The sequence below is a fragment of the Pseudoliparis swirei genome, chromosome 3 (assembly GCF_029220125.1).
Source record: "Pseudoliparis swirei isolate HS2019 ecotype Mariana Trench chromosome 3, NWPU_hadal_v1, whole genome shotgun sequence".
NCBI lineage: Eukaryota > Metazoa > Chordata > Actinopteri > Perciformes > Liparidae > Pseudoliparis > Pseudoliparis swirei.
The window spans coordinates 7,398,018-7,469,230 of record NC_079390.1 but is presented as its reverse complement, the minus strand read 5'-3'; the positions used below and the strand labels follow the sequence as shown (position 1 = coordinate 7,469,230).

Below are 71,213 nucleotides of genomic sequence, written 5' to 3'. Positions count from 1 at the left end.
ACCGGCTTCCTATGAAGTCTTTCTACGCATGGCCCTGACCCGCCTTCGCCCCAGACCGCTTCCTATGAAGTCTTTCTATGCCTCCCTGAGGTCTTTATGTCAAACTGTATCGTGATTTCCCTTTTTACGCTTTATTTTAATTTTAAATCAAGTCAAAACATTTTGCAGTTTCAATACTCACTTCCAATACTCCTGATCAAATTTAGAGTATTCAATCTGACTGATTTAAATGAATAGGTTCAGTCCTACCTTATTTTGTACACCGGTGTTTTGATCAGGGTTCTTGGAGTGGGCCTTGAACGCAGTGGTCCGTCCGGGGGTCTCTCGTGCTCGTCCTTCTCAGGTCTTCTGGACCGGGTTTCACAACCATTCGTCTGCTACCATTTGTTGGAGTTGGACAACATCACACCACCTGGACAGGACTCACTGGAAGAAATAGCGGTAGACTTCTACGTTACATCTATAAGCGTTTTATTCAGAAATCAGGATACAAGTAGATATTTCATGCGCATGGACCCAAATCCAAACCTATCACCTATGGCTTCAGGCTGCAAAAGGGATGGCGTCTCAGAGTGAGCGGCCATCTTAAATAGAATGAAAGGAACAGTTCTGATTGGACAGGAGCATAAGGGGGCGGTGTCTTCTCATTGGTTCTTGTTGCCCGCTCCTGCCTCTGCCGTCCCTTCATTGGATGTTGTGGCCAGCTCATGAATATATGTAAACTAGAAGGGGTGAAGGAGAGGACAGATGTGTTGATATAATGTCCCCTGTCTGGTAAGAAGATTCCCTTCAGGCCTTATCTTTTCAGGGATGAGGCCTGGATCGTCTCCGAAGGTCGTTCACACACCGGGGGGGGCTTCTTCCCACGTGTGTGTGTGTGGGTCAGAGGAAGGACATGTGTGTGTGTGTCAGGTCCGAGGTCAGTGGCTGACCTCGAGTGTCTAAAAGGAGAATAATGGCCGCATCTGGACCCTCAGTTGTCTATGAGAGTATAGAGAGCTCTTTGTCTAGTGATCACCTCCGGAATGTGTGGGTGAGGAGGAGGGGGGCTCACAGAACCTCACCCAGTGTTTCTATTTTACACATAATCTATATTCAAACAATACTAAGCTATGCTAACTATAATATATATTCTTTACAGTTTCTCATAATCTTAGTTAGCAGACTTTTACCTCCGCGCGTCATTAAATGAAACATCACAAGCTTCCTAGATGGCCCCTTTCTTTGACAACGATCAGAACGAGTAACAATTTGCTCCAGCTTGTCAACAGCTGTAAGATACTTGATAGTCAGTGTTTCATTTTTTCCGATTAAGCTGCATGGAAAGTGTGAACTGATAGCTTTCCCATCTCTGACAATAACGAGCTCTTTGTTTTTGTTTTTGCCAAAAATTTCATGAACCGTCGACTCTTCTTCAGCAAGTTCTCAACAGTTCTTGCTTTATTGCAGGTAATTGTTGTGGATTCCTTCTCCCAGCACCACACGGAAGTATGAGTTTCATGTGGCTCCTCTTCCTAGGAATGAATTTAATTACAGAAACAAATGTTATATTCTGTTATAGCAAAACTTTTAAAGCATCCATCCATTGACCCATTTATTTAGAGCCGTGAGGGACTGGAGCCGATCCCTCTGGACTTTGGACGAGAGGCGGTGTACAACCTGAGGTCTCCAGTTCAACACAGGGCTGACGAATAGAGACAGACACAACTTAAACCGTGTTATATCATGTCAAAAACGGACAAAAAAATTGGTTTGAATCATTTAACAAAAACCAAGATGTGCCACAAAAGTGAGATAAAAATGAAGAAAAATAAGCTTCTGTGTATATTATCCAACACAGATAGAAAATAAAATATGACAAACCTCTGCAGCAGTGTGTACATCAGGGGGTTGTCCGCTTTCCCCATTCGGGTCGTCCGTTTCTTCCTTGAGATAACAGATGTAAATGTCATCAATAATAGCAATGCATTACAGAAGGCATGCGTTAACTTTTGCATTGATGTTACTTTTTCATGGATTTCCTTTGAAAGACACACAGCTAGATGCAATTGTCAAACCCATGTAAATCAGTATGGACTCGGGAGAATTACCGGGACAACTTTGTCCATTTGTCCATTATTTGTGGTCTTCAAAGGTTGATCGAGGGGAGGTTCCATTTGTTCTTGTTTTTCTGGCTGAGTTTTAATGACACAGAAAAGGTGATTTAGTATCTTACCAACAAGAAAATGTTATACAAATTATTAACAGTTACAGTACACATGGAATCCTCATTGTCAATACGATGTGCATTGTGATTTACGAAAAACAAAGCAATAAAACCAACCACGTAAGATGGTCTTTAGTCTTTTCATGCATGTTTGGGTGTGGCATGACATTTTAGGAAACTTATCCAAACAGTATTTGTCTGATACACAAAACAAAACTGAAGAGACCAAACAGAAGCTAATGTGCATCATATTAAAGGAATGTATAACTATCAACAGAATTAATAACAATACATATGACTAAAATAATATTAGTGTGACATGTTCCATGCAGTCACCCGTAGGTTTCCCCCCAAAGCACCAAGGACTAGCCAACACCGAGGTTCTGTTTGGTAACATGCTGTATTTACCGCAGACTGTGCCACTGCTCTGCATCTCCCCTCCAGCTTATATAGCTGAGGGCTAATCACACACCGATTGGCTTCAGCCAGCAGCTGAGGCCAATTAGACACATAATAATCAAATAGTAAACTGATGTTGTACAATTTAAATTGTCATGATGCCCTATCACATATTTGTATAATCAGCAACTCATATCCAAGCAACCAATACCACAGATAAAGTGTTTTGTCACTACTTTAGGCTAATGCAGTGGTTCTCAAACCTGTCGCGCCCCACTTCGGAGGAAGAAAGATGGCCACGCCCCACCGCCCCTACAAAATTGTAACAAAATGGTCCATGATGAATTTTTATAGAAATATCGGAAAGGCTCTCCCACCCACGACCTGACTACCACCTTCAACAACTCTGTGTTGGCCCCTACCCTGACTGCCAGGAACCTCGGGGTGATACTCGACAGTCAACTCTCCCTGACGGCCAACATTACTCCGACAACACATTCCTGTAGGTACATGCTGCACAACATCAGGAGAATACGTCCTATTCTTACTCGGCACAGGTTCTGGTCCAGGCTCTGGTCATTTCCCACCTAGACTACTGTAACTCTCTCCTGGCAGGTCTACCTGCTAAGGCCATCCGACCTCTGCAGCTCGACTTGTCTTCAGCCTCCCAAAATTCACCCACACCACTCCGCTCTCGTCACTGGTTACCGGTGGCTGCCCACATCCGCTTCAAAACATTGGTTATTTCGTACCGTGCTGCGATTGGTTCGGGCCCTGTCTACATCCGGGATATGGTCAAACCTTACACCCCAGCACGTTCACTCCGCTCGGCAACAACCAATCGACTTGTGACTCCTGCAGTTCAAGCTAATCGCTCGACAAAATCAATATTGTTTCCCGTCCTGGCTCCTCAGTGGTGGAATGAGCTCCCCACTGACATCAGGAAGTCTCTACATCTTCCACCAGAAACTAAAAACACATCTTTTCAGACTATATCTGGATTAAAACACAGTTTAGCACTTCAGTGGCACTTTTGTAGTTCGACTTTCTTGAAGAAATGTTTTGTTTTGCGACTCCTCCATCTGTGCTTTTTCAAATAATAGAATTACTTTGCAATCACTTTAAATTAAACCAGATTACTCCAGACAAAAACAAATTAAATGTTTTCAGTTACTTTTAGGGCTGCAACTAACGATTATTTTGATAATCGATTAATCGGTTGATTATTTTATCGATTAATCGGATAAAAAAATAAAAAAAACTTTAATTTTCAACCCTTTATTCAAAACAGGGTCCGGACGGTCATGGAAAAGCTGGAAAAGTCATGAAATTTAAATGGCTATTAGTAGGCCTAGAAAAGTAATTGAACAAAATAAAATCCCAAAATATTTGGAAAAGTAATGAAAATTTGTTTTATTCACATTTTAATTTACACGGTATATATACGGTATGCTTTGGAATTCTCATTGTTAGTTTAATTAATACATCTCACTTTGTCACGTATAGACAGAGTTTTCACAAAATGTTAATCATGGAAATTTGGTTTAGTCATGGAAAGGTCCTGGAGACCCACTGGTCAGCATGTGGATGAACCGTCACAAACAGACTGACAGCTTTACTCTCCTGAGCAGTGGTCCCCAAACTACGACCCGCCTCCCCATTTGGACCGGCCCCCTGAACAATATCAGAGACACGTTCAGATTTTTTTTCTTTTTCCACCTGGCCCGCTGCCGTTGAGATTGCAGTGAGACCCGGTAAAAATGTGGAGTGGTGCTCTTCGCAATAAAACATCTTTGATGGGACGTGTCGCGTCTCGGCCAATCAGCGTGCAGATGTCGACAGCGTTTGGGAAGTTAGGTTAGCTTGAATGTTAGTCCGCTACACCTGCTGCTGTCATGCTGCACGGTGTAGCGATACTAACAAAGTACCCGTACGTTAAAAACGATGTGATTTAGCATATTTTTAGAATCGATACTTCATTAAAAGAGCGATCAGGCGCCGCGCTGCTCGCTCCGTTAAATGTCTGCACGCGCAGCGCCACAGCGAAGCGCGTGGCTTATCTCCGTTGCCTTTCTCCGTGGAAAATATTTTCCGCTATCCGCCACGGAATAAATAACCACGCTTACGTTATACTCTTGTGGAAATGCCACACACGTCGTGACATGTAGCGCCCTGGTGTCTGGGTTCATAACGTCACCCGGAGGCGCACACAGCTCCGTGAATGTCTCCGACTACGTGAATGACTTCCGCATCCAGCGCCACGTGAGCAGCAGCAGCCAATTAGATTCATCAACAGAGGAGCAGCTCAGCGCTGATTGGCTCTCACAACGCAGCGTTCCGTCTCTCCTCTTCCTCCACTCCGCTCTTGTTTCTCCTGCGCCGCTCTGCGCTCAAATCAACTTTGTTTATACTCCGTGACTTATTGAGCGCCGTAATGATCGCGCGACACAACGAATCGATAATGAAATTCGTTGCCAACTATTTTAATAAACGATTTTTATCGATTCGTTGTTGCAGCCCTAGTTACTTTATTAGAATACAATTACATCTGTGCAAAAGAGAACTACTATTTGGCAAAGATTAGCTTATTGTGGCTGCAATTAACCTGTTTTGCACTGAATACATTCAAGATAATAATAAAGTGCAACCTGTGAAAAACTAAAATATTGGTCAATAAAGAGTTTTACACTGCATGGGATGTCTTCAGGACTGCTACCAAGAGTCTGGATGATTACACAGAGGATGTAACCTCATAAATCAGCTGCTGTGAGGACAGCTGTGTTCCAACCAGCACCAGGGTGAGTTACAACAATGACAAACCCTGGTTCACAGCAAAACTCAGGAAGCTAAGGCGGCAAAAGAACCAGGCATTTAGTAGTGGGGACAAGGACGTGTACACAGTCAAAATACAGGTGTAGCAGGGCAGGGAGGGACGCTCAACGACTGTACACTAGCAGCTCTCAGCAAGTGGCTCTGCCTCTGTGTGGAGAGGGCTCAGACAGATCACCAACTACAAGCCCCAAACCCCAAACTCCATGAATGACCTCCGCCTGGCAGACGACTGAACGAGTTCTACTGTAGATTGGAAAGACAATGGGGCAGTCCTGACTAGGGTTGGGTACCGAAACCCGGTGCCAATACAACCGGTATTACCCGGACCGAAACGCAACGCACATTCCGGTGCTTCTTTCCGGTGCCTGAGCCGATTGAAATTGAAAAAAACTATTGTTGTGAACTTCTGTGGTGACTCCGCCCTGTCAGCAGGTTACGATAGCCTATCATATTTAACTTTGACAGCGGAGGCTGCGCCGTGTGTGACTGCGTGAACCCGTGTCGAGCACACCAGCGTCAGGCTGGAGGCATGGGGAGGCCGTCACCGGTCCCCCTGAACACGTGGAGACCGATTATGACGAGCAGCCCGAACTCAGATTAGTACCGTAACGTTGATTGCAAGTCTTGCATTCATAAAAGTACGCCAAGAAATAATAAATTAGCCATTATAACCATGTTTAAGCTAGCTCGTAGCTAGCTACGAGCGTGACAGTCTGCTAGCAGATGTGTTGATGTCCAGCGGTCCCGGCCGTATACCCGGTGTTACCGGGAATATAATGACGGAGGAATAAAGACCGTGGGGCGTCACTTTGTTTCAGTGTAACTCTCGCTGTCAGAAGCAAAACTTTATTTGTCACGTGTCATCTTCAGTCCCTCTGATTGGTTGTTCTCTTTGCCCATCAACACAGTGACAGGATTAACCCTATAAGGGCTGCACATGACGATACATATCACATCATATCATGGAGAACATATATTATGTATGTTAACAGTCTGATATCCGTTGTTTGTCAGTGCTCCATGATATCGGCTTCTACAGGGACTTTTAATGTCCTCATTGTGCGTTTAAAAAAAAGAAGTATCGGTTCAGGCACCGGTATCGTTTTAAAAGTACCGGTATCGGAAAAAACCCAAACGATACCCATCCCTAGTCCTGACGCCATCCCCCTCAGCCCGACCACCAGCCCCCCTCCCATCAGGGAGCTCATGCCTCTGTACCACCCATCCCAACACCTCTCCCCAGTGACGACCCCCTCTATTCAAGAGAGACGTTAATAGGGTTTTCTAAAAGCAGAACCCCCGAAAAGCAGCGGGCCCGGGCTCTGTCTCCCCCTCCACCCTGAAGCAGTGCTGACCAGCTGTCTCCGGTGTCAGACATCTTCAACACCTCCCTGCAGACATGCCATGTTCCAGCCTACTGGCTACGCCTACGTCGCCCGATGTTTCTCTGTGAATATCGAGGAGCAGACGGGAGGAAGGAGGCGGACTGCCGCGGTTTGACACTCAGAGGAGTGCAACAACTTCAACGCACACCGGAAGTAAACAAAGTTGCGTTAAAATATTTTAGTGGGTTAATCACGGCCAAATTAATCGCATAGATTAACGCGTTAACGCTGACAGCCCCAATATATATATATATATATATACAGTGTTTCCCCTACCATTATAACTCACTATATATACACTAAATCCCTATAAATCTCCGCCCGCCACCCTGTAATTTTCGTCTACCAACTATTGAAGTCACCCCCCTGTCAACACTTCTCGGCTCATGAGCGTGCAAGCGCACCGGCATCGGCGCTCTGCCGTGATGCGCGCAGGCGCACACGGGTGAGCGCACTCTCACCAGCACCCCCTCTTAATTCTTATCTGTGTTGATGTCATTGATTGCTGTTAATGTTGTCTGTCGCACAACACGCCATGAATCCTTGTATGTGGAAACATAAATGGCTCAGATTCATATCATTTAAAAACAACAAGAACGGGTAACCCTTGCAAAACAAAACGAGTGCAGATATGTGTGAGTCATCTCGTTTTATCATTATTATACGCTGCAATGAGCGTTCCACGACTGTGACGACCCTCCCCCGCTGCAGCTGGGTACCTGGCCTAAAAGGGCTTCCTGGTGGGAGGAGCTACCAGAGGGCATAAAAGGCGGTACCAAGGGGAGTGTCGTCCTCTCTCTCGCACCCACACTCAGCAGGGCCTGCTGCACCAGCCTCGCCTTGTGCCTCTTGTAGTGTTTGGTTGGTACAATAAATAGGTTTCGTTTGAAAGATCAATGTGTGGCCTCCCTTTTTGTGACCAGTCGTGAGCCAGGTGGTAACAAATGGGGGCTCATCCGGGATCATTTGAAGGTATTTTTTGTTAAAGGGAGTTTTCCACACAGATCTTTTGGGTCGAGTGTTTCGCTGTAGTGGGCCAGGTATGAGTAATTTGGAACCCTTTTCCTGGTAGGCATAAGCAATGAGTGGCACCAGCTGTCTCATTGACCCTTTATTTTGTTTGTTTGTTATTTTTGTGCAGCAAGTGGTTAGAGAAGTTGCTCGGGGGCACTTCCATGACTGTCTAGGTGATTTTCAGCTTGCGGAAAGTTAACCGGGTTACTGGGCTTTGTGCTTAATTCATCTTGACACTAGCCTGCATGAAGACTAGGGATGAGGTAGGAAGTTAGACCTGGTTAGGCAGTTAGTCAGGGAAGTTGGGTTCCTTATTTACAACAGCCTGTTGGAAATTTTGGTTGGTGTTAAAGCTTTGTTGTGATCGAGTTGTTAAAATGGCTTCCATTGAAGACTTTGTGCTGTCTCCCAATGAGGGTTTGCTGAATTCTTTCAAAAAAGAGGAGATCTTGAAATTAGCGGACCACTTTAGTATTGAGCTTTCTAAAAAGTTCAGTAAAGTTGAGATGTTGTTCACCTTGAAGGGTCACTTGTTGGAGAAAAAAAAAGTGTTGCCTAGTGTGAGTGAGCCAGGTCAAGTCTCCAAAGTGGCTGGTGGAGTTAGTTTAACATTTGAGCAGCAAAGGCAACTCTTGCAAGAGGAACATAGGAATTCTATGGAGCTTGAAAGAACAAGGCAAAATGCTCGTCTCCAGGAGGCTGCATTTGAAAAAGCAAGGCAAGATGCACGTCTCCAGGAAGCTAAAATTGCACGTTCTCAGGTGAGACAACAGTTGGAGTTGGAGCGATACAAGCTGGAGCTTATGAGTGAAGGTAAGCTTAAGACTGATTCACACAAGGGAGAGCTATTGTCATTTGATGTTTCTGTTAGCTTGAGGTTGGTTCCTAACTTCACTGAAAGGGACCCTGACATTTTCTTTATATTGTTCGAACGTTTAGCAGATGCTCGGAATTGATCAGATGCTGAGCGTACCCTCTTGCTGCAGTGTGTGCATACTGGCAAGGCCCAGGAGGCTTTTTCAGCCATGAGTGTTAATGACAGTGGTAGCTACCAGTTGGTCAAAACTATTGTACTCAGGAATTATGGGCTGGTACCAAAAGCTTATCGGCAGCATTTCAGGTCACACAAAAAAGAAAACAGTCTCACGTTGAGTTTGGGCGTGACCTAACTCCTCACTTTAGTCGCTGGTGTGCTGCGTCACAGGTCGATACTAAGGAGGACCTTGAGTTGATCTTGCTTGAACAGTTCAAGAATGCTCTGCCTGGCTGTATAGTTACCTACATTCAGGAAAGGGAAGTCAGCAAGGTTACAGATGCGTCTGGTGCAGCTGTGTCTTTGCGTGGCGGTGAAAGATATCGTGCCATTGCTGCTGTGCGGGCACACACGAAGCCTTCTTCATTTGAATCAGTGGTTGAGGATCCATGGTTGGATCAGGAGCTGACAGGCTCAACTACTGACATGGGGCCGGTATTTAAAAACTTGTAATCCAGATCAAGCCCTCCACCAACTTGCACCCCCTTATCTCTCTGAACTCCTCTCCCCCTACAAACCTCAACGGTCCCTCAGATCCACCTCGGCTGGTTTACTCTCCACCCCCATGTCCAAACTCCGCAGCTTTGGGGACAGAGCATTCTCCAGGGCAGCTCCCAAGCTCTGGAACTCACTCCTCATACACGGGCGGATGATGGCGCGGCTGTGTCTAGTCGCCGTCGAAGTAGCTCCGCGGAGATTGTGCGCTCTTTTAGTTTTTGTGTTTATTTTTAATATTTTCTTTGCCACACACACATCGGCACTAACAGCATACGACCGCAGCACACTTTTGGACATAAACTTTTGCGCAAAACAAGGGTTTTTGTCCACTTTTTCCATCGATCCAGCGTGGCCGGCAGAGATCGTACGAGCGAACCACATCAACAACAGTGGAGCCGCTACTACGGGAGACGACGAAACATCGAGGGAAACGGAGCGGAATTGAACAGACTGAGAGTTCAAGCCCACCGTCCACCTCTGCCCAGCATCCTTCTTGCTAACGTCCAGTCTCTGGAAAATAAGATGGATGATGTTAGGGCAAGGATCAGATTCCAACGGGACATGAGGGATTGTAACATCTTTTGTCTGACGGAAACATGGCTGACCCCGCTGGTGCCGGATCGAGTCATATGCCCAACCGAGTCCTTCTCTGTTTTCCGTGCAGACAGAACGGAAGAGTCTGGTAAATCTAAGGGTGGAGGGGTTTGCATCATAACTAACAACACGTGGTGCAACCCCAAGGACATTAAGACTCTTTCTCGTTCCTGCTCGCCGAACCTGGAACATCTGACGATCTCATGCCGTCCATTCTACCTTCCCCGGGAGTTCAGCTCGGTCATCACCACAGCCGTCTACATACCACCACAAGCGGACACCGACGTAGCACTATCGGACCTACATGATGTGTTATGTCGGCATCAGAACAAGTATCCCGACGCGGCTGTGGTGGTGGCTGGGGACTTTAATAGGGCAAACCTAAAAAAAGTCATGCCGAACTTTCACCAGCACATTACGTGCTACCAGAGGGAAAGAACGTTGGACCACTGCTATACGCCATTCAAGAGAGGCTACAAGGCTGTCTCTCTCTCCGCTCGCAAATCGGACCATGCCGCCATTTTTCTGCTACCGAGTACAAACAAAGGATCGCGAGGGCGGTAGTGACGAGGGACGTAAAGCGGTGGTCTGACCAATCAGAGGCTGAGCTACAGGACGCTCTGCGTGTCATCGACTGGGACATGATCCAATCCAGTTCCAGTGACGTCAGCGAGTTTGCGGACGTAGCAATGAGCCTCATAGCACCGCTAGCGGACACCATCGTCCCCACGGTAAAAGTTAGGGTCTTTCCTAACCAAAAGCCGTGGGTTGATAGATCCATCCGTGAAGCTGTGAACGCCTGCATTGCTGCCTATAACTCCGGTCTTGTATCCGGCAACATGGACGAGTACAAGGCAGCGGTCTATGGACTGAGGAGGGCGGTGAAGGACGCCAAAGGGAGGTACCGAGACAGAGTGGAATCACAGATGGAGCAGCGCGACACCAGGCGCCTATGGCAGGGGCTACGGACTATCACAGACTACCAGAGCAGACCCCGCGCAATGGTGAGTGCCGACGCATCCCTAGCGGACGACCTGAACACATTTTATGCACGGTTTGAGGCTAGCAACAACAGCGCTAGCTCGCCGGCTAACAACAACACCGTTAGCATAGCCGAGGTGAGTTCTACCGCTGGGGATGAACACACACTCTCTGTGACCGAGCACAGTGTGAGGAGGGCTCTGCTGAGGGTGAACACCAGGAAAGCTGCAGGTCCAGATGGCATATCTGGGCGAGTACTGAAGACCTGTGCTAACCAGCTAGCTCCAGTGTTCACCACAATATTCAACCTCTCCTGGCTGAGTCCGTGGTCCCCGCCTGCTTCAAGAGATCCACTATTGTCCCTGTGCCCAAGAATGCTTCTCCAGCATGTATGAATGACTACCGACCGTGGCCTCACCTCGGTGGTCATGAAATGCTTTGAGAGGCTGATAAAGGACTACATCTGCGCCTTCCTCCTTCCTCCATGGACCCGCTGCAGTTTGCTTATCGCCCAAACAGATCCACGGATGATGCTGTCTCCCAGGTACTGCACACCACAATCTCTCATCTGGACAGCCAGAGGGGGCTATGTGAGACTGCTGTTCATTGATTATAGTTCAGCTTTCAACACCATAGTCCCTCCAGACTGGCTGGCAAGCTGATTGAGCTGGGACTGAACACCCCTGTGTGCTTGGATCCTGGACTTCCTGACCGCCAGGCCACAGGTGGTCAGGGTGGGCAGACACACCTCAAACCCCTCACCCTGAACACAGGATCCCCCAGGGTTGCGTCCTCAGCCCCTACTGTACTCCTGTACACACATGACTGTGTGGCCAGGTTCAGCTCAACACCATCATCAAGTTTGCGGATGACACAGTGGTGGTGGGCCTGATCTCCGACAACGACGAGAAGGCCTACCTGGAGGAAGTTGCTGATCTGTCACTCTGGTGCCAGGACAACAGCCTCATCATGAATGTCACCAAAACCAAGGAGCTGATTGTGGACTTTAGGAGGGCACAACAACAGAGGACGTACTCACCACTGGGGATTAACGGGACTACTGTGGAGAGGGTGAGCGGTATAAATACCTGGGAGTCCACATCACCGAGGATCTGACATGGTCAACGAACACAGACACTCTGGTGAGAAAGGCAAGGCAGCGCCTCTACCACCTCAGGCAGCTGAGGAAATTTAAAGTTTCCCAGAGGATCCTTCAGTCCTTCTACTCTGGAGCTGTAGAGAGCGTCCTGACAGGAAGCATCACAGCCTGGTTTGGCAACTGCTCCGCTCAGGACAGGAAGGCTCTGCAGAGAGTGCGTTCGGCTGAACGCACTATTGGAACCACTCCCACCCTGCAGGACTTGTACACCAGGAGGTGCAGAACCAGAGCCGGCAGGATCATGAAGGATCCTCACCACCCCAACAACAGACTGTTTCAGCTGCTGCGGTCAGGCAGGCGCCTCCGTAGTCACGCTGCAAGAACAGAGAGACTGAGACGGAGTTTCTTTCCTCAGGCCATCAGGATTGTGAACTCCGACCTCACCAGGACCCCCACATAGACCCACACAACTGCCCCTCTTAGGCACACACACACACACACACACACACACACACACACACACACACACACACACACACACTTACTGTAAATATTGTGGTTTTTTTATTGTAAATAGTGTGTACTTGTTGCCCTTGCACATTCCTGCTGAGCATTGCCACTTTCATTTCACTGCACACCCTGTGTGTGTATGTGACAAATAAAACATCTTGAATCTTGAATCTTGAATCCAGACTCTGATTCCCTCATCACATTCCAGTCCCGCCTCAAAACACATCTTTTCTCAACTGCCTACCCATCAGTCCATGTGCATGTATGTGATTGTGACTGTATGTCGCGTATTGTCGTTTGTCTGTCTGTCTCACACCATCCCCCCCCCCCCCCAGATGGTTAGGAAGTGAGACAAAAAATACCTGTGAAGATTCTAAAAGACTCGGGGGGGGGGGGGGGCTCTGGAATTGTTCATTGTGGAGTCGGTGTTCAATTTTTCTTCAGAAACGGACACTGGTTCCAGTGCTGCTGCCCGAGGAATGGGCTTGGCGGTCTTTTGGTGCAAAGCATAAATTGACGTTGAGCTCAAATCTGGTGCAAGGTAATGTGGTCATGGGAGTGCGCCCTTCGCTACCTATGGCTGGAGTACAGGTCATTTTAGGGAATGACGTGGCTGGCAGTCGGGTGTGGCCTGACGTATCGGTGAATGCTTTACCCTCCCAAGTAGAGTCCGAGAATCCCACGGAGCCTTCTGCGGTACATGCTGCCTGTGCTGTGACTCGTGGTATGACCCGGACCAGGGGTGAGTCGAATTTTCGGGGTTCACTAATGAAAGGGATGTCTGTTTTTCCATTGCCTGCTTTCCCCTTGCCTGTCTCTTGCCATGAACTTCAGAAAGAGCAAAAACAGGACCCCAAACTCCAGGTTCTCCAGAATGAGGTGGAGTGCAACCCGTGGCTATTTTCGCCAAGATGGCCAGTCGGCTCGACCCAAAAGTGAAGGCCTGACCCTGTATCAAGGAAAGAAGAGGTGCTTTGGTGAATATAAATGCCCTGAATGCAAGAGGCGGTGGATGAGCGGGAACTCCTGGGCCAACAATGGACAAGAATGTATTAATTGCCACATCTACGTTTACCCTCATAAGCAGCGACATCTGGAGAAACCAGACAGTTTAGATGTATCGGACCAGAGCAAGGGGCATTCACAGCACCTGTGTGAAATATGCAAAGACTAGAGATGCTCCGATCAGGTTGTTTGGTGCCGATCACCGAACTCAGTGTCTGCCGGTCCAATAATACCGATCATGGTGTCCATTGAAGCATTCTATTTATTGTGTAGCATTATTTATGAAGTGAATTATTCTTAAAATTTGTTTTGTATTTTAAGTATTTAAATTACGAGACGAGAGAGTATCATGAATTGACAACCATCCGTTTTATTGCAGGGAACGTGCAACATTCCAGTGTAGAACCCCTAAATGCAGACCGTCGGGATGCCCGGTGTTTGCTACTCTCTGCAATGTCTCTCCCAGTCTGTTGCGGTTTTCTTTTCTCTCTTAAAATTATTTAGGTACCGAAGTGTGGTGGGGAGGTTTCCGGATGGCTGCTTGAGATCGCCTGCAGGGAGGACCACAATCTTTTCTTTTTTTTGTCACTTATTTTTTTATTCATTTAGTAATATAAACATAAAACAAGTACACACACACACACAACCCCGGCACCCCCTTAATTATCTTTTACTTGTTAGTGTGTATACACCACCCTGCATCTATATTTGCATTTCCCTCAAAACCCAAATTTGACCCCTGAGTATTTGACCCCTCCTCTAAATTGTAATAAAAGCCATCAGACTTTTCCATGCTTGGTCAGTTTGGCTTAAACTGTTCTTAACCCTGGCAATCATACTTTCAAAAGCCGCTGTCTCCGTCATGAGTTTGAGCCAGTGAGGACCACAATCTTAAGGGGTGGGGTGTGACGACCCTCCCCCGCTGCAGCTGGGTACCTGGCCTAAAAGGGCTTCTTGGTGGGAGGAGCGCATAAAAGTAGTCTCTCCCTCCCTCTCGCCCCCTCCCCCCCCTCTCTCTCTTTTTTTCTGTGTACTTTCTTTGTAATATGCTTTCCATAAAGGTCTTGAAAAAAGAATCTCTTTTAGGGGGGAAATGTTTTCCATATAATTATTAGAGGAAATTATGGGGAGTAATATCAGGGGCACATTAAATTTCTTAGAGGCAGTTTTGCATTTTGCCCTCGTGTTTTTCTGACGCTGACTGCAACTTTCCCACAAACAAGGTATCAGATAATATTCGGTTTACAGAATTTGTATCTTAAATTTTACAACAACGTAGATTATTAAGATCCAGTACGAGAAGATTACAATATATATTTAGTTAGAACTTACCAAAAAACTGGTGTAATCAAACAGTCGGTTTGGACGTGCTCCTCCTTCGACGGAAGGCCACTGAATCAAGGCTGCCGCTCTTGGCGCTCGAATCTCAATGAAAACTATGGTGGCCGACTGGGTCATGTGGGCCGCATCCGCGGATTCTCGGTCATGTGAGCCGCCGCTTTAAGGTGACTAACTTTCATTTTCACTCGAATATTATTTCATATAATGTACAAAATAATTGTTGCTTTTTACTATAATGTTTTTGACTTTTGAAAGTGGAGGAATTATTGCTGGAAGATGGGTCTATATCCGTGCCTATTAGGCCGCAAGGTGAACATCGAAAAGTCCTTTAGAAAATGAATCCCGCTCCACAGTCGCGCATCTACACAATCGTTAGCTCATAAAAAAGAACGAGTTGTGCTAACCTACCAAAAAAAAGTTTGTCGCTGAATTTGCCGTCGATTCTCGATGCGACTATGTTTTATGCCGAACTAGTTTCTTCAGAGCGTAATATGATCTTGGTCACGAGTGGTGGCACGGTTCGACACGTGATCGGTCTACACCAATGAGGGAGCTGCTTTTTGTCAACAGAATGGCAAAATGGCGTCCTCGAGCAGTACGGAAGACGAAGAAAATACACCGGAATATATTAATAAATAAATAAACAAACATTGTTTGATGCATATTACTTCAGTCAAGCACGAGGAGGTACATTATTTCACCACTACACGATGGAATACATACAGGACAAGCCTACAAACGTGGCTCGGGTTGGACGGTGAGTCTCGGGACGTGGCTGAGAACTTCAAACACTGTGTTGATGTGGAGTTTGACAATATTCCCGAGGATGCTGGCTTCCATCACACGTGCTACCGTAGATTTACGGACAAAAAATCCATGGCAAAGGTGGAAAGAAGGAGAAGTTCGTCAACCGAGCAGGCAAACGACAAAGGGATACTCTGTCAAAGGCTGAAACATTAACAGCAGGTAAACACACACACACACACACACACACACACACACACACACACACACACACACACACACACACACACACACACACACACACACACACACACACACACACACACACACACACACACACACACACACACACACACACACACACACACACACACACACACACACACACACACACACACACACTGTGGTTGAGTGACTGAAAGGTACAATTATGTGTGAGATATGTCAACAAACTCATTGAGCTCTCCTTTTTGTTTTGTTAAGGCCAATTGCAGAAAGCTGCCGAGTTGAAGGAGGACCAAAGTATTCTTTTGCATATAAAAGACAAAGACTGTGTGGCTCTGGAGGTGCAGTACCACAAAGGCTGTTATAATCAGTACACCCGGTTTTTGACGAGGCCTGAAAAACCAGAGAAAGACCAGTAAGTTATTTATTATATTGCATTTCAAGGAGCTACTAACTTAACATTGCACAAGTAAACATTCAATCCGCATTCTGTTGTATGTGCACACAATCACAACACATATTGGTTTATTTCCTTCTCATTCATATGTGTTCTAGGAATGAGCCCACGTTTGATGTCATATATAAGATATTCTGTGAAAGGGTCATTCGCCAAAGGCTGCTTGTCAACCAAGAGGTGCTGAGAATGGGCCAGCTGAGGAAGGCCTTCATTGAACTGGTGAAAGCAAATGAAGGTCTTGATGCTTCAAACTACAGGTAACTGCAATGCATTTTTCTCTCACGTCTTATGATTTGTCATGTGCAAGTCCAGCTTTACACAACATGTGTGACAGGCCTGAGAAACTGTTTTTAATTCTTGCTGTTTGCACAAACATGTACCAGTTGGCAACAAGGAGAAGTGTGTGTGTGTGTGTGCGTGATGTTGTGTGCCTTTCTTGGGCATCTTTGGTGTTAAATGTGCTGTATGGCAGATAGGTTCTAGCCTGTAATGTCTTGTACCACCTGCACCACTCTCTGCTTTTCATGATACTCCTGTGACTCTTAATTGTCACTGTTTTGTTGTGTTGCGAACAGGATATGTTGAAGAAGAGGCTGGCTCGTGATTTCCCCCAGCTGGTGTTTCACATCCCCACCAAGCGCAACATCTGCGAGCTGGTTTTTGCAGAGACCCTGTCAACCATTGACATTACCAAGGTGTCATCAGCTCTCGGAACCAGTGTGTGTTCAGCCTTGATCGGAATTCACACATTCTCTGGGTGTGACTCCACAAGTGCCTTTTATGGCAAAGGGAAAAAAAAGACATTTTCTGTTGCATGTGAGAAAGGTGAGTACCTAAAGGCTTTTAAAAGTTTAGGTACTCACGGTGGCTCAGTGGTTAGCACTGTCGCCTCGCAGCAAGAAGGCCCTGGGTTCGAATCCCGGTCGTTCCAGGTCCTTTCTGTGTGGAGTTTGCATGTTCTCCTCGTGTCTGCGTGGGTTTACTCCGGTCCTCCGTTTCCCCACCATCATAAAGACATGCACCGCAGCCTCACCCCGGTTCGTATGGATGTGAATGAATGTTGGTGGTGGTCGGAGGGGCCGTAGGCGCTGATTGGGGGAGGGGCCGTAGGCGCTGATTGGCAGCCACGCTTCCGTCAGTCTGCCCCAGGGCAGCTGTGGCTACTGATGTAGCTCCACCACCGGTATGACTGTGTGTGTGTATGACTACTGGACTCTGGACTGTAAAGCGACTTTGAGTGACTTGAGAAGCGCTATATAAAATAAATGATTATTATTATTATTACTTGGAGCAGTCAACATTTGCACTTCTTTGCCAGTATGTGTGCCACTTATATGATCAGCCAGCTGCCGATAATGTAAATGAAGCTAGGTACAAGGCTTTCTGTATGGCATCATCAGCCTTGCCAGAAATATGCATTCCCCCAACTACTGATGCCCTCCAACAGCACTGCAAACGGGCAAACTACCAGGCTGCAATAATGAGGTCCTGTCGCAAACAAAAAATAAGTGCTCCATCACCTGCTGGATATAGTTGGCAAATAGAGGATGGGACCTTGCACATCACCTGGATGACCAGAAATCCGGCCCCTGACAGTGTTTTGCATGTGTGGGGCCCTCAGTAACACTGCACATTGATATTTATTTTATTGTATTTGTATTGTTATTGATTGTTAATTGTGTCATTATTCTCCTGGTGTGTGTATGCATGTGTGTGAAGGGTTAACAATGGTACAGGCACTCAGGTCAGCTCAGGGGTCCTTCTGGATGAAAGCGAGGGAAAACCCTCCGCTAGTAGTTAGCCAGATAGATCCACAGCCTGCAAGTCTGCAGTGATGTTGCTGAGTGTGTTCTGTTTCTGTGCTTTCAGGTCAGTAAACGTGATTAACTATATAAAGGTAGCGACAGGGATCATCGTCAGTAATCCGAATATGTAATATGTAATATGTGAATGTATGTCGGAGTTGCGTGAATGTGATGTGATGATGTGTCGAAGGGTATATAGTGCGTCAGAGTCATGCTAGCGAGTGAGGAACAGTAGTAACCACCTGTAACCTGTGAGAATGAGAGTTGTGTGAATGTGCAGAATGTCGCCAGGGTGAATGAAGTAGTTAGAGTGATAGAGTAAGCCAATGTGTTGTTTGTATGTATATGTATAAAGTAGTTAGCCAGATAGATCCACAGCCTGCAAGTCTGCAGTGATGTTGCTGAGTGTGTTCTGTTTCTGTGCTTTCAGTTTCCGTGAGTTGATATAAACCATTCAAAAACCATACACGCCTGGATGTCATATGTCCAAGTGTGCAACAAATATTGGAGGCACCGCTGGGATGATTAAGGTCGGGCTCATTGTGACAAGGAGCGGGATTTGACGGAGACGTCCGCGCGCAGCTACAGGGACGGTCCGCGCGCAGCTAAGGGGGCGCGGCTTCATCAGACACCATGGAGCTTGAGGAGTTGGCAGAGACCGTGTCGCAGAGACTGTGGTTGATGCAGCTGAGTCAGCTCAAAGAGGTGTGTCAAGAAGCTAAAATCAAAAGTGGTAATGTCATAACAAGACGAGCATTAATCAGACAAATAAACAAATCTATGGATGATGTCATTAATGACGAAGATCAGGAAAGTGCAAGGCATTTCCTAAGGACAATGTTGGAAACAGTTGATAAGATAAATGGAAATACTGAAAGCACAGAAACAAAGGAAAGTACAGAAAATACAGGATCAGACAGTCAGAAAGTAACTGATGAAGTGAGTTTGGCTGAAAAATATTCACAGCTCCAGCTTTCTAGTGAAGCTCTACATGATGAAGTTAGGAGGCTGAGCGACAGAATGAGCGGGACACCTCCAAGATCAGGTCCTGCTTCGTCAAATGTGTTATTTTCTCCTGTGAACAGACCACCAGAAGTAACCATTAGGAGAGAGTTCAAGATCTGTGGCCAGATTGGGGAAAAGGACAGAAAGACAGACTCTCATACACAAATCTGACGCACCAGATTGATAAAGGTCTCCGCGGAGGACACAGTGAGGCTGAAGTCATGGAGGCTGTGATCAAATCAATCAGTCCGGGTTTGAGTATTCGAGATATGCTTGAGATTAAAAGTGACCTCACCCTGCCACAGTTGAAATCCATTTTAAAGGGGCACTTTAAAGAGGAAAGCTCAACTGACCTATACCACAGGCTAGTAAATATAACACAAGAGAGTCGTGAGTCCCCTCAAAACTTCCTCTTTAGAGCCATTGAGTTGAAAGAAAGACTTTTACTTGCTTCGAGAGAGGGAGAGTCAGATGAACAATACAGTCCTGAGCTTATCCAGAAGAAATTCTTGAGGTCAGTTAGTACTGGGTTGTTAAGCGACCACATCAAGTTTCAGCTGAAGCCTTATCTTGATGAACAGAGAGTGACAGATGAAATACTCATTGACAGGATGAACGAAGCAGCTAGTGTAGAACTCGAGAGACAGTCGAAGCAAAGTAGGAACAGTAGCAGTAAATCACCAAAAGTGAATGAACTACGGACAGAAATGCAGCCCAGTCCTCAGCATCAGGGTGCAGTCAAAGCTAGAGTTGGGTTTCAGGATCAGTCTGCAGAGGTTGTGAAGTCAGTATTATAAAACACCTGCTGTCACCAGTCCAAGAGACTCAGAACTGTATGAAACAGTCAGATTGCTGAGGGAAGAAATGGCAGAAATGAAGAAAAGCCTAACTAACTCCCAATGGCCCAAACGCCAAGTCAGAGGTACTACGAAGAGAGGATGTAGAGCGTGTCAGGAGCAGGGAACAGGTGATCAGTGTGAACACTGCTTTAAGTGTGGTCAGACAGGGCACCTTTCCAGAGGCTGTAGAGTAGATAGGAAATTTGACCGCTTAAATGTGACGATCCAAACAGTCTCACCCCCAGAAGCATTATCTCCAAGCCACACAGATCCAGATGAAAAGGTGCACGAGCTGTTGTGTGACCGTATCAGGCAGCTGGAGGCGGAGTTGGAGAAAAGTGGGAAGACTGAACAGACAGTTGGTGCTACCTATGCTAGCCATCTCTCACTACGTCGCCAAGCCAAGCTGAAGGCCCTTATTGGAAGAAAGTGTATGGTGGACTGTTTCTTTGAGGGAGTAGCAACACGAGCACTGTGGGACACAGGTTCACAAGTCACGATTATCAACGAAAGTTGGAGGAAATGTTGTCTCCCACATATCCGCACGGAGCATGAATGAACTCTTGGATGAAGATGAGACTCTTGTTGGCAAAGCAGCAAATCAAACACCCATCCCCTTTGCTGGCTGGGTTGAGCTGAAGTTCAAGTTGGCATCAAGTAAGGGTCCGCAACCAGAGCTACTCGTGCCAGTGCTTGTTTCGGACCAGCCAGGTGTAGCAGACCCACCGATTATTGGCTACAATGCAATCGAGCATCTTGTAATGAGTGGAATGGAGCAGGATCCAGAACAGACACCTGTTGTGGTAAAAGAAGCTTTCTCCATTGACTGTAAAAAAGCAGATGTGTTGATCCATCTGATACAGAGTCGTGACCAGAATGACCGGGAAGGAGTGGTTAAGCTTGGGAGGCTAAAGACAGTGATTCCAGCAGGTCAGACCAGAGAGGTGAAGTGTAGTGTTAGGACAGGTCCCCTCTATACAAAACAGGAAGTTCTTTTTGAAGCTGAGGAGATCCCAAAGTGGTCAGAGGGCTTGAACATTACTGACACTGTCATCTGCCTGCAGAAAGGAAATTGGTCAAGAGTGGCTATCCCTGTCACTAATGGAAGCAAGCAAGACATCACTCTCTCCCCTCGCACAGTGTTGGGAAAGCTGCAACAAGTCAAAGCTATATATCCAGTGGATGTAAAACCAGTTCATGCTAGTGAGCTAACAGTCAGAACAGCTTGTCAGAGAATCACGGCAACATCAGACAGCATTCCTGAGAAGCACCAAGAACAACACAGACAGGGGAACACAGTCAAAGAAGATGGATGGGACCCTCCAGTATCAGTTGATCACCTGACTACAGACCAGCAGGAACAAGTTAGACAAATGCTACGGGAAGAATGTGTGGCATTCTCAAAGGACGACAGTGATGTGGGATGTATCCCATCTCTGCAGTTGAAAATCCGATTAAGTGACACAACTCCGGTAAGACGCACCTACATCTCTGTACCCAAACCGCTTCACAAGGAGGTGAAGGAGAATTTGGAGGATCTACTGAATAGAGGATGGATAAAGAATTCGGTCCCCATACTCTTCACCAATTGTCTGTGTGCGTAAGAAAGATGGAAGTTTGCGTTTGTGCATAGATTACCGGAACTGAATCAAAATCGATTCCTGATCGGCACCCTATTCCCAGAGTACAAGACATGCTAAACAGCCTGAGTGGAAGTGCGTGGTTCTCTGTGCTGGACCAAGGCAAGGCTTACCATCAGGGTTTCATGGAGGAGAGTAGTCGACCGCTTACTGCTTTTATTACACCATGGGGCTTATATGAGTGGGTACGGATCCCTTTCGCCTGTCCTCAGCTCCAGCAGAATTCCAGCGCAGTATGGAGGAATGTCTTACAGGTCTCAGAGATGAAACATCACAGCCGTACTTGGATGACAATCTTGTCCACAGCAAATCCTTTGAAGAACATCTTCAAGATTTGAGAGAAGTGCTGTGTCGTTATCAAGCACATGGAGTAAAACTGACAGCTAAAAAGTGTGAAGTGTTTAAAGACAGGGTGAGATTCTTAGGCAAGATTGTGTCAAAGGATGGCTATTGCATGGATCCAGCAGAAATAGCACCAGTACAGGCACTAAAAGACCGCAGATCTGAGACTGTCGGCGACTTGAGGAAAATGTTAGGATTCCTGTCGTACTACCGGCCATATATCCCAAACTTTTCACGCATTGCCAAGCCGCTGTACAATCTTCTGTCTACTGAGAAAATGCCAGGTAGTCAAGTTCAAGGATCAAAAGCAACCAGGAGCAAGGGAAAAACTAAGAGGTCAGCCCAGCACTCCTCAAGCCAGCCTATCGTCTGGACAGAACAACATCAGGAAGTGCTCTGCCAGCTTCTGGAGCACCTTTTGCGTCCACCACTCCTAGGTTACCCAGACTTTGAGAAACCATTTGTATTACACTGTGATGCTTCTCAGCAGGGGCTTGGTGCAGTACTTTATCAGAGGCAGCAAGGCAAGTTGGTTGTCATCGGTTATGGGTCAAGAACACTAACCGCTCCAGAAACTAACTACCACCTTCACTCTGGGAAGCTAGAGTTCTTAGCCATGAAGTGGGCAATCTGTGAAAGGTTTAGGGATTACTTGTACTATGCACCTTCTTTTGTTGTCTACACAGACAATAATCCCTTAACTTATGTATTGACAACAGCAAAGCTGAACGCCACACACAGGTGGATTGCAGAATTAGCCGACTTTCCGTTCTCAATCAAATATCGGCCTGGAAAAGCCAATGGAGACGCTGACGGCTTGTCGCGAATGCCGCTGGACATGGAGCAATACATCCACACATACACACAGGAAATGGAGCCCGAGGTGATAACAACAGTCACAGATGCACTGCAACTTGAATTCCACGAGCATGAGCCCTGGATGTGTCCAGTCACTATCACTGCAGCATGCAATGAAGTAGAACAAGAACGAATAACATCTCCAGTGGCTGAAGTACCCATTGAAAACCTAAAGAAAACACAAGAGGATGATCCAGTCATTGGCAAGGTAAGAGAATATGTCATCACAGGACAGTGGCCTCATCTGGGAGGAAAAGACAGGCAATGACATCTCTCTTCTAGTGAGGGAAAAACAAGCTGTACATCAATGAAGATGGTATCCTGTACAGAAAGTCAGTGTCTCGAGCGCAACTAGTGTTACCTGCAGCATTCCATCAACTGATCTATAGGGAGCTACATGAGGAAATGGGACACCTCGGCGTGGAGCGAACACTCAGTCTGATCCGAGATCGATTCTATTGGCCTCATATGCAAAAGGATGTGGAGCACTATGTGACCAAGGTGTGCAGCTGCCTCAAACGGAAAAGACCGAACAAGCCAACCAGAGCACCACTGGTTAATATAGTGACTACCTACCCTTTTGAGATGGTCTCAATTGACTACTTGCATCTGGAAAGCTGTAAGGGAGGATATGAGTATATCCTAGTTGTGATGGATCACTTCACGCGTTACGCGCAGGCATACGCATGCACCAACAAGTCAGCAAAAACTGCCGCTGAAAAGATATTTGGTGACTTTGTGCTCAAGTTTGGATTTCCTGCCAAGTTGCATCATGACCAAGGCAGAGAATTTGAGAATAAACTGTTTTCCAAGCTCGAAGAATACTGTGGCATCCAAGGTTCACATACAACACCCTACCATCCAGCTGGAAACGGTCAAGTGGAGAGATTTAATCGAACACTCCTTTCTATGCTCAGAAATCTGACAGAAGATGCAAAGTCAGATTGGAAGAACTCCTTAGCTAAGGTTGTGCATGCGTATAACTGTACGAAGTGAAGCAACAGGATATGCCCCATACTACCTTCTCTATGGTAGGAACCCTAGACTTCCTGTTGACATGATGTTTGGCCTGAAACCAACTGACCAGGGGGCTTCTCACAATGAATATGCAAGCAAGTGGAGAAGGCGGATGCAGGAGGCATACAGGCTAGCATCGCAGACAGTCCAGAAGGAGAACAATAGAGCGAAGAAGCACTATGACCAAAAAGCTTATGGAGGCGAGCTACACCCAGGGTGTAGAGTACTGGTGCGAAACTTCAAAGACAGAGGAGGACCAGGAAAACTCAGATCATATTGGGAAGAGAGAATCCATGTGATAACCGAGAGGAAACATAAGGACAGTCCTGTCTACGTTGTACAGCCGGAGAGAGGCCCAGGAAGGACCAGAGTACTGCACAGAAATCTGTTACTGCCCTGTGACTTCCTGCCTGTGGAAGAAGATAAAGAGAAAGAGAAAATTTAAAAAAAGAAGTCGAACACAGGTATAACGAAGAAAAAACAGCAAAAACAGAAGGACAGAAACTCTGACAGTAGCTCGGAGGACGAGAATAACTGGAGAGTCATCACCACACGACCAGCAGAACCTCTTCAACATGTTAGCCAGCTGAGAGCAAAAGCAGAGGAATTCCAGCCACAAGCCACTGTCAGAGAACTGGAGCAAACCGCCGAAGAAGAGGAGGGTCCAGTAAGAGATGATGAAGGCAGCATGGAACCAGAGGTGGAGCATGGCGAAAGAGGGGAAGCTGGACAAGTGTCGTCATCTGATGGAGCAGACGAGGTCAACGCTGGACAAAGGTCGTCATCTGATGGAGCAGACGAGGTCAACGCTGGACAAAGGTCGTCATCTGATGGAGCAGACGAGGTCAACGCTGGACAAAGGTCGTCATCTGATGGAGCAGACGAGGTCAACGCTGGACAAAGGTCGTCATCGGATGAAGCAGACGAGGTCAACGCTGGACAAGTGTCGTCATCTGATGAAGCAGACGAGAGTGATCCTGAGTTGCCACCAGCTTCCACCAGAAAATATCCTTTACGACAAAGAAAGCCACCCAAAACACTAATTTACAACAGACGGTCAACCATCAGTCGTATCCATACAGAAGTAATGGAAGAAAAAGGGTTGTAGTTTCACGTTTGGTTTGGTTGTTGTGAAAGAGTAATATGAGACACGTGTTCATAAGTGTGTCGCTTAAAAGGAAATAGGAAGTTAATAGGTCAGTGTACAAGTCCATGAGTGTCAATAAGGAGAGTACTAGAACTCAGACCACTTACCATGAAGAAGAATACAGGGATATGTGAAACATACAGTATTGCATGTGGGTCTGTGTGATGGGTTATGGGGTAGGACAGGGGTCACCAACGCGGTGCCCGCGGGCACTTGGTCGCCCGTAAGGACCAGATGAGTCGCCCGCTGGCATGTTCTAAAAATAGCTCAAATAGCAGCACTTACCAGTGAGCTGCCTCTATTTTTTAAATTGTATTTATTTATTTAGCTATTCTTGTTTAAATCACACTTACATGTAACTTACAAATGACAATATATATATATAAACACTTAAAATGTAAAATGTTTTTTGTGTTTAATATAAATGAACTCTGACCGAGTAAAGTTCAAAGGTCAGTATTGTGCATGACCAAAACGTAGCGTTTGTTGCGCTCTTACAAACAAGCTAACGTTAGCGGACGCAGCTAATATGAGGAGAAGAGTTACCCCAAAAATGTCAGAAAAAGAAAGAAAACATATCATTTTCACGCGAATGGGAGGTAGAGTTTTTTTACCACTGTGAAAGGATCCTGCGTGTGTTTAATTTGCGGGCAACTGTGGCAATAGCAAAGCGGCACAATGTGGAGAGACATTTTACTACGTGTCACACAAGCTACCATGCTAACTACCCACCGGGCAGCGCACTGCGCGCAGAAAAGCCCGCGAGTTAAAGGCAGCTTTGTGCAAACAGCAGTCTTTTTCACTAGACCGGTTTAAAACTCCCAAAAAGCAACGAAGCCTCGTTTAGAGCTACGCAATTCTTGATGAAGAAAAGAAGGCATTTACAGACGCGGAGGTTGTCAAAGAAGCAATGATGATAATTGCTAAAACTGTGCTTGAAGACGAGAAGTATGGAACCGATGTACTCTCCAGTCTCTCCGATGTTCAACTCGGGCAACTACAATGGTAAGAAGAGTGTCGGCGATGTCTGGGAACTTGACCGACCAGCTGGACCGTGATCTGGCGAGGTGCGGTGGTTCAGCATCCAGTGTGACGAGTCGGTGGACAGCAGCAGTACGGCGCAGCTGATGGTCTTTATCCGGATGGTGTTTGATGATTTCTCCACAAAAGAAGAACTTCTGACACTACTGCCCTGAAGACAACTATGAGGGAGTTGACATTTATAACGCAGTGAAGGAGTTTTGGTGGAAAAAGGTGCCGCTGGAAAAGCTGGTATCAGTGACTACGGATGGGGCTCCTGCTATGATCGGCCGACACATAGCGTGCGGTGCTCACTGTAAAGCTGACCCAGAGTTCCCAAAGTTTCTGCAGTACCACTGCATCATACACCAGCAGGCCTTATGTGCAAAAGTGATCTGCTTTGAGCACGTAATGACTCGCGTCGTGAAGATCATAAACAGCATCCGCTCCAGAGCTAAACAGCACAGGACATTCAAGGTACTTTTGGAGGAGCTGTCAGCTGAATATGGTGACCTGCTACTACACACAGAAATCCGATGGCTCAGCAGGGACGAATTTTGCAACGTTTTTGTCACTTTTGGGTGAAATCAAAGAGTTCATGCAGTCCAGAGGTGAGGACACCGTGCTGCTGGAGGACACTGAGTGGATACTTGACCTTGCATTTTAACGGACATTACTGGAAAACTGAACAGTTTGAACTGTGAGCTGCAAGGCAAAGGTAAAACTATCGCCGATATGATAAGTGCTTTAAATGCATTTAAAGCTAAGATGAACCTTTTTCTGTGCATTTACAGAGTAAAAAGTGCTGCACTTTCCTCTGTGCAGATGGTGCTGAAAGACAATGCTTCTGCATCTGAGACTTTTGACAAAGTTGCAGAAAAGTACTCTCAGGTCATAAACAGAGTTGGGCAAGAGTTTGAGAACAGGTTTTGTGACCTGGATCAGCTTGAGCCATGTGTGTCGTTCATTTCTAATCCTTTCATGAACGTGGACATATCATGCATTGCTGAGCAGTTATGCAACATTCAGCCTGGATGCTGAACAGGTGGAGATTGAAATTGTAACACTGCAAAATGACCTCCACCTCAAAGCCCACCAGGCTGCACCAAACTTTTGGTGCCTTGTTGACACAGAAAAGTACAGTGGTGTATGCGCAGCAGCTATGAAGGTTGCAAGCCTGTTTGGTTCAACTTATCTTTGTGAATCAGCCTTTTCTGACATGAACTTCATCAAGAACAAACACAGAACACGCCTCACTGATGCACATCTGCAGGACTCACTCAGAGTTGCAGTGTCAAGTTACACACCAGAGTACAACACACTAGTTAACAGCATGCAATGCCAGGCTTCCCACTAACTGACAAAGAAACAGATAACAAATTTGGTGTCCAGTTCAAAGTGTGACATGATTTATTTAAAAATTTGAGAGTTGACTTTTGTATTTTACATGAGTTATTATTTGTACAAACATGGTGCAAAGTAATTCATGATTTGTTAAAAATGTTAGTGGCTAGCTAGTTAAAATGGGATATTGTGATTTCACAAGACTGTCTTAGAAGTGATCATTTAAAATGTTCAATTTGAAAAATGTGCACTTAGAGAAAATATAAAAATAAAGTGTTGCATATTGATATTTATCTGTTTCTATATATATTTATTGTGAGAAATCATGAAGATGATCAGTGTTTCCACAAAGATAAATATCATTAATTATTAATAATAACATAGAGTTAAAGGTAATTGAGCAAATTGGCTATTTCTGGCAATTTATTTAAGTGTGTATCAAACTGGTAGCCCTTCGCATTAATCAGTACCCAAGAAGTAGCTCTTGGTTTCAAAAATGTTGGTGACCCCTGCTCTACAATGATGTCACAAATTGCTTACAGTTCGCCATTTTTATAAACATAAACCAAAGTAAAACACATTTACACTCAGGATCATGTTTAAAATAAACAAGGACACGCTTGAGTCGTCAAATAGGCTATTATTTTATGAACTTTGTCTTCCTCCTTAAATATGATCCTAAATGCATGATGTATTTATTTCCCTACACGTTAAAGCTGATATCTCACTCACCTGGTTATATCCCTGCATTTATTAATGTGGTCTTGTGTGGCACCGAATGGGTCCACATAGAGGGCCCTCTTCTCCTGAAGATATATGATCTATAGAAATGCAAATGATAATTAGAGCAAAACATGCAGACATCAGATGGTGTCATGACTGAGTCTAGATCTGAATGTTTTTAAGATTACTTACAATGAGTGTCCAGTGTCCCCCACTACACACAGCTCCAGCCGCCACATTCGTTTTTGTAAGATCCAACCAAAAAAATTGTTTACACACAAACACACATATATATATATATATATATAGATACATACACACAGACAACAATCTAGCTGTATACTCACCCTTCTTAAAAGTGAGGTTTTAGATCCCTCCCAGAGGGCCGTCATTCCATATGTATCGATGATTGTGGCGTTTGCCTCCCTTCCCACCATGTTCAGATATGCATTGATAATCTGAGTAAAACAGTAACTTGTCACCAATCTAAAAAGGAAAATATCAGTCCAATATGTTTTTGTTTTTTAAAGTACCTCTCCCTCCACCAGATGTCCAGGGGCCAGGGCCATGAGATTTTCTGAAAAAAATTTGTACGGCCCAATCTTTGACCAAATAATATTTTTCCTCTTTGTCCCTGTCCAGATGTCTTTGATGATGGTGTGTGTGTGTGTCTCTGTGTGTGTCTGTGTGTCTGTGTTTGTCTGTGTGGCTGTGTGTCTGTTTCTATGTCTATGTCTGTTTGTTTCTGTGGCTGTGTGTGTGTGTCTGTGTTTGTTTCTGTGTCTGTGTCTGTGTCTGTTTGTTTCTGTGTGTGTGTGTCTGTGTGTGCCTGTGACTGTGTCTTGGATGGACCAGCCAGAGGAGAAGGCTCCAAAACTCTTTTCAGTTTAGCTGGGATCCTCTCCTCTGGCTGGAAACAATGAGTTAATGAATCAATGTTGGTTTGAGTAACCCTCTTCCCCTTTTGTGTGGCCAGCACAGCTTTTTTGCCCTCTAGTTCCACAATTGTAAAGGGGCCCAACATAGTGCTCTCCATCTTGCCCCCTTTTCTCTGCTCCTGTTTAATATTTTTTTGGAGCACCCGATCCCCCACTTTAAAATGGTCCTCCTGGCCAATTTGTGATTTTCGTTTTCTGACTCTATCCTGGCTTATTTTAATGTTTTGTAAAACGTCTTCAAAAACAACCTTTTGATTCCTCAGTCCGTCTGCCATTGCCTCCCTCTGCACCAGGCCGCAGACTTTATCTTCTGTGACCTGCCACAAACCACATTTTCAATGTTGTGTAAATCGATAATCCAAATTCAAGATCTAAAAAAGGATAAGAATAATACTGAATCTTACATTATACTCTGCTGGTATCTCCGACGGATACCGCGCCTCCCTCCCAAACATCAGATAGTATGGCGTGTACTTGGTGGTAAATTGTTTCTTCGTCCGAAGCGCGAACATAGTCGCTGGCAGGACTTTGTCCCAACGGGTGGGGTTCTCTGCCACCAGTTTGTTCAGGGACCTAAAAATGCAAAGAATCAAATACAGGCATTTGGTATGCTAAAACAACCTCTTTTTTCACTAAGTATATCACTACTGATTACCTGTTCAGAAAGGAATCATTAAATCAGTGTGTTATTCTATGAAGAGCTTAAATTCATGTACCTATTAAATACAAAACATACCTCTGTATTGTGCCATTTAATTTCTCCACGAGGCCGTTGGTCTGTGGATGATAAGGTGAGCACAGGCTTCGCTTGATGCCCAGCCTCTCACACAGGCCAGAGTTGACCTGGAAATTCTCATTTGGTTAAACGTGAAATTGGTATGCACAGCAGTGAGCCGACATATTAGGGATTCATAATGCATCATCATTATACCTTATTGCGAAACTCTGTGCCCTGGTCTGTTAGCAGTCTTTTGGGTGCACCAAATTTGTAACAGAAATCAAGAATACAACTAGTCACCTCATCTGCTGTTTATCTTTGAAGTGGGTATGCCTCAGACCATTTGGTGAAATAATCAACCATGATACACATGTACTGGTTCCCACCATCCGTTTCTGTGAGTTTTCCCACTAGGTCCATGCCAACCAATTTAAACGGTTCTGTTACCTGGAAAAAAGAAAAAAACACTCAGGCGTTAGAAAATCCTTTAGGTGTTTGAAAGTTGACAATATACGTTTCCTTTACCTCTATTGGCTGGTACTCCTTTTTCTCTTTGAGGTTGGCCCTCTTGCACTGGCACTGTGGACACTGAGTAATCTAAACAGACCAACGGCATTTCAAACTCATTCTCAAAATGTGATAATGAATATTAAGAGTACAATTGGATGAATATCGAATCAGCATTTTTTCAATTACACGCATGACACTTCTCCTTGCTCTACATTTGACCCTGAATGTGTACAACTTTATTATCTTTAAGACAACTCACCCACTTGTGAATGTCCGCCTCCATGCCAGGCCAATAGTAGCGTGCTATGATGGCGCTGTGGGTTTTTACTAGCCCACAGTGACCACCAATAGTGCTGCAATGGAACTCTTCAAAAAGTTTGTTGGCCTCCTCTGCAGTAGAAACCACCTTAGCCAGGTGTTCCGTCATGTTTCTTTTGCGCCTGCAGATATAGTACAGATCTCCATCTGGTGTTTAAATGTCATAGTATTAGAATAATTTTTAGTTTTACCATATCAGATGATCATTGTGTTTTACAGTCCATGTGGCATGCATCCTTACCCTTTATCCTGAAGGTGTTTGCTCGCCGCTTGATGACAAACTTGTCCTGGCTGGTTGAGCCCTCGGGATATGCATTATGAATCTTGAAATCCATAAGTTGTTGGATGACAACAGGATCCATACTCTCTGTCTGTCTGTCTATGTATGTATCTCTCTGTGTATCTATCTCTGTATCTATGTGTATCTCTCTCTCTGTATCTCTCTGTGTATCTATCTCTCTGTATCTCTCTCTGTATCTCTCTCTGTATCTATGTGTATCTCTCTCTGTATCTCTCTCTGTATCTCTCTGTGTATCTATCTCTCTGTGTATCTATCTCTCTGTATCTCTCTGTGTATCTCTCTGTGTATCTATCTCTCTGTATCTCTCTCTGTATCTCTCTGTGTATCTCTCTGTATCTCTCTCTGTGTATCTCTCTCTCTGTATCTCTCTCTGTATCTCGCCTCACAAACCCACAAAGTTGTGACATGTTACACTACCTTATATACCATTAGCCCTAATCATTTCAAATGCCAACACCTGATGCACAAGTTCTTAAATGAACGGCTCTTGAACACCTGCACAGTTGTTACATCAAGATGATATTCCTTTTTGTAAAGGGGCTTTTTACTTGTCTCTAACTTTGTTCGCTCTAAGGCTTCATGGTAGTACAGAGGTCAATGGTCAGACATTATTAGTGGTTTGACTCGACCCAGACAAAATATAGGAGCGGGTGGAATGCAATCATGTATTTAAATTACATTTAGCTGACGTTTTTAATCACTTATGTTATATTCATACACCGTAGCCACAGCTACAGGGAGCAATTCGGGGTTAAGTGTCTTGCTCAATATGTGTCCTTATCGTAACAAAATGACAGTGACCAATTATCTTTAATCTGGACGAGTGCGTGCTGAACATGTATACCATAGCTACGATGATATATGTTGATCCGTAGTCTCGAATATAAAACATAAGAGATGTGAGACAGCACACATCTGCAGTGTTGTATCACAACTTAATCTGAGTCGATCAGTTTCCCAGCTAACAGCGGTGGGCGAGCTGGGTGTAAACAACGGGCTACATGCTTCACGACACACTGTATGAAGAGTAAACTGGTCTCACATCGACTTGACGTCAGAGAACGACGTATAACATAAATATCAGACTGACAAGAGCATTTTGTCAAGTATTTATTGAAGTTAGTAGTATATTGAACAGGCATCAGCAGAGTCACCTACTTTGTCCTCGCTCCGTGTCCTCGGCGTCTCAACTACAGCCTCCCGAACAGGTATCACATTTTACAGCAAAGTCCTCCGTGTTTGGTCTTTCAAACATTAGCGTTACATAAAAAGAACGCGACAGAGAGGCTAAGCGATGGAAATGTGCATTTCCTAGTTATTCGAGACGGGTCCTGAGAGGCAACTCGAGGCCACTCCCACGGAACATCTGCCTCATGCACGCGTAACAAAACCAGTTATACCGCACACCGGAGGATGTGGGATGCTGACATCAGAGGGAGCAAGGCTTACGTGAAGGCTCTGGAGAAGGCCAAGCTGGTCACCACGGAGGAGATGAACCAGATTTTACAAGGGCTGGATCAGGTGAACTCTCGCTCTCTCCCTTGCACACACACACATATACACACACATATACACACACACACACACATACACAGACGCACACACTCACTCACACGCACGCACCCCCCTACACTGCGGTCAAGCCAGCCGCCACTTCGGAAAACACAGTCAAGCCAGCCCGCACGATTTTTTTCAGTACACGTATATACCAGACATTACGGTACGAGCGTGTGAAAGCTGTCTTCAAAATAAGAGCGAACTTCCGGTGAACGTGATATGACGAAACACGCCTTTAAATACAGATATAGTGATAGATTAAACTAAATGAAGAGATGAAAAATCATGAATGGTATTAATGATGAACACATTAAATGAAAGAAAGTAATTATTCCAATATTGGGATATTCTGATTTAGAATTTCAAAATAAAAGCTAAAGACTTTCACTTCTGATTCATGGTAGAGTACCTCAATGTGTCATCCAGAGATGATCAAGACATCCTGACGTTTGATTTCTAAATGAAAGCACTTCATAAAGAAAATAATAGTAATATATTTCCAATATTTGATATTTCTTTGAAGCAAATCTGTAAGTTTCTTGATAAAAATTACACTGCGGTCTTGTTAATGGTGACCTCTGCTAGGCCCATGATTATTCTCATGAGATATTACTGTGTAGATTTTGAATGAATTCAATTCAAAGTTAGCGAGAAACAAATATTATTAATATTATGGCAATATTTGGATTTTATTTTAAGCAAATCTGAAACTTTCTTGAAAAAAGGTACAATGCAGTCTTGTTGGTGACCTCCTTTAGGCCATGATTATTTCTCATGAGATATTACTGTGGAATTTTGAAGTCTGATTTATTCATGGGGATATTACTGTGAGATTTTGAATAAATTCACTTTAAACACTTAAGTTTAAACAATATGAAAAATATTGTATTATATTTGATTTATTTTAATTTTATTTAAAACTTTCTTCAAAAAAACTACTACACAGTCTTGTTGTTGTTGGTGGGTGACCTTCATATGATTATTCTCATGAGATATTACTGTGGAGATTTCGAATGAATTCAATTCAAAGTTAGCGAGAAACAAATATTATTAATATTATGGCAATATTTGGATTTTATTTAAAGCAAATCTGAAACTTTCTTCAAAAAGGGTACACTGCAGTCTTGTTAAGGGTGACCTCCGCTAGACCCATGAATATTTACATGAGATATTACTGTGGAGATTTTGAATAAATTCACTTTAAAGTTAGCGAGAAATAAATATGATTAATATTATTGCAAAATTTGGATTTTATTTAAAGCAAATCTGAAACTTTCTTCAAAAGAGGTACACTGCAGTCTTGTTATTGGTGACCTCAGCTAGATCCATGAATATTTTCATGAGATATTACTGTGGAGATTTTGAATAAATTCACTTTAAAGTTAGCGAGAAACAAATATTATTAATATTATGGCAATATTTGGATTTTATTTTAAGCAAATCTGAAACTTTCTTCAAAAGAGGTACACTGCAGTCTTGTTATTGGTGACCTCTGCTAGACCCATGAATATTTTCATGAGATATTACTGTGTAGATTTTGAATAAATTCACTTTAAAGTTAGCGAGAAATAAATATGATTAATATTATTGCAAAATTTGGATTTTATTTAAAGCAAATCTGAAACTTTCTTCAAAAAAGGTACACGGCAGTCTTGTTAAGGGTGACCTCTGCTAGGTCCATGATTATTCTCATGAGATATTACTGTGGAGATTTCGAATGAATTCAATTCAAAGTTAGCGAGAAACAAATATTATTAATATTATGGCAATATTTGGATTTTATTTAAAGCAAATCTGAAACTTTCTTCAAAAAAGGTACACTGCAGTCTTGTTAAGGGTGACCTCTGCTAGGTCCATGATTATTCTCATGAGATATTACTGTGGAGATTTCGAATGAATTCAATTCAAAGTTAGCGAGAAACAAATATTATTAATATTATGGCAATATTTTGATTTTATTTGAAGAAAATCTGAAACTTTCTTCAAAAGAGGTACACTGCAGTCTTGTTAATGGTGACCTCTGCTAGACCCATGAATATTTCCATGAGATATTACTGTGGAGATTTCGAATAAATTCACTTTAAATTTAGCGAGAAATAAATATGATTAATATTATGGCAATATTTGGATTTTATTTAAAGTAAATCTGAAACTTTCTTCAAAAAAGGTACACTGCAGTCTTGTTATTGGTGACCTCAGCTAGGTCCATGATTATTTTCATGAGATATTACTCTACAAACTTTCAGGAAATTCAAGTTCAAGTCAGCTAAATAACAGGACCTCAAGTGGGAGCTGAACATCAGCTCCATCACTAAAAAGGCATGGCAGGGGACGTTCTTCCTGACGTAGCTGAATTCAACCTGCCAAAGACCATGATGGTGCACTTCCATCCTCTGCTCCTCCATCACCGTCTGGTACGCTGCAGCCACTGCTAAGGACAGAGCCAGACTGCAGCGGATCATCTATATTTTATTTTATTTGTCATTAGTATTGTGTATTGTGTATGCATATATGTTATATATATACATATATATTTTATTTTATATTTTACTTTGTATACTCCTATATCTTTCATCCCTGTTTTTTATATTTTATTTTTTATTCTTGTGTGTTTAGTTTATTGGTGCTGCTACTGTGACGACAAATTTCCTTGATTAATAAAGTATATATCTATCGATCTATCATCTATCTATCTATCTGCTCCGCTGAGAGAGTGATTGGCTGCAATCTGCCATCCCTCCAGGACTTGTCTGCTTCCAGGACCCTGCGAGCAAGGAAGATTGTAGCTGACTCCTCTCACCCGGGTCCCCCACTGACTTACGTCCCCAGGACAATTTTCTTCCGCGCACCTAATTATTCACTTAAATACACTGCATACACTTAGGAAAAAGTGGCCTTCATACTTCAAGGACAAAGTCATCGCAGAATGCCAGAGTCTTCCCCAAAGTCTCCATGTCAAGGAGTTGCTGGCTTTTGACACTGAGGCTGAGAATGACTTTGGTAAATATGGACAGTTTTTCAGTGTAAAAAATACCCAAATTGCCAAGTCCAGTAAAACTAAATTGATATAAAGAGTTATTAAGTAGCTGTTGAAGGCTAAAATAATGCTTTCTTTTCCATTGCTTTATTTTCTTCTTTATAAAATATCTTAGATGTCTTCAAGGCTGGGATAGTGATATGTCAGCTCTTCTGTTGCTGTTGCATCTCCTGCCTCCTACATCAAGAGGCCACAAAAAACAGCCAAAGGAAGCTCAGCCCAGGCAGCCAACCATCTTGTAAGGTTTATTGAGGTATGTACCATCAGCCTTTTGTATGAGCAACATTTTAATTTGTGCTGCAGTTATTTATAAGAAGTGTGAGTTGCAGGTTGATATAATATATCTAACTGCTTATTATGCTAAATATATGAATCTATTTCATTCAAACAACAGGAAGGAGCCAGCATGACTACATTCCTGGAGAAAGATGATGCTAGACAGCCCTTCCTCCTCTGCATCTGTGAGCAAAGGAAGAACATCGAAAGATTCTTCATCATTGTGGACCAAAAAGCTGTCCCCTTAACGCTCGGACATCGGTGGCTGCTGATGGTGTGTTATTCAAAGCTCACTATGTCTTCAGCATCTCCTACGACGAAGCTCTTTTCAGTTTCTACACCCTCATTCAAACCACGGTGTACAACATCGATGTACTTTGATGACCATTTCCATGCATATTGTATAGAGGAGCAAAGCAGTGAACGTGTTCTGATTGGTCTTGACAAACTGCCATATGTTAGACCTTTTGATAAACTACTCTAATGAGAGTGACAGAGCATACATTGTTCCATATTATTGTATGTTTTGAAAAGCATTGTAAAATGTGTATGTGATGCACTGGTTTTAAAATAAATATGTTTTAAAACTATCATGTCCCTTTCCCTTTAACAAACATTAATTTTCAAGTATTTCTAGTAAAAAAACACATTGACACCTTATAGAGTGAAAATGGGAGTGACACTTGTGGAGTTCACAAACCATCCCTTGAGAGAGTTAATTATTAACACTACATACAAGTGTTAAAAAAAACTAACACTACTGAGTGTTACGAAGAGTTAAATTTAAACTCCCAAAAGAGTCAATAATAACACTAAATTGGTGTTAAAGTACTAACTCTCCAAAAAGAGTGAAATTAACACTTTGTCCTGATACAGTCTTCAAAAGTGTTACAATCAAATCTGAGAGTGTTAATTTGGCTCTGCTGATTTTGCTGGTAAACTTTCCCCAATTCATAACAACATTGCAGAAAAGCGAGACAACAAACGGCAAAGATACGTTGATTAGAGACGTATTTGTAACGTCAAATAAAAACGTGATCTGGAAAGGTTTGAAGAAAGTTTCAGATTTGCTTTAAATAAAATCCAAATATTGCCATAATATTAATAATATTTGTTTCTCGCTAACTTTGAATTGAATTCATTCGAAATCTCCACAGTAATATCTCATGAGAATAATCATGGACCTAGCAGAGGTCACCCTTAACAAGACTGCAGTGTACCTTTTTTGAAGAAAGTTTCAGATTTGCTTTAAATAAAATCCAAATATTGCCATAATATTAATAATATTTGTTTCTCGCTAACTTTGAATTGAATTCATTCGAAATCTCCACAGTAATATCTCATGAGAATAATCATGGACCTAGCAGAGGTCACCCTTAACAAGACTGCAGTGTACCTTTTTTGAAGAAAGTTTCAGATTTGCTTTAAATAAAATCCAAATTTTGCAATAATATTAATCATATTTATTTCTCGCTAACTTTAAAGTGACTTTATTCAATATCTCCACAGTAATATCTCATGAAAATATTCATGGGTCTAGCAGAGGTCACCCTTAACAAGACTGCAGTGTACCGTTTTTGAAGAAAGTTTCAGATTTGCTTTAAATAAAATCCAAATATTGCCATAATATTAATAATATTTGTTTCTCGCTAACTTTGAATTGAATTCATTCGAAATCTCCACAGTAATATCTCATGAGAATAATCATGGACCTAGCAGAGGTCACCCTTAACAAGACTGCAGTGTACCTTTTTTGATGAAAGTTTCAGATTTGCTTTAAATAAAATCCAAATTTTGCAATAATATTAATCATATTTATTTCTCGCTAACTTTAAAGTGACTTTATTCAATATCTCCACAGTAATATCTCATGAAAATATTCATGGGTCTAGCAGAGGTCACCCTTAACAAGACTGCAGTGTACCTTTTTTGAAGAAAGTTTCAGATTTGCTTTAAATAAAATCCAAATATTGCCATAATATTAATAATATTTGTTTCTCGCTAACTTTGAATTGAATTCATTCGAAATCTCCACAGTAATATCTCATGAGAATAATCATGGACATAGCAGAGGTCACCTTAACAAGACTGCAGTGTACCTCTTTTGAAGAAAGTTTCAGAATTGCTTTAAATAAAATCCAAATCTTGCAATAATATTAATCATATTTATTTCTCGCTAACTTTAAAGTGAATTTATTCAAAATCTCCACAGTAATATCTCATGAAGATATTCATGGGTCTAGCAGAGGTCACCCTTAACAAGACTGCAGTGTACCTTTTTTGAAGAAAGTTTCAGATTTGCTTTAAATAAAATCCAAATATTGCCATAATATTAATCATATTGATTTCTCGCTAAATTTAAAGTGAATTTATTCAAAATCTCCACAGTAATATCTCATGAGAATAATCATGGACCTAGCAGAGGTCGCCCTTAACAAGACTGCATTGTACCTCTTTTGAAGAAAGTTTCAGATTTGCTTAAAATAAAATCCAAATATTGCCATAATATTAATAATATTTGTTTCTCGCTAACTTTAAAGTGAATTTATTCAAAATCTCCACAGTAATATCTCATGAAAATATTCATGGGTCTAGCTGAGGTCACCAATAACAAGACTGCAGTGTACCTCTTTTGAAGAAAGTTTCAGATTTGCTTTAAATAAAATCCAAATTTTGCAATAATATTAATCATATTTATTTCTCGCTAACTTTAAAGTGAATTTATTCAAATTCTCCACAGTAATATCTCATGAAAATATTCATGGGTCTAGCAGAGGTCACCCTTAACAAGACTACAGTGTACCTTTTTTGAAGAAAGTTTCAGATTTGCTTTAAATAAAATCCAAATATTGCCATAATATTAATCATATTGATTTCTCGCTAAATTTAAAGTGAATTTATTCAAAATCTCCACAGTAATATCTCATGAGAATAATCATGGACCTAGCAGAGGTCGCCCTTAACAAGACTGCATTGTACCTCTTTTGAAGAAAGTTTCAGATTTGCTTAAAATAAAATCCAAATATTGCCATAATATTAATAATATTTGTTTCTCGCTAACTTTAAAGTGAATTTATTCAAAATCTCCACAGTAATATCTCATGAAAATATTCATGGGTCTAGCTGAGGTCACCAATAACAAGACTGCAGTGTACCTCTTTTGAAGAAAGTTTCAGATTTGCTTTAAATAAAATCCAAATTTTGCAATAATATTAATCATATTTATTTCTCGCTAACTTTAAAGTGAATTTATTCAAATTCTCCACAGTAATATCTCATGAAAATATTCATGGGTCTAGCAGAGGTCACCCTTAACATGACTGCAGTGTACCTTTTTTGAAGAAAGTTTCAGATTTGCTTTAAATAAAATCCAAATATTGCCATAATATTAATAATATTTGTTTCTCGCTAACTTTGAATTGAATTCATTCGAAATCTCCACAGTAATATCTCATGAGAATAATCATGGACCTAGCAGAGGTCACCCTTAACAAGACTGCAGTGTACCTTTTTTGAAGAAAGTTTCAGATTTGCTTTAAATAAAATCCAAATATTGTCATAATATTGATAATATTTATTTCTCGCTAACTTTAAAGTGAATTTATTCAAAATCTCCACAGTAATATCTCATGAGAATAATCATGGACCTAGCAGAGGTCACCCTTAACAAGACTGCAGTGTACCTCTTTTGAAGAAAGTTTCAGATTTGCTTTAAATAAAATCCAAATTTTGCAATAATATTAATCATATTTATTTCTCGCTAACTTTAAAGTGAATTTATTCAAAATCTCCACAGTAATATCTCATGAAAATATTCATGGGTCTAGCTGAGGTCACCAATAACAAGACTGCAGTGTACCTCTTTTGAAGAAAGTTTCAGATTTGCTTTAAATAAAATCCAAATTCTGCAATAATATTAATAATATTTGTTTCTCGCTAACTTTGAATTGAATTCATTCGAAATCTCCACAGTAATATCTCATGAGAATAATCATGGACCTAGCAGAGGTCACCCTTAACAAGACTGCAGTGTACCTTTTTTGAAGAAAGTTTCAGATTTGCTTTAAATAAAATCCAAATATTGCCATAATATTAATCATATTGATTTCTCGCTAACTTTAAAGTGAATTTATTCAAAATCTCCACAGTAATATCTCATGAGAATAATCATGGACCTAGCAGAGGTCACCCTTAACAAGACTGCATTGTACCTTTTTTCAAGAAAGTTTCAGATTTGCTTAAAATAAAATCCAAATATTGCCATAATATTAATAATATTTGTTTCTCGCTAACTTTAAAGTGAATTTATTCAAAATCTCCACAGTAATATCTCATGAAAATATTCATGGGTCTAGCTGAGGTCACCAATAACAAGACTGCATTGTACCTTTTTTCAAGAAAGTTTCAGATTTGCTTAAAATAAAATCCAAATATTGCCATAATATTAATAATATTTGTTTCTCGCTAACTTTTAATTGAATTCATTCAAAATCTACACAGTAATATCTCATGAGAATAATCATGGGCCTAGCAGAGGTCACCATTAACAAGACCGCAGTGTAATTTTTATCAAGAAACTTACAGATTTGCTTCAAAGAAATATCAAATATTGGAAATATATTACTATTATTTTCTTTATGAAGTGCTTTCATTTAGAAATCAAACGTCAGGATGTCTTGATCATCTCTGGATGACACATTGAGGTACTCTACCATGAATCAGAAGTGAAAGTCTTTAGCTTTTATTTTGAAATTCTAAATCAGAATATCCCAATATTGGAATAATTACTTTCTTTCATTTAATGTGTTCATCATTAATACCATTCATGATTTTTCATCTCTTCATTTAGTTTAATCTATCACTATATCTGTATTTAAAGGCATGTTTCGTCATATCACGTTCACCGGAAGTTCGCTCTTATTTTGAAAACAGTTTTCACACACTCACACCGTAATGCCTGGTATATACGTGTACTGAAAAAAATCGTGCGGGCTGGCTTGACTGTGTTTTTCGAAGTGGCGGCTGGCTTGACCGCAGTCCCCCTACCACACACACAGATGCCTTCAAGGAAGTTCCCCATCTTCCATTTATTTCAAGCTGACGCTGTTGGTTGCAGATGACGAGGCTGTACGATTATGAACTTTCTGATCACAGTTCTCTCACACTTGCATGCAAAGAAATGGACTCCTGCTGCATTGTGGGTATGCGTGCCATTGTCTGTGTGCCAGTGTAGATGTAGGTCGACCGATGACAGCTGAAAATGTGCCATTGGGTTGAATTCCTCTCTGTATTATGCTGAGTTGGTGCTGAACAATACTCTCGTCATGTGATGGTCAGCTGCCAAACGGCTTCAGTAATTCTTTCACTCAGTCGGGTCAGGGTTCAGGGTGCTCTCAAGCCTGATGTTTTGCGTTGGCAATGCATGTGGCATTATGCAACCAATACAATACAGAAAAAAATAACACAATGCTGATGATTTGCTGTACATAAGTAGCACATGCTGCCTATGATTCAGGGGGTCCATACGTGTGCTATTACTATTTAAAAGTGCTGTGTTTGTGTGTATTGATTTAGCCTACTTGGTGATACAGTCCTTTGTTATCCTCCAGGTTTCTGCAGAGTGGTCTAAAGGAGTTTTTGAGATCAAACCTGAAGATGAGGACATTCATACTGCCAATGAGCGCAGGCTAAAGGTGAAGTAGAGCTTCTTTGTTTTTCATTAAATGAGTAAAATTGGATTTCATATAATAACATGACAGTTGATTGTTTATTACATACTATGTATATAGTCTTTTGTTTGAGTCCTTACTCAATATTAGGCAGACATCAAATAATCTTGGGTTTTTCAGTCATCTACCTACTGGATGAATCTATTTTAATAGAAAAATAATATAGATTTTTCTTAGTTCAGATGTTAATGTTTGCTGTCACTCACTACTTGTTTTTGCTCTTTTCATGTGATATGTTGAAAAGGAATACAAATGGAAAAATGTCAATCTTATATTTTAAGTGCCAACATCACATGGAGCATTTGGAAGATTGATCAACAAGGATCATTTTAGTATTTTTATCCTTTTTAGTTCTGATCTATACATTTAGCAGTGTAATATTTCACTGTTGGGCGATGACTGACGAGCCATGTTGTAATGTAGTCTTTCACTGCTTGTTTATCCTGGATTCAGGAGCTGATAGGTGCACCTGCAGGGAAGCTGCACACTGGCAGGAGCAGAAACGACCAGGTTTGTCTTTCTAATATTAAAACTGTGGTGACCTGATAACTATTTGGCGCTGCTGCCGCATCAGCTGTGCTACCTGATAAAGTGAGACGTGTGTGTTCACCAGGTCGTGACTGACATGAGGTTGTGGCTGAGAGATGCCATCTCAACCCTGACCGACAATGCCCTTCAGCTGATGTCCACCATGGTGGAGCGGGCAGCAGCGTAAGACGGATACACACTGGGACACGCTAACACACACACACACACCTGGAAAATGTGCTTTTTTAAAGTTCCCCTATATCCTCTTTCTGAACCTCAGAGAAATTGACGTCCTGTTTCCTGGTTATACCCACATGCAGAGAGCACAGCCAATCAGATGGAGCCACTGGATTCTCAGGTGACTTTTTATTCAAGCAAATCCTACACGTTATGATATATACACTACCGTTCAAAAGTTTGGGATCACCCAAACAATTTCGTGTCTTCCATGAAAAATCACACTTTTATTTATCAAATGAATATAAAATATAGTCAAGACATTGACAAGGTTAGAAATAATGATTAATATTTGAAGTATTAATTTTGTTCTACAAACTTCAAGCTCAAAGGAAGGCCAGTTGTACAGCTTATATCACCAGCATAACTGTTTTCAGCTGTGCTAACATAATTGCACGGGTTTTCTAATCATCCATTAGTCTTCTAAGGCGATTAGCAAACACAATGTACCATTAGAACACTGGAGTGATAGTTGATGGAAATGGGCCTCTATACACCTATGGAGATATTTCATTAGAAACCAGACGTTTCCACCTAGAATAGTCATTTACCACATTAACAATGTAGAGAGTATATTTCTGATTAATTTAATGTTATCTTTATTGAAAAAACAGTGCTTTTCTTTGAAAAATAAAGTCATTTCTAAGTGATCCCAAACTTTTGAACGGTAGTGTATATATATATGAGATTATGTATTGTTCATATATCGGTCTTGTGTCTTTGTTTTCCGGCTCGCTGAACCAACCTTCAGTCATGCTGTTGCTCTAAGCAGAGATGTTGACCGACTTCTGGAGATCAAGAAAAGAGTTAATGTTTTACCTCTCGGCAGGTACGCTGTGAACACACACGAATGATCTGACGCTGATGTTCACCCACACGAGGGACAGTTAATGAGAGCGATTCTTGTTGTTTTCAGTGGCGCCATCGCTGGAACACCATTCGACATCGACAGGGAGCTGCTGAGGAAAGGTCCGGCTACTAAAACACGACCAGATCATTAGCCTCCTGTCAAACGTGCACTTACGAGGCAGCTGTCTTTTGTGTCTCGTTTGTTAATGAAATGTGTATTTAAGAAAAAACCTGAAGCAATTTCATTTCTCCTTGTCGTTGGAGTTTGATGGCATCAGTCTTAACAGCATGGATGCCACGGGCCAGCGGGACTTTGTGGGTACGTCAACATGAGCGTCGGCTCTCTCGTCCATTACAATGAAATGGCCCTTTTCTGTTTTCCTCAGTGACCTCTTGTTTGCTCGTGTGTTTCTTTAGCGGAGTTCTTGTTCTGGGCTTCGTTGTGTTTGACCCATCTCAGTAAGATGGCCGAGGACCTGATGCTGTACAGCACCAAAGAGTTCTCCTTCGTCTCGCTCTCCGACGCCTACAGGTCAGTTTGTCTTTTATTACGTGGTCCTAAATTTTTGCTTATGTTGTAAAGAAAAAAAGATATTGTTGTTATTTACTTCTCCTCGTGTGCATTAAAGCCATTAATTAATATCTATTATGTATAAAGGACTTGGTAAATTTTAATGGTGAGTGATGTTTGTCAAACATTGATTACTGCACTTGATGATGAGTGTGTACATCTGATCATTTTAATAGAACTACATTGTGTTCAACTGCTGTTAGAAACCTCATGTTACGTACTGTTTGGTATCAAAGTGAAATTTAAATATGAAATCATTGCTGTCACTGAAGTTGACCCCCTCTACGTTCAGTTTGCCCTTATGATGTTCATTTAAACTCTTAGAGCCGGTGTTACTGCTCCGCTGTATTTTTCATTGAGCCCAGTCATTTATCATGCAGTTGAAACTTGCGTTGACCTCATATTCACTTTTCCATATTTCCCTTCTTTCCTTCTGTACTTGTTGTGTATGTAGCACAGGCAGCAGTCTGATGCCCCAGAAGAAGAATGCTGACAGTCTGGAGCTGATCAGGAGTAAAGCAGGTCGCGTCTTTGGCAAAGTAAGACCTCCGACTAAAGATGTTAAATCCTCTGTTTTGATGTACCTCGAAGGACCCACAGTTATGTTGTGTACGTTGAGCTCACATCTACTGCCTGTTTTGATCAGATGGCGAAAAAGAAAAAAAGTGAATGACATTTAACTTTTTGTGGGGGGGTCAAATATCATGATGATATATTTGTATAATTTCAACAAACATATGAGATCACTGCAATTGGTGAAGTGAAGACCACATTTCCCATAAACTCGGTTGCTTTCTGTTTTCAATGCCAAAATAAATCCTTTTAAAAATCTTTTACTGATTCTAAAAGGATTAACGTGTCGCGGTGCATTGACTGCAGACTTTTCACTCTCTCCACCATCAGCTAGAAGCTTTTGTCTGTAAGATAATTTCCTTCATGGGACTTTCTGCAGCATCAAAGCTTTCTGGTCAAACTTTTGACTTTCTGTGTTTCAGTGTGCTGGCTTCATGATGACACTGAAGGGCCTGCCCAGCTGCTACAACAAGGACCTGCAGGTATGAAAGTGTGTCTTTGTGTGCTTTCACTTCATTGGAAGGACTTTTCCTTTCTGGATATTTCCTCTCTAATTTTTGACGCTGGCCTTCTTCACCAGGAGGACAAGGAGGCCATGTTCGACTGCTTTGATACGGTGCACGCTGTGCTGGAGGTGACAACTGGAGTCATGTCAACTCTCTAGGTCAGAGACTTAAAACAGTGTTCTTTATTTTTGAAAAACTTGGTTGTGACTGCTTGCGTTACTTTATATAGAACTCTTTCTTTCTGTTCAGAGTCAGTCACTGTCTGTCGTTGCATTATCAGAAGCACATCATGTAGAAACCTTGCGTGTGTAAAGAAGGTGATATTTACAACATCCCAGATTCACCAATTTCTCAGCACTGCAAACTTTCCTGATCTTGCTTTGAAAGCCTTTTAATGTTCCTCCTGTACAAAGCAGCATTGTTGACGTGTAATCAAAGAGAACATGTATTCATACTGATTCTGATTAAACTAGTTTGTTATCTGACAATAAGTGATTTTTCTTTCAAAAGACAATGATTCTGTTTCCTTTGATGTTTTAGATTAACCAGAGTGTGATGGAAGCCGCTCTCAGTTCGGACATGTTGGCTACTGACTTGGCCTACTACCTTGTGAGGAAGGGGGTGAGTGGCGTTTAGCTATACTCCGATTCAAACGCGACTCGGAAGATTATTTTTAAATGATTTTATTTCTTTTTGAAAGAAATTTGATTCTGAAGCTGAAGGAGGAGGCCTTTCGGGCCTGGTTGGCCCAGGGGTCTCCTGAAGCAGCTGCCGGGTACCGTCAGGCCAGAAGGGCTGCAGCCGCGGACCAAATAACTAATATATGATTGAATGTGTATTTGTGTGTTGTCCTGTAATCGTGTGTTATGGGTTGCAGGTGCCGTTCAGAGAGGCTCATGGTATTTCAGGTAAAGCTGTGTTTGCAGCTGAATCCAAAAATATCGCCCTGAATCAACTCACTGAGGGTGACCTGAGTGCTGTTAGGTGAGTCTCTTCTTCTCATTCTAACATTGGACCCCTCGGTTAATGAAACGGGATTGTTTGGATTTTCTACAACAGCCATTTAGATTTTCTCTTTCTTCTCGTTTTCATTTCAGCCCTCTGTTTGGAAGTGACGTATCCTCAGTGTGGGACTACAGGAGCAGTGTGGAGCAGTACAGCGCCCCCGGAGGCACAGCCAAGTGTAGCGTTGCTGCACAGGTAGAACACCTGAGGAACTGGATTCAGAAACGGACACAGTGACCTCGACCGAATTTCACTTTCATATTTTGAATCCGGTTTACTGACACAATTTAGATTATTAGGAAATGTCAGATTGAGGTCAAATTTACTGATTTATGACTTGAAAACCATGATGCCTTTCAATAGTCTCCTCTCCTGTTAGTGCATATGATGTGTCAGTTGCTATGTAACCAGGGGAGGTTTCACAGATCATGAGTGTTACAAAATAAATGAATGTTACTCAAACTTAGAGTGGTTGAGTCATTGAAACAACAGAATTTCACCTCACAGATGAGACAAAGTAATTCATCTCCCTGTGAACAGCCCACAGATGGTGCTGCTTAATGGCACAGATAGGCTCGTGTTAACTAATACAAGCCATGAATGAATTAACTAGATGTGTTATTGCACACAGTTACAGTTAGAACAGCAAAAATAGGTGTGGTGTTTAAGTGAATTTAACAATAACCTACATACTATCACTCAAATACAGTTACTTAATGTAATAACACTCACCTGTTGATGCGCTGCACACGCTGCATAGTCATGTGATGAGGCAAAGAAATGGACTTCTATCGGATATATATTTAGTTTAATAGGTTATATATACGTCTGAGGGAAAAGTGCAAAACATTTCAAAATGTTTGTCCAGAAACCTGCAGAAATACTTCAGAAACAGAAACACTGATTATGTCACTCTAATGACGATTGTTATTATCCATCGAAACCTCAATCCAAACATTCCCGAGAAATGCTTTCAAGGGTTTATATAAATTTGCTGGTTTGTACTGTCAATTAATTATTCTTTTAGTTAATCTGGCTGTACGTTTGTCCCCAGTGTTCATTTAATAAGTGTTTGTTTTACACAAAGCATTGCATTAGGCACTTCATAAATCATATCATAAACAGGAGTTGTTACAATGGTTTAGGATTACAGTTATCTATGTACATGTCAAACTTATTTGTTTTTTTTCAAACAAGTGTACAGTACAAATGAAACGCCTTCATCTGATCAGTGATGTTAAAGAACTATACGCATGTCAAGTTGAGAAGAAATGGCGTTAAATGGAAATGTCCCAGAGCGTGTAATTCCTACTTAATGTAAACCCCTAATTCTACTCTTTTATTCATCACACTTCTAACAGAAAAAACACATTTAGTGAAAATATTTGAATCGAGTGTGCACATTTAAAATATTGACTTCTAATTGCAACAAAAATAAGGAAAATTAAAGGTCTAGCTGCGGTAAAGACTAAACAGAGACTGAGCGCTACCCAGAGGGGCACAGTTCACGTTGCACAATGACTTGGTTTCATGTGCACACGCAGGTGACCAAGATTCTTTGAATGAACTATCACACAGGTAAAAGTTGCCTTTATACATACAGTAGTGTTTTTCATTTGCACCAATCATGCGTTTCATGTGCTGGATCAGTGAATCAGACACGGAGTCCCGAGCACAGCGGAGAGAACGCCGAGCCAGAGGTGGGTCACGCCCGGCAGAGCGGCGCTCGCCTTGGACCGGTACACAACTCTGCCATCCAGAGGCTGCGTGGGCCTGAAGATGTCAGTCATGGGCTGTCCCGTCCAGAATCGACACTGCTGAACTACTGCATCCAGCTGGAGGGGAGAGAGAAACAGATTCAACATGTTTGAGTCAGAAGTTAAATACTTAATGCAGTTTTATACTGCGATAAAAGGGACATTGGTGTGTTTTTTTAGTGACTCAAATGTCACTTTTCCCAGGCACAGATCCTGAAGACTTTCAGCATTTCGAAGTTGAACTTTTTATTAAATTAAAAGTAATAAGGGACGCATCCTATTTTAAAAAGAGCAATTCAACCCAAACAACAACAAAAGAATGATTTCTGAAAAAAGGCATTGCTGGTGAGTTTTTAAAATGTATTTTTCATACACTGTTGAGACTCCGCCCACTCCTCCTCCCCACCGCCATCTGCCTGATGGATCGTGGAGGTCTCCATCGTGGAATATGCCTACTATGAACTATTCATACACTGTCATATTCATTGAATGTATTTTAACTCTAAATCTGTCCTTCTGTACACATGACATCTATTGCATCTGTCCATCCTGGAGAGGGATCCTCCTCTGTTGCTCTCCTGAAGGTTTCTTCCCGTTTTTTTCACCTGAAGGGTTATTTGGGAGTTTTTCCTGGTCCGATGTGAGGTTTTGGGGCAGGGATGTCTATGTGTACAGATTGTAAAGCACTCCGAGACAAATTTGTAATTTGTGAAATTGGGCTATACAAATAAACTGAATTGAATTGAATTGAATACCAGCCAGGTGCCATATAGTCCCGTTATATTTGAGAGAAGACAAATATCTACAGCCCATACCTTCAAAACTAGGCAACTTGCACCAGTAACATAAAACGTGATCATGCAGAAGTCATTTCATGAATATTTCAAGGACATAAAAAATGTGTACCTGGATCTGTATTTTATATCAAAAGTCAGTTTGAAGGTTTACAGATTGATTGAGGAAATCCAACCGGGAGCACTAGTTTGTCCCCAGTGTGTCTCTTTATAGTTGCTCACCTGTCGACTGCTGATGGACAGAGGCCTGTGAAACACCGTCCAGGCAACTGCCTGTTCACATCCTGGAGTTGTCATGGAGCCCACATAGCGGAAGTAACTGTGCAGGTCCTTCGCTGCGGGGATAATGTCACTGAGTTGAAAGTTAGGGATCACGGTGATGCTGCCTGGACACAGAAAGACAGGTGGACAAGTGTTTGGAGGAAAAGTTAACTTACATGTTCAACAGAAGAATGGATGTCAATAAAAGGCTCGGGGCCCTTTTACTATAAAAACTTATGTTCCTAGTGACCAAACTCTTACCGTTGTGTTGCACTCGGCCCAAAGCGGATATTATTGGGTCCAAAGGAGGATAATCATCTGATGATTCCTGTGAGGATGACACCATCAACATTGTGACACAAGCCTCAATGGTCTTTTTCAAATTTGTATTCAGAAAACGCAGTCATCAAGAAGAAGAAATGTGAATACATTACCTCAAACAGGAAGGCAAGCAGAGCTATACCCGCCATGTCATGTTCTGCCTCGGCCAGAGAGCCGTACGGCTCCTTGATGTGGACGATATGAAGCTGGAAACCCAAAACACAGCGAAGGAGTTGCAGTATTATGATTATGTTCTATTAAAGTCTACTGTAAGTAGAAGAGGATGAATCTGAGACTTTAATACAGCTCCCTCTGTTAGACACAACTGTGTTAAACATGAACTCCCCTCTGATTATAATGTTCATTCATTGGGTGGTTGCCAATGACATTGTGGCTCCCGTGAGACGTACCTCCATGGGGAACCTCTCTCCGTCAACGGTGTGCTCGGATCCCGGTCTCCCATTACCTCCCCAGTGGAAGTGAAATTGGGCGGCTCTGTAGTGACCAGGCAGAGCTCCCCCTGTCAGTCGGACCGACTGCGGCAGAGCAAAGTGAGCTACAGGGAAAAGTATGCAAATGTCAAAGTTAAGAGAATATCACAAAAACAGAAGTGTTCAACATCTGGAGGGTACGAGAATAACACATTTCCCCTCACCAGAGTGTCCTTTGTTTTCCACTGTAACGTTGATTGTGTCCGTGTGGCCGATGAAGTTGAAGGGTGGCAGGGCGCTGTTCACGTGCACTTTGTTGGTGACGATGTTGATTGGTGATTGGCGTAACCCACCACAGCTGGGAAACTGAGCTGGCCAGTGGATCGGGTCTGAAGGATTCAAACAGCAGCAGCAACAACCTCACATTTTGGGCTTTACTGACTGACGCTGATCTATTTTGTTCTCCGTGCTCCTGAAAGAGCAGGTCAGTCTGGGATGCACATATAAAGTTATTCTGACACGTGGCACCTTTAACCTCCATCAAACACGATAACAGCCGTCGGTTCACCGCTCGGTTGTGAATAGATTGTACTGGGAATGAACATTACATAGTTCGCCTTTAGTTGTTCTCAGCAAAAAAAATTGGTGAAAAACTATAAATAAGATATTGAGGGTGAGATCCAGAAGGACTATTTTAATTGAACGTGTTTTAGAAGCTTCTAAAAGGCAGTGGCGGGCCGTCAGGGCCAGCAAGGCCTTCTCTGCTGGCCTAAACATCATCAGAATATATATTTTTTTCTAAATATATTTCCCCACAAATATGTATTCAATTATTTCCCAGAGTAAGAGTTTTTCTCTTAATTTCATAGCGTTCCTCTTGGTTGCGCTGCTGCCAGCGTCAGGTTGAGATTTGGAGGGCTGGTCTTTATGTTAGATCTTTTATCCAATCATATTCAGCTATCGTGTGTTGCCAGGGGCTAACATCTGCCCTTAGGCCTTCAGAATCAACATTGAAGCGCTGGTAGCTTCAAGTGAATAGAATGACGATGTTGTGTCAACCAATCAGCTTTAGAGTTGGCTCCTCTAGGCCTTCTCGAAGGCCCCGAACAGGAGCCAGCTTGCAGGCGGAGTGCTGCAGGTCTTTTGATTGGATTACCAATATTGAGAGGCGGGTCCTATGGGCAGGTAGATGCAAAACCTCAGAACTAGGAAACTGAATTTGATAAAGGAATTAATTCGCGGACTACAAAGCTGTTTTCAACCCACAATGGCGGAAGGAGGAAGATGTCGATTTGGTCGAGCATATACTTGAAATCTGCTTTGGGTGCGACAATGCCCTGTTTAGTGAACAAACGAGTGCAAGTGACTTTTTTTCTTCTTTTCTCCGTCCCGATCGCATTCTGCAGCGCGCGGAGAGCGAAAAATGACATGCTGTTGTGTAGATACGATCAACATCAGGCGGCTGTTTAGTTTATTAAATGAACAAAGGCGTGCTATAGAGAAGATGTCGGGGGCGGCCCAATTTTTTGTAATGTCATGCGATCTACCAATACTACGCCGTGATCGACGTATTGAGCAGCCCTGGTCTAGAGCCATGGCATCATAATGATAGTAATAAGAGGTGGATTAATTCAGGTGGGACTGTGTAGGACCTCACTGAAGGCCCAGGCTCCAGGCCCACGGCCCGCCACTGCTAAAAGGTAATCTGTGTAATCTGTTTGGGCTTGAGACAATAGAGGTGTTTGAAAGAAGTGGGCATGTAGGACACGGAAATCTAGAGAAAGACGAAACTTTGGCTTCATGGATCCAGTGGAAGAGAAAAATGTTGTCCACTTACACGGCTTAGAAAACATCTGTGAAGACTGATATGTTTTCACGTAATTTAATTGATGGGGTGAACATTTGAGTTGCCTTTTTACACATCCAGCACACATGAAGCAACCGTTATATTTAATGTGGAGTTGTATATCTGTCCACCTGATGTCTATTACTCACTCTCTATTTTTACCTTCGCATTGAAAATGCGGAAGGTTATGTTTTGATCGCCGTGTATTTATTTATTTATTTGTATGCGTGTTATTCGCGTAACAAAAAAGTTGTAAACCGAATCGCATGAAATTTGGTTGGGATGATTGGTTATTATCCGGGGACCATTTGATTAGACTTTGGGATCGATCGGGTCAAAGGTCAAGGTCATGAAAAGGTCAAAATCTTCTTTATACCATAGCACGGTCAATTTTTACCCAATTGGCATGCAACTAATGCCAAACTGTTCATAATTCAATGCCCAATCTTGTGATATGCGAAGGTATGCGCTCTACCGAGTGCCCATTCTAGTTAGCTCTGTTTTTGGTCTCCACCCACTCCTTTCCCTGCTAACTGTTCCTCAATGTGTTTTTACTTACAGACGCTTTGACCGATCACAAACTTGTTATTGATTTGTCAAGTGTGTTCTTACAAATGTGAGTGTGTCTCTTATACTTGGTGGTCTTTCCATGTGCGTCTTACCTCTGCATGTGTCGTCACAGGAGTACTGGCTCTGGTAACACCACTGAGCTGCAGAGAAAGCACGACACTCGGTTCAGACGGACAAACAACACGGCCAGTTCAATACATTGGTATTAATTCTTCTCATTTTCCCACTCCATTAGACAGTGTTTTTTATTCTCAGTCAGCAATCTTACTGGCGTGGAACTAATGTGTTTGTGCTCTGCAGTTGAACATTGAGAAGTCAGAGCGGGTCAAACATTTTCTTTCTCACGCACATGCAAACACACACACAAAAGCCAAGATAATTATTCCTCTCACATTACTTATCCTGCCCCTCAGATGCCTCTTTGTGTTCATTAGTTCAACATAAATGATCTAATAGCTCTTATATGAACAAAACATGACAAAGTAGTCAGCAGTGATAGATTAACAGTATATTACAGTCACAGGACACCCCCCAGTGACGTCCTGTGCGGTTGGTATAGGTGCTCAGCTCAAGGCACTGTGATGCAGATTCATCCATGTTAAATGTTCCTCTGATGAGCGATCTGGCAAGATCTTCTATCCCTTCTATAATGGGATCAATGGAGTCATGCAGAAATTAGACACATATAGATGGTCAAAAATAAAGCATGTCCTATGAGTTGTAATCTATTATTAAATTATTATTTAATGACAAGGCTGGCATTATTCTATGTTTCCCAATATCAACAAATTCCACAAAACTACCAATTTTCAAGTCACTTTTCAATACCTCCTGTCTGCAGCGTTCAGCCCCAAGGCTCTTCATCCTACTGCGGACAGAAGAAATGGGTTACAGTTTCAAGTAACATATTAAAACGCTGGTATCGTTGTTTTCAGAAAATGATACTCAAAGACAACAAAATAGACCAATTGTTGGGGACTATTTTTTACCAGCAGATTAATAATCATCTGATGTACTAATAAGTATTTCCAGCAGACGCTTAGGTGGGACTGACTCAAGGTTGATCGTAATAAAGGAACATCGCCACCAAAGCAAAACTGAGGCTCACTAATGATAAATGGTAAATGGACATGAACTTGTAAAGTGCTTTTCTAGTCTTCCAACCACTTAAAGCTCTTTTACACTACTCGTCATCATTCACCCATTCACACAGTGGTGGGAGGGGCTAAGGTAACAACTGCACATCAGGAGTAGCGAACATTCATACACATTCACACACCGTCTGCACAGCTACGGGAGTAATTTTGGGTGAAGTGTCTTGCCCAAGTACAACACATCAGGCTGAGTGGTGGAGCCGGGATCGAGCGGCCGATCCTCCTGATGAAGGACAACTGCTCTCCCACTGAGCTCTCTTCAAGGCGGTCACATTTCTCTCCCTCTCCTCTGACCTTCCCTTCCTCTTGGCTCCTATCGTCATGTCTTGTCTTGTTTTATACTTGAGAGACTCTCTCCTCATCGCTCTTGAACTAAAACCATGGACCGGACGATCAACTGATCATCTGATCAACTGGTCTCTCAACCAATTGACACCGTCTTCTCGGCGAGAAGCTTGGGGGGACCTGCCCGTCCTGCCGGGACGTTGCAGCTGGTTACGATGGGCGTGTCGTGTGCCTAGCAGCCTTTCCGTGGAGGGCGTAGATGACATCTACCTATTGAACTATGATTACAGGATTTCTGCTGTTTGGATTTGGCGTTGCCCTGGTTTATCGGAAAATTAAGGAAGCGGTGACAGCCGTTAAAAGCCCCTAAGGCTGCCCGACGAAATTGGATCGATTTGAAAAATGGGAGGAAAGTGGTGGAATAGTAGGTGCGCAAATTGGATGTAGCTGCTGGAAGACCAAACAATCCCAATCTTATCTGCTTCGGCTCCCTCAACCAGACGGGCCTTGGCCAAGGCCGTTACTGGAACAACAACTCCCTGAAGATCGCTGAAGTGAGAACCTCTCTCATTCCCTTCCCCTATCCACAGACACCTGTGGTTGTTTTCTCCAGGACCTTTCAAGGCTATCTCCATGGCAACGACCATCTTGCGGACTGTGAACTCTGTCTGTTGTGGCCTGGGGGAGGACGACATACCAGACCACGCACACACAAACTTTCAATATACTGATTTGCATTCACTACCCCTCCCCAATCCCACGCCGCCTGCTTCTTACCCCAGTGTGACCGGACGGGGCTGTGGCTGGCGCCGTGAAAGGCTGCTGGACCGGCTGGCTGCTTGTCGGTGCTGGTTACCTTCTGCCCCCAATGGATGGGCTTAGATCACCCAGTTGTTGGATTACCTCCCTCCCCTTCCTACTCGTTGCAAGTCATGTCTAAAATGTATGTGCTTATGTGCTAAGGTGTTTTTCCTGCTCCCACACTGTACCCCTCTCGGGGCATAGTCGGGGGGTTGGTGTTTTTTTCTCGCCTTCTTCCCTCATGTTATGCTGTAATCTTTCATCCACCCTTTCTTGCAATTTCGATGCTTTTGTACCTGTACTCTGGCAAACGACAAATAAATCAATCAATCAATCAATCAGATACGTCATTATTATTATTATTATTATTATTATTAGGTTATTGTTAGTTTTGTAAAGTAGAACATCACAATAATGACTGAAGCAACTCTTAGCACATTACACACTGGCTCATTCGTACCACAGTAACTGTGTGAAAGAATTGTAGAAAAATACATCAGGAGGGAAAAAGAGCAAAAGAGAGGTATGGTAATGCGTAATAATAGTAATTGGTGATAAAACACTCACAAGCTGAATTTCCACTGCTGTCTGTGGCCGGTGGTTCAATAGCTGCAGTTTTTCTGCCCTGATGGGGGGAAAACATCAGTGAATATTTGATGTAAGGAACAGCACATACTGTTGTATTTGCTTATCTTCTAAATAATCAATATATATTCGGTAATCTTTAAATTCCAAATAAAACACACGAACGAGAACATTTCTGCCACTGATCTCACTGACTGTGAGTTTGTGAGGCATCATGGTGGTCAGGAACTCTCTGACGATCTCTGGAGTCTGCCTGCTGCTGGGAGTCTTTGACAGGTACTTCAGTGTCTGTGTGGAAATGCAGAGGAAGCTGTGGTCACACTATTGAACACGTTTAAAACGAGTCAGTGGAGAGAGAGAAAGAGGATGTGCGTTTACCTCATACATGATGGTGTTGAGGTTCTGCTGGCCGGCACTGTTTTTGTTCTTCCCGCTGTCCTTCCTCTGTTCCTTCAGGTCTGTCAGGAGTTTGAACACCTGAGAAACACAGACAGACAAAACTGAAGCAACACTTAATTATTTGAATCTCTTGATTGGACGCAACAACAATATTTAATGTTAAACAATGAGACGCAACACATCACCTCATAGTTACTGAGCATAGCAGCATTTGCGTTTTTCCTAAAAAGAAAAGAAGTCATGATTAAGCATACATTCATTCTTGACTATTGCAAACTGTATATGACCCCAAAAGATCAAAAAGTAAATTCAGCTTCTCGGGCTTTTGAATGGATATCACAGTCACCTTCAGTTACAGTAACTGAGGTGCGTTGCCAACTATTTTAATAATCGATTTTTATCGATTCGTTGTTGCAGCCCTAATTGTGACACATCCCAGTGTTTCCCCCACCATTATATCAGGGTGAGACCCCGCCCCCCTGTAATTTTCTCTATAGCAACAGATTACAGCAGAAGTAATGTAAGGTTATTTTCTTCAAGACGTCTTTGTTCTTTTATTAAACTAAACGTCTGTTATTGATCGTCTCTATAGCAGCATGTCACTCTTTCTCTAGTGTCGCATTAACATTTCTCGGCTCTGTCCCGCGCGCCGCAGAGCTCCATACCGGCGTGTCTGCGCGCGCATCGGGGCAAAAAGAAAGAGAAGAAAAGTCACCTGCACCTTCCGCCCAGTGTTGCCAGGTCCGCGGTTTTCCGTGGAATTGGGCTACTGAAGTGTTGCCGGGTTGAATTTCTTGTCCGCTGGTTCGGGTAGACCTATTTTGCATGCAAATTACATGAATATCTTTAAATAAAATCCATATTTTAAATGAAATAATTTATTTCTACCCAAATCCTACCAAACTGACTCCAGATCAGCACGTACACATGGACATGGGACACGCCCACATACACACACGCACCTAAAGCTCTGGCCGCTCTCAGTCTCCGCGACCCGCTCGATCCCAACTCTCGTCTGCTAGTTAGTGTAGCTAGCTACCCTGGCGAAACATGTCACCTCGTAAGTGGGCTAAATACGGGAAGAAATATACGAAAGAATGGGAAAGTGAAAACGGAATTAAAGAATGGATAGAACGTGTGGCTGGGGATGATACCAAAGCTTTTGTCGGTACTGCAAAACCGAGATTTGCGCACCACAGTGATCTCCAAAACCACAGCAAAACGGAAACACATTCGAAATGCTGCTCCGTTCTCCAGTTGTCAGTGCGTACATTGTTTGAACTATAAGTATATGATAAAAATATAGTGAAGCAACATAAGGTGTTTCAGTTGAAATAAGGTATTGCATTAACTACAGTAAATGCATATGAAGTAAAACAGTACATTCATGTTGTCCAGGCAGGGAGGAAGAGAAAAGGGAAGGGAAGAGAAAGCCTCAAGACAAAGCAACAGGTTAGTTTGTCCGTCAGTTAATTGGTCTACACCTTCACAGAGCTATATTTTATTTATGATAATATACTGTATCTAATTACATAAAGCCATTTTAGGACCTAGGTGAAATAACTGTTTAGGGAAAACTGCTTTTAATGCTGGCATACTAACCATTTGGTGTTACTTTGTAGATATTACAATACATTTGGAAATGATAGCAATGTTGTTGGACTTTAAAAGCAGTGTATATGGTTTGGCACAGGCATATTTTGAGTTCTGATATTGGGCTTGTTTTTGGGCTTGTTTTATTGGCCATTGGGCTGGTTTGGCTGGTTTTGATTGGCCATTGGGCTGGTTTTGTCACACAGACCTGGCAACCCGATGTTACTCATATTACGTCACGACACGTCACCCGATGTTTCTGTGAATATCGAGGAGCGGCGGGGAGGAAGGAGCGGACTGCCGCGGTTTGACACTCAGAGTGCAACAACTCAACGCACACCGGAAGTAAACAAAGTTAAAATATTTTAGTGCGTTAATCACGGCCAAATTAATCGCATAGATTAACGCGTTAACGCTGACAGCCCTAATATATATATATATATATAAGGTGTTTCCCTTACCTGAATGTAGGTAACTATACGGCCAGTAGTTCCAGTCAACTGCTGCTTTCTCAGTACAAGCAGCAGTTGACTGGAACTACATTCCAGTATCTATCAGAGAGCTACAATCATTCAACTCTTTTAAAGCGGAAACAAAGAAATGGTACATTACTACCCAGCTCTGTCAGCACTAGACTGTAACGGCTCCTCCATCTGCCCAGGTTGGACTTTCATTTTTTCTGTCAGTTGTTTGTCTGTTGTCCGGTCTCTGTATGTCTTGACTTGCTGGTCGGCCGTTTACTCCACCTGCGTGTCTTCTCTTGTCGTTCACCTCTTTGCAGTTATATGTCACATTTAGTCTGTAAGCTTTTACGTTGTATCTCTGACATTATGTTTTTATTCTGTCCATTTTAACATTGTTCTCCCTTATTTTATTTGCTTTATCTGTAGATTGTATTTGTAATCTTATGTTTTTAGGTTTGTTCTTAACATCAGCAACATTGGGACTACAGATGAAAAATAGCCTCTTGGCTAACTCTGGCACATTTACTGCAACGTTTTTATCAATGTGCACTGTCCCTTATTAAATAAACCATTTAAAAAAAAAAAGGCTGAGAATTCTTGAACTGTTCAAGCAAGATCAACTCCTCAAGGGCCTCCTTAGTATCGACCTGTGACGCAGCACACCAGCGACTAAAATGAGGAGTTAGGTCACGCCCACACTCAACGTGAGTGCTTTTTCTTTTTTGTGTGACCTGAAATGCTGCCGATAAGCTTTTGGTACCAGCCCATAATTCCTGAGTACAATAGTTTTGACCAACAGGTAGCTACCACTGTCATTAACACTCATGGCTGAAAAAGCCTCCTGGGCCTTGCCAGTAAGCACACACTGCAGCAAGAGGGTACGCTCAGCATCTGACCAATTCCGAGCATCTGCTAAACGTTCGAACAATATAAAGAAAATGTCAGGGTCCCTTTCAGTGAAGTTAGGAACCAACCTCAAGCTAACAGAAACATCAAATGACAATAGCTCTCCCTTGTGTGAATGAGTCTTAAGCTTACCTTCACTCATAAGCTCCAGCTTGTATCGCTCCAACTCCAACTGTTGTCTCACCTGAGAATGTGCAATTTTAGCTTCCTGGAGACGTGCATCTTGCCTTGCTTTTTCAAATTCAGCCTCCTGGAGACGAGCATTTTGCCTTGTTCTTTCAAGCTCCATAGAATTCCTATGTTCCTCTTGCAAGAGTTGCCTTTGCTGCTCAAATGTTAAACTAACTCCACCAGCCACTTTGGAGACTTGACCTGGCTCACTCACACCAAGCAACACTTTTTTTCCTCCAACAAGTGACCCTTCAAGGTGAACAACATCTCAACTTTACTGAACTTTTTAGAAAGCTCAAAACTAAAGTGGTCCGCTAATTTCAAGATCTCTTTTTTGAAAGAATTCAGCAAACCCTCATTGGGAGACAGCACAAAGTCTTCAATGGAAGCCATTTTAACAACTCGACCACAACAAAGCTTTTCCACCAACCAAAATTTCCAACAGGCTGCTGTAAATAAGGAACCCAACTCCCCTGACTAACTGCCTAACCAGGTCTAACTTCCTACCTCATCCCTAGTCTTCATGCAGGCTAGAGTCAAGATGAATTAAGCACAAAGCCCAGTAACCCGGTTAACTTTCCGCAAGCTGAAAATCACCTAGACAGTCATGGAAGTGCCCCCGAGCAACTTCTCTAACCACTTGCTGCACAAAAATAACAAACAAACAAAATAAAGGGTCAATGAGACAGCTGGTGCCACTCATTGCTTATGCCTACCAGGAAAAGGGTTCCAAATTACTCTCACCTGGACCACTACAGCGAAACATACTCGACCCAAAAGATGTGGAAAACTCCCTTTAACAAAAATACCTTCAAATGATCCCGGATGAGCCCCCATTTGTTACCACCTGGCTCACGACTGGTCACAAAAAGGGAGGCCACACATTGATCTTTCAAACGAAACCTATTTATTGTACCAACCAAACACTACAAGAAGCACAAGACGAGGCTGGTGCAGCAGGCCCTGCTGAGTGTGGGTGCGAGAGAGAGGACGACACTCCCCTTGGTACCGCCTTTTATGCCCTCTGGTAGCTCCTCCCACCAGGAAGCCCTTTTAGGCCAGGTACCCAGCTGCAGCGGGGGAGGGTCGTCACAGTAGTGGAAAGCTCATTGCAGCGTATAATAATGATAAAACGAGATGACTCACACATATCTGCACTCGTTTTGCAAGGGTTACCCGTTCTTGTTGTTTTTAAATGATATGAATCTGAGCCATTTATGTTTCCACATACAAGGATTCATGGCGTGTTGTGTGACAGACACCATTAACAGCAATCAATGACATCAACACAGATAAGAATTAAGAGGGGGTGCTGGTGAGAGTGTGCTCACCCGTGTGCGCCTGCGCGCATCACGGCAGAGCGCCGATGCCGGCGCGCGCATCGCTCTGCCGCGCGAGCCGAGAAGTGTTGACGGGGGGGGACTTCAATAGTTGGTAGACGAAAATTACAGGGTGGCGGGCGGAGATTTATAGTGAGTTATAATGGAAAGGGAAGTCAGCAAGGTTACAGATGCGGCTAGATTAGCAGATGAGTTTGTCATGACGCATAAAGGATTTTTTGGTGAGAGCCGGGGTTGTGGAGAACTTGGATTCTGAGAGAGTTTGGGGGGAGTTAACTCCAGTACGCCTTGGCCGAAGCAAATCGTTTTCAGTTAAAGCAGACCCGGGGTTACGGGTAACAATGGACCCCAATCATGTCTGTAATTATTGTTTTGGCAAGGGTCACTCGCGAAATGAGTGTCTCGGCGTTGAAAAAAAAGTTAAAGCCGGGATTCTTGCCACCAAAACCGTCTGGTGCAGCTTTGTCTTTGCGTGGCGATGAAAGAGATCGTGCCATTGCTGCTGTGCGGGCACACACGAAGCCTTCTTCATTTGAATCAGTGGTTGAGGATCCAGGGTTGGATCAGGAGCTGACAGGCTCAACTACTGACATAGGGCCGGTATTTAAAAACTTGTAATCCAGATCAAGCCCTCCACCAACTTGCACCCCCTTATCTCTCTGAACTCCTCTCCCCCTACAAACCTCAACGGTCCCTCAGATCCACCTCGGCTGGTTTACTCTCCACCCCCATGTCCAAACTCCGCAGCTTTGGGGACAGAGCATTCTCCAGGGCAGCTCCCAAGCTCTGGAACTCACTCCCCATTCTCACCAGACTGATTCCCTCATCACATTCCAGTCCCGCCTCAAAACACATCTTTTCTCATCTGCCTACCCGTAGCCCCCTCCTTCCCCCTACTCATCAGTCCATGTATGTGATGGTGACTGTATGTCGCGTATTGTCATTCGTCATTCGCCCCCCCCCCCCCCCCCGACTATGTGAAAGCGTCTTTGAGACTTCTATAAATCCAATAAATTATTATTACTCGCAAGGCATTCGTATTTGTTTCTCTTTCCAGATGTTTGTGGAAAGAGAAGACAGCCGGTTAACAGAGCTGCTCCAAATGACATAACCGTTTGAGCTTTGGCTATGAAAATTAAATGTGTGTACTGAATGCATGTTAATAAATACATTTGACTGGTTGACGTTTGTTTTACTTCCGTTTTTCACAGTGTTTGCTGAAAAAGAAAGGAACGTGCAAAGAAAATTAACATTGATCAACCAGGAGTGAAGTGTAGCTATTTACATGTAATCTCCCTCAAATCCACCTCTGAGGTGGGATCAGGGTAATCCTGATTTTTGTGATCAAATTGATCCAGATTTCACACCAAAGTTTTTAAATACTCAAAAGCAGTGTTTAATCCAGATCACAGGCAGGATTGGATTACCAAATCTGAATCTTCAAGATCAGATTTGCTTTGAAATACCCGTTTTGGAGATCTGATCATATCATTTCCATAAATAATGGAGGCAATGCTTGAGGAAATCATTTAGCTACAATAGATAGGCTAATACAGTGATTCCCAAAGTGTGGGCCGCGGAGGTACTGCAGGTGGGCCGCGAGAGGTAATTTACAATAAATAAATAAAATGTTTTTAATTTTGAAAAGTTTGAAATTAATATAAAAATATTTATGTTTTAAATTACGTGTTATTCTTTTATCTGACCTATTTTTCTGACCGCCAAACAAAACAATGTCAAATGGGGCGCCCTCTTGTAGTATTAAAGTAAATATATATGAGCTACGGAGAAAATGGTATACAAAACATACATTGTCGGTTAATACATTTTTAAACGGTTAAATTCTGAAGGTCATTTAATCATCCCTTGTTTCTGTTTTGATCAGAGTTGTGATCAGCGCCGCTGCTCCCACAACGCGCACTATACGCGCTGCTCGTAGGGCACCAAGTCCTGAGGGGGCACCACAAAATAGGCAACTAAAAAAATCCTCAGTTATAATAATTATAATGCCCATATTATTTCAGCCTTAGGCGCCTTTTAGGCATGCATATCACAAGACAGGCAGAACAAGAGATATATTTAATCGCTCAGCACCCCCCGTTAACACTTCTCGGGTCGCATCGCTCTGCCGTGATCCGCGCCGACACATCCGCGCACACAGGTGAGCACCCCCCCCCCCCCCGTTGACAACGCTGGTTGTGATTAAAGGTTTGGGTGGGCCGCAGAAGATTTTCAGATTTCAAATTGGGCCGCGGCATTCTTGAGTTTGGGAACCGCTGGGCTAATATATTGACATTTGTGGATAAAAGATACATTTATGCTATGCTATGTTTGAATACATATATTATTTAGCTCATTGCAGAATTGTAACCATACAGAAGAGGGTTAAATACTACGGGCCGACTCGCCCGCACAATGGAGAAGTACTGAAAGAACGCTCTCTTTTCCACTTCCATTTGTTACGCTTAAACCGCTCATTACAGGAAGTGTACTCATGATCGCCGCTCTCGAACAGGCGTGCTGTTCTAACCGCCAAAGAACAAGTGACCCACGAAGAAGGAAGCGTGGACGTGAGCCAGTGTGGGTGGCGATACCCAGTGCTCCAACCAGGCCGCTCTGTTCTAAACTTAACTACGCCTGCAGCTTTGACTTTAACCAAGAGGCTCCCTTCAGGAGAACCTATTGATTAAGCGCCTTTTTCCCTAGTTTTGTCTGCTCCCCACGAGCTGACGTTGAATTAGGCCCGTGCACGTTTAACTGCCGGACAACATTTCAGTTACTGAATAAACTCTATTGCTTGAATTGAGCTTAACGCCTCGAACTCAGTCTGTTTTAGGATATTTCTCGCTCAACACAATTAGAGATGCACCGATCAGGTTTTTTGATGCCAATCACCGATCACTGAAATCAGTATCTGCCGATCCGATAAAACCGATCACGGTGTTGATTGAAGCATTCTATTTATTGTGGAGCATTATTGCCTAGGAATATGAGGAAATACATATATAAAGCACCTCAAACAAAGAAGATTTCTTTTCTTTCTTGGCCTTTTTCTCCAGGGGTCCTTTGATCTTATCTTTCTCTTGGTTTCTCTTGCGCCTCCTCAGCTGCTCCTTCCTCAGCTGCTCCTGATGTCGCCGGCGCTCCTTCCTCAGCTCTTCTATGCTGCTCATCGAAGAGGGCAAACTTTTTTCTGCAACCACAACGATACACATTACTGGCAGTTTTACAGTCGCTAGTTGTGATGAGTGGCCTAATTAAGTGTCATTTCTACACCATAAGCTGTTTGGCTTTCCCCTTAATGAGATCCATTCATCTCCAGTATGGAGAATACGGCAACATTAGCCTAAGATGCTGGTTAACTGTATGATTTAATATTAATCAGGGTTTTTCCTAGGTCAAAATGGGTCTTCGGTGCTCCCCAAAAAAAAAGCGCGTGCGGTCCTCTATGCTATATCACCGGAATTAGCAGGCATCTATGTAATTTTTTTCTCTTTTCCCCCCCATAAGTAATGGAGGCAATGCTTGAGGAAATCATTTTGCTAAAATAGATAGGCTAATAGATTGACAATTAGAGATGCACCGATCAGGTTTTTGGGTGCCGATCACTGATCACTGAAATCAGTATCTGCCGATCCGATAATACCGATCACGGTGTTGATTGAAGCATTACATTTATTGTGGAGCATTATTGCCTAGGACTATGAGGAAATACATATATAAAGCAACTCGAACATTAAAGAAATTACCGATTTCTTTAAACATTTAGGACTTTTACTTTGAAAAATGTCCTAATTGATACATTAAAATTGTTTGATTGCTATTGTAGGGGATTTCAGATCTGTATGGAACACGTCTGCATTATTCATTTCCTGGAACTCTTGGGGAAATCTATATACAGGACTTTTTTTAACATACAAAAGTCTGACTTATTTTTATAAACTCTTCCTTGGTACAGTAAAAATGTTTTAAAGTTAGCATATTTTAAGCTAAATCTCAGAAACGATCTCTAAAGATACAAAATCAGTTCATTGTTTCCTTGTATATGTTATGGTGCGTTCACACCGGACGCGGCGAAAAAATTTTCGCCGTCTGGCTGACGCAGGCTCGACAGCGAAAAGGGTGTTCACACCAGACGCGTCGGGCGCGTCTGGTGTGAACACTGATTGGCTGACGCAACTATGACTCACGCGTCTTTGCTGCCAGAGTTGGGAAATTTCAACTCGCGCGTCGAGGAGCTGCGTCTGTTCGCTGAGTTCGCCCCGCGACAAACTCTGTTCGTGCTGCTTCAAACGCGTCTGACGCGCTGCTCGCTGGAAAATCGCGAGCTCGCATTGACTTAACATGTAATCTCGACGCGTCAAATTTTGCGTCGGTGTGAACACCAATTTTGTGTGCGTCGAGATTACATGTTAAGTCAATGCAAGCTATGAACTGCGTATTTTCCAGCGAGCCAGACGTTGAAGCAGCACGAACAGAGGGTTTGCGGCGCTTCAGCGAACAGAGCGAACAGACGCAGCTCGTTGACGCGCGAGTTCAAATTTCCCAACTCTGGCAGCAAAGACGCGTGAGTCATAGTTGCATCAGCCAATCAGCGTTGAGCAGCTCCGCTCGTCATCGTCCTGACGGTGGAAAAAAAAATGGAGGAAAAGATTATTGTCGCTGTCTGTGGGCACCCCGAACTTTACGATACAACTCTTTATGCTTACGAACCGAGCTATAAAGATAAAGCGTGGAACAAGGTCAGAGAAGCCGTGGGACTACCTGGTAAGTTTTGAATGTATGTATTTGCTTTTATTCTCGCTATTTGTTGTACTTTACAATCAACCAACCGCCGGCATATGTGTTTCATGGCAGGAGATCTGCCGCCGTAGGTGGAAAAGTCTCAGAGTCACGTATCAAAGAGAGAAGAGAGAGAGAGAGAGCAGCGAAGCGCAGTGGGGTGCAGCTCAGTCCACTAAAAGTGGAAGTATGGGTCCTGTGGTTCCTCGACTCATTTATTACTCCGCCCCTGACGCTTCTGGTGTGAACACACTTTTTTCGACGCGCGTCAAGACTGCTGCGTCAGACGCGTAGAGAATTTTTTCGCCGCTTCCGGTGTGAACGCACCATAAGTCACGCACCATAAGTCTCGCCCCCTCCCCCTCCCTCTTTTTTTCTGTGTACTTTCTTTGTAATATGCTCTCCATAAAGGTCTTGAAAAAAGAATCTTTTATAGGGGGGAAATGTTTTCCATATAATTATTAGAGGAAACTAGAAAATGCATTTCCTTCTGAAAATGCGTTGGAATGCTAACATTTGAAAGCTTGAAGCTGAAAAGTAAAAACAAAATTGCTGAAAAAGTCTGAAAATAGCTGAATATGAAATGAATAACTGAAAATTTCTGAAAATAGCTGAAATATGAAATGATTAACTGAAAATGTCTGGAAATAGCTGGAAATGTCTGAAATATCTTTTTTTAAAGCTGGAAATAGCTGAAATATGAAATGAATAACTGAAAAATATCTGGAAATAGCTGAAATATGAAATGAATAAGTGAAAATGTCTGGAAATAGCTGAAATATGAAATGAATAACTGAAAATGTCTGGAAATAGCTGAAATATGAAATGAATAACTGAAAATGTCTGAATTTAGCTGAAATAAAAATGTTTTAAAGCTGAACATAGCTTAAAATAGCTGCCAACAGATAATAGCTTAAACATCTGAACATATCAAAAAGGGAAACTTCCTGCTGAAAATGTTGAAGCACAAACATATTGGGTGGAAATGTATAACTGAAAAAGATAAGCAAAACTTTAACTTCTAAATATTCAAAGATATGAATCACAATCCAAGAAATGAGAGAGAGGGGGAAAAGTCAGACGTGAGATCAAGAGAGAGAAAGAAATTGAGAGTCAGAAGGAGAAAGATAAATAAAGAAAGAGAAGGAGAAACCAGAGTGAAGGATAGACGATCTAAACACCGAGTGGATTTTCTACAAAAGCATTTGTTAAACCCTGTCAAAAAAACATGATCAAATCACCAAAATAGTAGAATCAATAGAGAGGAAAGATTGAGCCGAACGCGCCGATATGTTTGTTATGTTTGTGGGTTAAATGAGACCTGAAAAACTCAAATGCTGGTTCTCCTCTCTCTCCATTTAAAGACACACGCGCACGCGGCCACACACACGCACAAACGTTAGTCTGTGGCTGTGTCTACTACCGCGCACTTGAGCACTTCGAGCACTGACTTTCAGTGTTTGAAGTGCGCCACTGAAAAAACCAGCAGCATTCAGTGCACTGAAAGTACCCGGATGGTGCACTGCAAACGGGCAAAGTGTAAAACGATGGACACTACTCGCCCTAAGCGGCCGCCATCTTGGCGACGTAGCGGAAGAGGAGGAGCCCTTTCGCCAGCTTTTCATTTTATTTCTAAAACAATGGCGGACGAGATGCTACGGTAGCACAAGCGGCTCCTGCGCGATGTGGAGAGGTATCGCAGTTTCCACATGGGGTGGAGAAAGGGGTAAGCAAGGGACAAAAAGAGGGCAGGAAGTGCATTCATTTTGTCACTTTAAGTTCAGCAGTGTCGCAAGCAGATTTGCATATGTCACTCCCGGCTTAATTTCGCGGGTGCCGTGAACAGATTTGCGTCCGTCACTTCCGCCAAGTGGTTAACGTAAGTGTTCCATTTGAGACACTTATCAGCGACGCAGTGCACTGCAATACAGTGCACTGAATTGTAGTGCACTGTATTGCAGTGTACTTCGTAAAGTGTGCGGTAGTAGACACAGCCAGTGTGTGTGTGTGTGTGTGTGTGGGGGGGGGGGGGGGGGTTCAAAATGTATGATAAACAAGAGTCTGTGTGAGATCCGCCACTGATTAGCCTAACATGAAACACCTGTGTGAGTGAGCGACAGCACAGAATCTGATGAAATCAACCTGTTAAACCCTTCGGATTTGACAGAACTATAACTCTGATCCTAAAGACGTCTACATTAGGAGATGCTCAAGGCTTTTGTGAACGTTTACATGTCCTTAAATATTTTTTAGGTTAAGAAATGAGACTTTAATCGCAGTTCAGAAAATGTTCCTGCTTGCTTCAAAAAAGTTGAAAGGTGCTCAGAATTACAATGGAGATAAATGAGCAGAAAGGTGGACTTCTCCCCTCGTTAAGGCTTCTCTAGAAAAATCGGGGAAACTGTTGGATTCCATAGTCACATGTCTACGACAAGCACAAGATTCCCTACTACTTTATCAAAAAATTATGCCTAAAGAGTAATAATTGTGGCCGTAGTGACGATATACAAATCTTTTTTTCGCAAGATTCTGAAGCAGCACTGCACTCTAGCGACAACGTCACAGCTCTAAGGTTCCACACACACTCATTGAAAACTCCAGGAGGAGCAGAAAAACACATAAAACTAAAATGGTTACAATTAAATAACTATATGAGATAAGAAAAGAAGCTGAATTATAAAGTTATAGCTAACACTTTTGTCAACATTTTAAAGGTGGAATTGTGTATTTAGCTGAATGTAGGCCGGTATTGTAAGCTTTTAAAGTTGAACAAGTTGAAGCGGATTTGAAGATTTCCCCCATTGGATCCCATTCATTATTTATTCCATGAACAAATTAATAATTTGAAAATTTGAAAAGATAAAAAATATACAATAATAGATGAAGGCTATCTGAACATAAGAAAAATTAAATAGCTGAATTTGCTGAAAATATGAAGATACTGTAAGCTTTTTAAAGTTGAATATTTTCTCCATAGGAACTGATGAATTCAAAATAACATAAAAGTATTTAAATATACAAAAATTTGAAACATGAAAAGTAATTCCCATCTAATCCTGAAGAAGCTGCATTTTTTAATAATTGAATTGTTTAAATAGCTGAATATATGAAGGAGAAGAAGGACAAAAAAGGTAAGGAAGAAATAGAATAATAATAAAAAAGAGAAGTTTAATAAAGACTAGAAAATGCATTTCCTTCTGAAAATGCGTTGGAATGCTAACATTTGAAAGCTTGAAGCTGAAAAGTAAAAACAAAATTGCTGAAAAAGGTTTGAAAATAGCTGAATATGAAATGAATAACTGAAAATGTCTGAAATATCTTTTTTTTAAAGCTGAAAATAGCTGAAATATGAAATGAATAACTGAAAATGTCTGGAAATATCTGAAATATGAAATGAATAACTGAAAATGTCTGGAAATATGAAATGAATAACTGAAATATGAAATGAATAACTGAAAATATCTGAATTTAGCTGAAATAAAAAATGTTTTAAAGCTGAACATAGCTTAAAATAGCTGTCAACAGATAATAGGCTGAACATAGCTTAAACATCTGAACATATCAAAAAGGGAAACTTCCTGCTGAAAATGTTGAAGCACAAACATATTGGGTGGAAATGTATAACTGAAAAAGATAAGCAAAACTTTAACTTCTAAATAGTCAAAGATATGAATCACAATCCAAGAAATGAGAGAGAGGGGGAAAAGTCAGACGTGAGATCAAGAGAGAGAAAGAAATTGAGTCAGAAGGAGAAAGATAAATAAAGAAAGAGAGGGAGGAACCAGAGTGAAGGATAGACGATCTAAACACCGAGTGGATTTTCTACAAAAGCATTTGTTAAACCCTGTAAAAAAAAACATGATCAAATCACCAAAATAGTAGAATCAATAGAGCGGAAAGATTGAGCCGAACGCGCCGATATGTTTGTTATGTTTGTGGGTTAAATGAGACCTGAAAAACTCAAATGCTGGTTCTCCTCTATCTCTCCATTTAAAGACACACGCGCACGCGGCCACACACGCGCACAAACGTTAGTCTGTGTGTGTGTGTGTGTGTGTGGGGGGGGGGGGGTCAAAATGTATGATAACCAAGACTGTGTGTGAGATCCGCCACTGATTAGCCTAACATGAAACACCTGTGTGAGTGAGAGACAGCACAGAATCTGATGAAATCAACCTGTTAAACCCTTCGGATTTGACATAACTATAACTCTGATCCTAAAGACGTCTACATTAGGAGATGCTCAAGGCTTTTGTGAACGTTTACATGTCCTTAAATATTTTTTAGGTTAAGAAATGAGAGTTTAATTGCAGTTCAGAAAATGTTCCTGCTTGCTTCAAAAAAGTTGAAAGGTGCTCAGAATTACAATGGAGATGACTGAGGAGAAAGCCGGACTTCTCCCCTCGTTAAGGCTTCTCTAGAAATATCGGGGAAACTGTTGGATTCCATAGTCACATGTCTACGACAAGCACAATATTACCTACTACTTTATCAAAAAATTATGCCTAAAGAGTAACAATTGTGGCCGTAGTGACGATATACAAATCTTTTTTCCGCAAGATTCTGAAGCAGCACTGCACTCTAGCGACAACGTCACAGCTCTAAGGTCCCACACACACTCATTGAAAACTCCAGGAGGAGCAGAAAAACACATAAAACTAAAATGGTTACAATTAAATAACTATACGAGATATGAAAAGAAGCTGAATTATAAAGTTATAGCTAACACTTGTCAACATTTTAAAGGTGGAATTGTTTCTTTTGCTGAATGTATGCTGATATTGTAAGCTTTTAAAGTTGAACAAGTTGAAGCGGATTTGAAGATTTCCCCCATTGGATCCCATTCATTATTTATTCCATGAAAAAATTAATAATTTGAAAATTTGAAAAGATAAAAAATATACAATAATAGATGAAGGCTATCTGAACATAAGAAAAATTAAATAGCTGAATTTGCTGAAAATATGAAGATACTGTAAGCTTTTTAAAGTTGAATATTTTCTCCATAGGAACTGATGAATTCAAAATAACATAAAAGTATTTAAATATACAAAAATTTGAAACATTTGAAATATGAAAAGTAATTCCCATCTAATCCTGAAGAAGCTGCATTTTTTAATATTTGAATTGTTTAAATAGCTGAATATATGAAGGAGAAGAAGGACAAAAAAGGTACGGAAGAAATAGAATAATAATAAAAAAGAGAAGTTTAATAAAGACTAGAAAATGCATTTCCTTCTGAAAATGCGTTGGAATGCTAACATTTGAAAGCTTGAAGCTGAAAAGTAAAAACAAAATTGCTGAAAAAGGTTTGAAAATAGCTGAATATTAAATAACTGAATGTATATAATTTTTTTAAAGCTGAAAATAGCTGAAATATAGAATGAATAACTGAAAATGTCTGAAATATTTGAAATATGAAATGAATAACTAGCTGAAATATGAAATGAATAACTGAAAATATGAAAATATCTGAATTTAGCTGAAATAAAAATGTTTTAAAGCTGAACATAGCTTAAAATAGCTGTCAACAGATAATAGGCTGAACATAGCTTAAACATCTGAACATATATCAAAAGGGAAACTTCCTGCTGAAAATGTTGAAGCACAAACATATTGGGTGGAAATGTATAACTGAAAAGATAAGCAAAACTTAACTTCTAAATAGTCAAAGATATGAATCACAATCCAAGAAATGAGAGAGGGGGCGATGAGAGTCAGAGAAGGAAATTTTGAAGAGAAAGATAAATAAAAGAGAGAGAGAGGAACCAGAGTGAAGGATAGAGAGAAAAGATAAATAAGAAAGAGGAACCAAGTGAAGGATAGGCGATCTAAACACCGAGTGGATTTTCTACAAAAGCATTTGTTAAACCCTGTAAAAAAATCAAATCACCATCCGTACCAAAATAGTAGAATCAATAGAGCGGAAAGATTGAGCGAGCGCTACCGATATGTTTGTTATGTTTGTGGGTTAAATGAGACCTGAAAAACTCAAATGCTGGTTCTCTATCTCCATTTAAAGACACACGCACGCGGCCACACGCACAAACGTTAGTCTGTGTGTGTGTGTGTGTGGGGGGTCAAAATGATAACCAAGACTGTGTGTGAGATCCGCCACTGATTAGCCTAACATGAAACACCTGTGTGAGTGAGAGACAGCACAGAATCTGATGAAATCAACCTGTTAAACCCTTCGGATTTGACATAACTATAACTCTGATCCTAAAGACGTCTACATTAGGAGATGCTCAAGGCTTTTGTGAACGTTTACATGTCCTTAAATATTTTTTAGGTTAAGAAATGAGAGTTTAATTGCAGTTCAGAAAATGTTCCTGCTTGCTTCAAAAAAGTTGAAAGGTGCTCAGAATTACAATGGAGATGACTGAGGAGAAAGCCGGACTTCTCCCCTCGTTAAGGCTTCTCTAGAAATATCGGGGAAACTGTTGGATTCCATAGTCACATGTCTACGACAAGCACAATATTACCTACTACTTTATCAAAAAATTATGCCTAAAGAGTAACAATTGTGGCCGTAGTGACGATATACAAATCTTTTTTCCGCAAGATTCTGAAGCAGCACTGCACTCTAACGACGACGTCACAGCTCTAAGGTTCCACACACACACTCATTGAAAACTCCAGGAGGAGCAGAAAAACACATAAAACTAAAATGGTTACAATTAAATAACTATACGAGATATGAAAAGAAGCTGAATTATAAAGTTATAGCTAACACTTGTCAACATTTTAAAGGTGGAATTGTTTCTTTTGCTGAATGTATGCTGATATTGTAAGCTTTTAAAGTTGAACAAGTTGAAGCGGATTTGAAGATTTCCCCCATTGGATCCCATTCATTATTTATTCCATGAAAAAATTAATAATTTGAAAATTTGAAAAGATAAAAAATATACAATAATAGATGAAGGCTATCTGAACATAAGAAAAATTAAATAGCTGAATTTGCTGAAAATATGAAGATACTGTAAGCTTTTTAAAGTTGAATATTTTCTCCATAGGAACTGATGAATTCAAAATAA

General features: G+C 42.2%; 5 protein-coding genes and 1 long non-coding RNA gene across 6 annotated transcripts; 3 read left to right on the top strand and 3 right to left on the bottom strand.

Annotated features, from left to right (window-relative positions):
• The first annotated feature begins 15,607 nt into the window (after window positions 1-15,607).
• On the top strand, window positions 15,608-18,200 carry LOC130191667 (uncharacterized). The gene is made up of 6 exons (XM_056411320.1): window positions 15,608-15,646; window positions 15,755-15,863; window positions 16,125-16,281; window positions 16,422-16,542; window positions 16,899-17,310; window positions 18,193-18,200. Exons 1-6 carry the CDS (start codon window positions 15,608-15,610, stop codon window positions 18,198-18,200), a joined length of 846 nt encoding a protein of 281 aa, XP_056267295.1.
• A 7,773-nt stretch (window positions 18,201-25,973) lies between these two features.
• On the bottom strand, window positions 25,974-29,995 carry LOC130191665 (uncharacterized). The gene is made up of 5 exons (XM_056411319.1): window positions 29,933-29,995; window positions 29,738-29,844; window positions 29,406-29,574; window positions 28,893-29,318; window positions 25,974-26,168 (listed from the first exon to the last, which is right to left on the bottom strand). Exons 3-5 carry the CDS (start codon window positions 29,511-29,513, stop codon window positions 25,974-25,976), a joined length of 729 nt encoding a protein of 242 aa, XP_056267294.1. The 5' UTR covers window positions 29,514-29,574; window positions 29,738-29,844; window positions 29,933-29,995.
• Window positions 29,996-32,235: 2,240 nt separating this feature from the next.
• LOC130192025 (argininosuccinate lyase-like) lies at window positions 32,236-46,182 on the top strand. Its single transcript, XM_056411856.1, is given in 15 exon segments — window positions 32,236-32,369; window positions 41,328-41,411; window positions 41,901-41,957; window positions 42,061-42,158; window positions 42,256-42,333; window positions 42,964-43,041; window positions 43,129-43,179; window positions 43,316-43,380; window positions 43,479-43,593; window positions 44,087-44,171; window positions 44,628-44,687; window positions 44,786-44,869; window positions 45,252-45,332; window positions 45,589-45,695; window positions 45,809-46,182. Coding segments are annotated over 15 exon segments (1,296 nt in total). The 5' UTR covers window positions 32,236-32,261; the 3' UTR covers window positions 45,954-46,182.
• LOC130192026 (uncharacterized) lies at window positions 35,198-36,308 on the top strand. Its single transcript, XR_008831312.1, has 3 exons — window positions 35,198-35,405; window positions 35,558-35,695; window positions 35,837-36,308. It is a non-coding gene; the product is annotated as an uncharacterized LOC130192026 (long non-coding RNA).
• Window positions 46,183-46,509: 327 nt separating the features above from the next.
• Window positions 46,510-52,554, bottom strand: LOC130192015 (carbonic anhydrase 4-like). The gene is made up of 8 exons (XM_056411840.1): window positions 52,212-52,554; window positions 51,789-51,836; window positions 49,505-49,669; window positions 49,260-49,405; window positions 48,963-49,055; window positions 48,790-48,856; window positions 48,490-48,653; window positions 46,510-47,551 (listed from the first exon to the last, which is right to left on the bottom strand). Exons 1-8 carry the CDS (start codon window positions 52,291-52,293, stop codon window positions 47,363-47,365), a joined length of 954 nt encoding a protein of 317 aa, XP_056267815.1. The 5' UTR covers window positions 52,294-52,554; the 3' UTR covers window positions 46,510-47,362.
• Window positions 52,555-54,538: 1,984 nt separating this feature from the next.
• LOC130191664 (DNA-directed RNA polymerase III subunit RPC9-like) lies at window positions 54,539-55,177 on the bottom strand. The gene is made up of 4 exons (XM_056411318.1): window positions 55,106-55,177; window positions 54,900-54,998; window positions 54,713-54,809; window positions 54,539-54,561 (listed from the first exon to the last, which is right to left on the bottom strand). Exons 1-4 carry the CDS (start codon window positions 55,160-55,162, stop codon window positions 54,539-54,541), a joined length of 276 nt encoding a protein of 91 aa, XP_056267293.1. The 5' UTR covers window positions 55,163-55,177.
• Window positions 55,178-71,213: the final 16,036 nt, after the last annotated feature.

Excerpts from the sequence above, each read along its gene's own strand:
- LOC130191667 (XM_056411320.1), top strand. The coding sequence starts at position 15,608 with ATGGAATACATACAGGACAAGCCTACAAACGTGGCTCGG. Across the intron at positions 15,647-15,754 it reads AGCCTACAAACGTGGCTCGG|ATTTACGGACAAAAAATCCA; the intron begins GTTGGACGGTGA and ends GTGCTACCGTAG. Across the intron at positions 16,282-16,421 it reads GAAAAACCAGAGAAAGACCA|GAATGAGCCCACGTTTGATG; the intron begins GTAAGTTATTTA and ends TATGTGTTCTAG.
- LOC130191665 (XM_056411319.1), bottom strand. The coding sequence starts at position 29,513 with ATGTTCGCGCTTCGGACGAAGAAACAATTTACCACCAAGTACACGCCA. Across the intron at positions 29,319-29,405 it reads AGATACCAGCAGAGTATAAT|GTCACAGAAGATAAAGTCTG; the intron begins GTAAGATTCAGT and ends GGTTTGTGGCAG. Across the intron at positions 26,169-28,892 it reads CATCCAAGACACAGTCACAG|GGCAGTAGTGTCAGAAGTTC; the intron begins GCACACACAGAC and ends AGTTGTCTTCAG.
- LOC130192015 (XM_056411840.1), bottom strand. The coding sequence starts at position 52,293 with ATGGATGAATCTGCATCACAGTGCCTTGAGCTGAGCACCTATACCAAC. Across the intron at positions 49,056-49,259 it reads GAGAGAGGTTCCCCATGGAG|CTTCATATCGTCCACATCAA; the intron begins GTACGTCTCACG and ends TTGGGTTTCCAG. Across the intron at positions 47,552-48,489 it reads TGTCCATCAGCAGTCGACAG|CTGGATGCAGTAGTTCAGCA; the intron begins GTGAGCAACTAT and ends TCTCCCCTCCAG.
- LOC130191664 (XM_056411318.1), bottom strand. The coding sequence starts at position 55,162 with ATGACTTCTTTTCTTTTTAGGAAAAACGCAAATGCTGCTATGCTCAGT. Across the intron at positions 54,810-54,899 it reads TCAACACCATCATGTATGAG|ACACTGAAGTACCTGTCAAA; the intron begins GTAAACGCACAT and ends ATTTCCACACAG. Across the intron at positions 54,562-54,712 it reads GCCTCACAAACTCACAGTCA|GGCAGAAAAACTGCAGCTAT; the intron begins GTGAGATCAGTG and ends TCCCCCCATCAG.